This window comes from Solanum lycopersicum, chromosome 2, assembly GCF_036512215.1.
Source record: "Solanum lycopersicum chromosome 2, SLM_r2.1".
In the NCBI taxonomy this organism is placed as follows: domain Eukaryota; kingdom Viridiplantae; phylum Streptophyta; class Magnoliopsida; order Solanales; family Solanaceae; genus Solanum; species Solanum lycopersicum.
The window spans coordinates 15,794,382-15,866,470 of NC_090801.1; the positions used below are offsets into that span (position 1 = coordinate 15,794,382).

Genomic DNA, 72,089 nt, shown 5'->3' on the forward strand with positions numbered 1-72,089 from the left:
ATTTATGATGTTGATTGCATGAGTAGTTTGTTAACTCGTTAAGAAATCCGTATGACTTTATGAAATTGAATTTAGGTGAACAGAATTCCTATAATAGAACTTCATGTAAATGGTATATTCCGAGCGTCGTAGGTTAGAGGTATATTGTGAAATGGGGATTTCAGAATTCTTTAAATTACTCACTAGTTTGAAAACCCCGTCTTGGCGGAGGTTTTTACTGCTATGGCGTCGTCGTTGTGGAGGAATGATAGCTGCTATGGCAGGCATGACATAAATTAAATTCGTTAATAAACCCCTAAACGACCTCATAGTGTAATTAGTTTTACTTTTTGACCTAAGTAACGAACCCCTTACAACTCGTAGTCATGTTACAACATTCATAAGGTAAAGGTAATCTTACTCCTCGAACAATTATCGATCAGTTAATCGTAATATAATGGGTTAATTATGATGGAAAAGAGTTCTGATATAGATTCTATGGTGGAAACAACCCTAAATTGGATAATTGGATCATGAGTGTGATCTAGGGTTCATAGAACTTTTATAGTTTTGAATAATTAGTGAATGTTTGTTGATTTGCATGTTATTATGATATTTTGTAGACCAAGAACAAGTAGAATGAATCCAGAAAAGGAAGGGTAAAGTTTCCTAGGGGTTCAAGCTTGTTTCGAGGTAGGTGATGGTTGTGATTATGTGATTGTGTGATGTATGCATGTTCTTGCTCTATTATGATACTTTTATGTACATGAATGTTCCATTATTGATCAAACTTCGTGTAAATGAGATAGACGAATGATTATATGTCATGAATCACTAATGATTGTGTGACTAAATAGTATACTTTTGTTTGTAACTGTGGCGTATTTATGGATCATACTGCCTCGCTTCGGCATACTAACCGAGATTAGATTTCCTCGTATCAACATAACTAAGGGATTGGGTACAACATTTTAAGTGGTGCGACACTTGCTATTTAGGCCTAATATTTGAGTAGTACTTTCTTTTGAATGTTTGATTGATAGTTAAATTGCAAACTCTTTGACATCTAGTTAATATTTTGTAGTTTGTTATATCATGTCTCTCTAATAAGTAGAGTTGACCCATCTTGATTTATATTTGTGCAATGCGTGGTAAGATTTTTTTTTTTATATTTTGCATCTTAGTCTAAAACTTGCCCTACATGTTGTTGAAGTGAAATAAAGAGTGTTTCTTTGTTTAGGAGATGATGATAGGCTTTCTTGATTTATCTTGTAAAGTTTAGCCTTTTCAGATATTATCTCACTAGTTCACCCTTTTGAGCCTTTTAGCCTATACCATTTTATTGTAACCACATGATCTAACCGAATCCCTTTTTATTGATATTGTAATTCTATTTGACCCAAAAAAATAATCCTTAATGCACTATGTAAGAAGAAAAATGAGAACAATAGTAGAAGTAGAAAAGGGTGAAAATGCTTTGTTTGTAGCTAATGGACCAACACAAGGTAAGAGATAAGATTTTCCATGATTGATATCAACAAATATCATATTTCCCTAGAAAAGTTGTAAAACTCTTTGTTGGCCATGGTCCTTCCTTGGACATTGTGCACTTCAATTCGGGTTTAAAACCCTAAGATGCGGGTAGGTTCTTAAGAAGTTACCTTTATTATAGTCGTGGTCTTTCAAAGAACATCGTGCACCTTAACACGTGTAAAAAACATAAGTTGAGGGTGGATATTATGAGAGAAAACATAAAATAAAAGAAAAAAGAGAGATTGAAGCATCCTTGAGATGATGAGAATTACATGTGTAATAATTGTTGAAGAGAGTTGAAAATAGACAAGATAATAATGGGTGATGAAGTCTAAATTTCAAAGTGCTCAAGGAAGTGTAAGTCACTATTATATCGGTTTTATATCCGTCACCTCACCTACATTATATCCTGGAAAAGTCCTATTTGATTCTATTCAAGAATGCTTAATTAGTGGAGATGTACATAATGGGTAAGACTATGGTTTTTTGTGCATGAATGTGCACTATCTTTCTGAGTGTGAGGTTCTCTTTGATGCTATGTCCTTTATTTACATTCAATATTGTGAATTTAGCGTGTATACTATTTCTTTTTGCGAGGACATTCGTTTTATGAAAGGTAGGTTATTATTTTTTCTTTGGAGAGAGCAAACCAGGAAGCTTATATTTGATAAGTTCAAAGTCAAAGTTCTTCCTTGATGTTAGGATACTAGAGATTTGATTTTTATTTGGATGTCTTCCATAATGATTGCTAAGTCTACTTGATGTGTTGAAATTAGTATGAAGCCTAATTATTGGTCTTAAACAAAATGATGACATTCCTTTTTTTTTGAGATGATCTTTAACGTTTGCTTGAGAATTAACAAAATTTTAAGTGTCGGATGTTGATGTGAGACCAAAATAAGCATTTTAGTTATTATTGGCCTCACATTTATTTTTTTTGTCCCTTTTTAGCATGAATTTTATAGATTGTGCAAAATAGTATATTTTTTTGTAGGAATAAATTGGTGGAAAATGAATAAGTTTGGCATTGAAAACGAATTAAAGATGAAAGGTTGAATAAGAAAATCAAGTAGGCAGCTTAATGGGTTAATAAAATAATACATTTGTATTATTGTATATATGAGGAAAAATGACACAAACACTTTTGCAATTGCATTTGCTACTGCACCTGCCGCGTGTCAAAAGCGGAGGGTTATTATTATAATAAAAGTGGTCGACCAACAATAAATTCCAAAAACAACAAATAATTCACGGAAAAAAGGAATCCAATTCCTTTTGGTTTTGGATTTTTAATTTAATTTGGACTCACTTATTTTATTTAGGGTTTCTATATATATTATATAAAGAGTATGCAAAAATAATTATTTTAGGGAGAAGAGATCATTTACAAGAGATATTTCTTACCGTTTATTAGAGATTATTGTTTGATTTTAGTCCTTGATATTTTCTTGGGAATTAACTTTAAAGCTTTAGTAATTTGATTTACGGACTTTGGTTTCTAAAGATTTTGACTTTAATCTTCAAGTCTATATTCCGGGTTTTTATACTCTAAACGTAAGTTCATGAATCATTTTTATCAAAATATGAATTGTATTCTTTCAAGTATGAGTAACTAAATTCAGAATTAGGGTTGTGGGAACCACGAACAATGAACAACATATGAATAATAACTAAGTAATTTTTGAATAGTGTTGATGCATGCATTAGTAATTCGCTTACAAGTCTTTTGGACGAGTGCACACATTAGAATTTGCCTTGTTGCTACTTTCCGGACCAAGAAGGTAGTTAATGAGAAAAAAGTTATCAACAAAGTGTTAGTGTGATTCTACATAGTAGTCTAATGTCAATTGGTGCGAGGGGGAAAACGAAGCCATACATTGGCGTGATGTCTAATTTGAGGTAAAGGTAAGAGTTAGTACATTACACACACGTAACTGAACCACGGTGCGAGATTAAGTTCCTTATTTGGAGGACAAATCACGTAGGGATACATATCTTACCAACTTTTTATGTGATAGACTAGGAAATGATTACTATTATTAGGATTACCACGTTAAGAGCTTAAGTAAAACACATACAACCTACTTTCTATCTCTCATTGATAACAACAATCATTAAGTCCAACTCAGTAGTTACTTATAAACAATCGGTTATTTGCTTATGAAAATCCCACATATAATTACTTGTCTTAGGAATAGTTGACTAAATGATTATAATTGTATGTTAAGCTTAATTCTAAACCGTATTTGTCGTGGGATCGACCCCAACCTACAAGTTTGGTTCTTTATTTGAAAATGATCGCTTATAATTCTTTAGGGAGGTGTAATCTGAGCATATTAGGGTATCGTGGATGAAGGAATACATGAATGAATAGGCCATCATATATTGATTACAAATCCTACCAATCTTGAAACATTGGATACTTGGCTTGACTTAGCTTGATTCATCTTCTTCCTAGAGAGAATATTTGAGAGAGAATTGGGCTTCAGAAATAATGACATAGAATTACTGAATTTAGGCTGGTCTAGATTAGTCCAAAAAGACACCACATAATCTTAATTAAAATTAGAACGACCCAAAATACCCCCAAACTTAACCATTAAAACTGGTGGTCACCATCCATGATACCACACAGGCGGATTGTTGTTTGATCCACGTTCCGTGCTGGTCAACCATGGTATGATGACTGAAACTTTCGCTAAACCACAGACACTCAATCCACAGGGCATAGACCACCATGGGACTTGGGTCCAGTTTTTTGTCACTACCCATGTAGTTTTCTGTGGGTACTTTTCAAGGGCTTATGGTTGGTCCTTGAGGGGTGGTACCTTGATGTTCTAACATGGAATCCTCTCTTTTATTTACGAGGAGCTTCATTCATGGCTCTAACCCTCACCTTATGCTCTATTTTAGCTTGCTATTTTTGCAGAGTATTAAAATATATAACCCTTTGGAACATTCATCCTTGAATGACCATCTAGAAACGTTATGGAAGTGAAGGATCAAGATTACCAACCCATAATGCATGAAATATAAAATACTACACAATTCAAGGGAGGAAACATCAATTCTAGTTTAAACATAATCAACGCATAATAAGAAAGTACGAACTACATCTAACAACCTATTATGCATAAAAGTTAAACTTTTTTCATGTCCTTCGGAAAACTACTTTCTTTGAGAAAAAAATATGCTCAACACTATCTTATGGAACCATTATTCCATTTACTCAGGAAAAGCCTATACACATAAAGCATGTTAATCAATTAATCTCATACAACATATTAAAAATCTTTCCTCAATCCATAACATCATGAGAACATCAATTGAAGAAAATTCATTTTGCTACTAAACGTAAAATTCTCATGAACATGCATAACATAAGGAAATCATGGAAAAACACATATAAGTGATGACCTAGGAGTACCTCCTAGGTGTAACATGGCATACTTCACTACGAAGGGGTTTTATACAAGCCCTTAACATATCATAATATAAAGAATTAGAGCAATAGGAGAAAAATCACATTTATGTCCAAAAATCATAATATAGGAAAGTGGAACTCTAGAGTTGCATCAATAAGAAAACTATTACAATAGTTCAAATGAGTCTTCAATCTTCTCTTTGACTTGCACCTATAAAATATTAGATTGTATAGGGTTAGTACACCACTTGTACTATGTATGGGTGTATGTGCACATACACATGTGGCTATGCATGATGAAGGAAAGTTCTTCCTAAACAACATGCCAATTCTGGAAAGTGCAGTCACTAGACTTTCTTAAATCGTTAGTTGTTAATTGTGGTATAAATATCTTCGTGAATGTCTAATTCAAGACTTACTCTGAATAATGCACCTACTCTAAGCTTATCTTAAGCTTCTCATTGAAAATCGAGGAACTTACTTCTGAATTCTACTTTAACTTATTGCACATCACACTCATGAAACACACAATCACGTAATAATCTATACAATAAAAGCAACAGGAATTCATTTAACTCACATAGTGCAATTATTACACATACGATTATGGACTTACAACACCAAGTCGACTATTGCACTAAAACTTAGAGTTTCCTAAACAAAACAATAGTTAGGAGGAGTATATCAAACCTCAAGAACTGAACAATAGGGTAACAGGATCTCATATCGTCCTTGGCCTCCCATGTTTCTCCCTCAACAAGGTAGTTACCCTATAATAATCTTACGGAGGCAACCTCTTTGTTCCTCAACTATTTTACTTGGCAATATAAATTTTAACGGGAACCTCTTCGTAAGATTGGTTCTCATATACTCCTAACCCCTTAGATAACATCTTGTTGTCCTTAAGTTTGAAACTATTTGTCTTGTTGGATTTGAAGCACACCCTTTCCATCTCAACTCTAACACATTTGGAAACTGAAACCTTAATACCTTGTTTCTATAGTCAATTGTAGCATAACACTTATGAAGCACATTCGTACCTTAGACATATCCTTGAGTTGGTATGCAGCCATATCCTTGCTTAGCCTTCTCCTCTTCATTAGTATTCATAATAGGCTTTTAGAACTTACCATGCATTCACCTCCATGCCAACAGCCACACTCACCACACGTCTTTGTTTATGCTGGGCATTTTCATTATGTCCCCTTCATAAGAAGACAAGATTTTGAGTCTAGTGCCTTAGATCATTCGACCATACTAATTCTTATGTGTATTCTTCTACGTGTTCACACAACAAGGAAGTTATATACTTAGAATGACACAAAGTTTCAAAGCTCTAGATAGAACGATAAAGAGTAGAAGAAGGGAAATTTCCTAACATTATATAGTCTCTAAGTCATGATTGTGGCACACTTTCCGACCATAAGTTAGAAACTACATAACGTGGTTCTTTTAAGTTTTAGATCCTAGGTAATTTAACCTCATACTCTGATACCAAGTTTGTCACGACCCATATTCTGGAATCCGAATCGCAACCAACATCGTTAACCTCTTAGAGGTCGCACACAAGAAACTATGTATACTACTAGGCTAGACTAAAACTATAGCATTCTCGAAATAAAGAGGACCTACCAAATGGTCTGGAGAACACTGATGTCCAAATCGCTGCAATGAGTCTTCAATCTGCTCTCTAACATGCACCTATAAAAATAATAAATTGTATATGGTTAGTACACCACTTGTAATAAGTATGGGTGTAAGAACACATACACTTAAGGCTATGCATGATGAATGAAAGCTCTTACTAAACAATATGCCATTTCAGGAAATGGCAGTCACTAGACTTTCTTAAATTGTTAGTTGTTAATTGTGGTATAAATATCATATATTTGAATGAATTCAAAACGCACAACTCATTTTCTATATGATTACAAGCCATTAGTGTCATCAACATAATTTTGAACCACTCGGGTGAGGATTTGAGATTTTGATCCTCTTAGGCCGAGAGCTACTCCTTGTACACTTAGATCATTTTAAGTCTTTTTCTTCTTCTTGTTGTGCATTTCAATAATCCTTTGATCCTCTGTTTTACTTACAAGTGCAATGTTTTTTGTAGTCCCACACCCACAATGAATCAAGTAAGTAGTTCAAGAGATAAAGGAAAAGAGTTAACTATAATTTGGGGCATGAATATATTTATAAGTCAATACTTATTAACTATACTCATTCTTTAGTTGATTGCAAAATGTGCATAGTTATTTAGTGAATATCATTTGAACTTATGATCTTTCTTACTTTAGGCATGAAGTCTTTATAAGCCAATCTTTATTGGCTAAATATGTACGTTGATCATTTTGGATTTCTTGGGCTTATCATTAAAACTTTTGATCTTGCTTACTTTGGGCATGAAGTCTTTATAATTCAATCATTATTGGCTAAATATATTAGTTGATCATTTTGGATAAGCATATTTTAATTCATTATTGGCTATGATCATTTTCATGATAAAAGAAGTCATTATTAGCCAATTTTATTTGGCTTTGATCATTTTAATGACATGAAGATTCATTATTAGCTTTGCCCTTTACTTATTGTGAACTTCATTGGACAGGATTCGACTAGTCTTATAGCATGTCATTCATTACATTAAGTATTCCTTAATGCTTCATAAGCCAGTCTTTATTGGCTATACTATCTATTTTATCATTCTCATGTTACGGAAGTTATGAAGTTTGGAGTTACTATTATGTTTCTATTCCCCTTGATTGGGATCATAAAAGAAGTCATTACAAGCTAATCTTATTTGGCCTTGCCCTTTTTTTGCTGAAACTTCATGAGTGTTGTATTAGCAATTGACATTCTTATGTTCTTTTTCATAGCTCACTTTTAACATACGTTCCATCATCAACCTTTCTTACTTTCATAGAGACATCTTTAGGAATAAGATCATGCGAACTAAAATGACATCCAGTGTCTTCCCCACGCAGAAAATAGGTGATTCACCTTTTTAAATGAATCTAGATCATGTGAGCTGCTCATGAAATACAGTGTCTGCCCCACATTGAAAAGGGGTGATTCAAGGCTAAGGAGAATCCATCTCAAGTGTTCACTCCACAGCGAAAGGAGCCGCTCACGACTATAGAGAACCAAGATCATGTTTTGAGAATTAAACCACATAGATCATGTAAGCTAGACATGAAATCCAGTGTCTACCCCACACCAAAAAGAGGTGATGCCACTTGTACTATGTATGGGTGTATGCACACATACACATATGGCTATGCATGATGAAGGAAAGTTCTTCCTAAACAACATGCCAATTCTTGAAAGTCCAGTCACTAGACTTTATTAAATCGTTAGTTGTTAATTGTTGTATAAATATCATATATTTGAATGAATTCAAAACACTCAACTCATTTTCTATATGATTACAAGCCATTTGTGTCATCAACATAATTTTAGAACCACTCGGGCAAGGATTCGAGATTTTGATCCTCTTAGGCCGAGAGCTCCTCTTTGTACACTTAGATCATTTTAAAGTCTTTTTCTTCTTATTCTTGTGTAGTTCAATAATTCCTTTGATCCTATGTTTTACTTACAAGTGCAATGATTATTGTATTCCCACACCCACAATGAATCAAGTAAGTAGTTCAAGAGATAAAGGAAATGAGTTAACTATAATTTGGGGCATGAATATATTTATAAGTCAATACTTATTTACTATACTCATTCTTTAGTTGATTGCAAAATGTGCATAGTTATCTGGTGCATTTCATCAGAACTTATGATGTTGCTTACTTTGGGCATGAAGTCTTTATAAGCCAATCTTTATTGGCTAAATAAATATGTTGATCATTTTGGATTTCTTGGGCTTATCATTAAAACTTATGATCTTGCTTACTTTGGGCATGAAGTCCTTATAGGCCAATATTTATTAGCTAAATTTATTAGTTGATCATTTTGGATAAACATATTTTAAGTCATTATTGGCTACGATCATTTTCATGATAAAAGAAGTCATTATAAGACAATTTTATTTGGCTTTGATCATTTTAATGACATGCAGATTCATTATTTGCTTTGCCCTTTACTTATTGTGAACTTCATTGGACAAGATTTGACTATTCTTATAGCATGTCATTAATTACATCAAGTATTCTTTAATGCTTCATAATCCAGTCTTTATTGGCTATGCCACCTATTTCATCATTCTCATGTTACGGAAGTTATGAAGTTTGGAGTTACTATTATGTTTCTACTCCCCTTTATTGGCATCATAAAAGAAGTTATTTTAAGACAATCTTATTTGGCCTTGCCCATTATTTGCTGAAACTTCATGAGTGTTGTATTAGCAATTGACATTCTTACGTTCTTTTTCATAGCTCACTTTGAACATATGTTCCATCATCATCCTTTCATAATTTCATGGAGACATCTTTAGGAATAAGATCATGCGAGCTAACATGTAATTCAGTGTCTTCCCCTACCCGAAAAGAGGTGATTTATGATCAAAATGAATCTAGATCATGTGAGTTACTCATGATATCCAGTGTCTTCCCCACACCAAAAAGGGGTGATTCGCGGCAAAGGCGAATCCATCTCAAGTGTTCACTTCACACCAAAAGGATAGGCTTACGGCTATAGTGAACCAAGATCGTGCTTTGAAAATTAAACCACATAGATCATGTAAGCTAGACATGAAATTTAGTGTCTACCCCACACCAAAAAGAGGTGATGCCACTCGCCAAGGTGAAATCGAAACATACCTAGCTCGCTTAGGTTGAAACCACTCGGTAGTTCGTATGTTGGATAGAAATATTTCAAATATTACAGAATTAATGAGAATACTTATCCACCTTGGTTGTAGACTCGTCTCATGAGACTTACACGTGCAAGCACATGCTCATAACTAGTCTTATGGTTCTGTGCTCACTTTTATTATCTTCTTTATCTTTAAGAGTTGACTCAAGCATTATGGAAGCTTGATTCTAGATTGAGATTTACATACTCTATTGATGACTGGTCATCCTTAGTTTACATTGAGGGGTGGTACCTTGATGTTCTAACACGGAATCCTCTCTTTTATGTATGAGGAGCTGCATTCATGGAACTAACCCTCACCTTATGCTCTATTTTACCTTGCTAATTTTGCAGAGTATTAAAATATATAACCCTTTGGAACATTAATCCTTGAATGACCATCTAGAAACCTTACGGAAGTGAAGGATAGAGATTACCAACCCATAATGCATGAAATATAAGAATACTACACAATTCAAGTGAGGAAACATCAATTCTAGGTTAAACATAATCAACGAATAATAAGAAAGTACGAACTACATCTAACAACCTATAATGCATAAAAGTTAAACTTTTTTCATGTTCTTCGGAGGAACTACATTCTTTGAGAAAAAAATATGCTCAACACTATCTTATGGAACCATTATTCCATTTACTCAAGAAAAGACTATACACATAAAGCATGTTAATGAATTAATCTCAAACAGTATATTAAAAACCTTTCCTCAATCCATAACATCATGAGAACATCAATTGCAGAAAATTCATTTTGTTACTAAACGTAAACTTCTCATGAACTTGCATAACATAAGGAAATCATGGAAAAATACATATAAGTGATGACCTAGGAGTACCTCCTAGGTGTAACATGGCATACTTCACTACGAAGGGGTCTTATACAAGCCCTTGACATATAATAATATAAAGAATTAGAGCAATAGGAGAAAAAACAAATTTATGTCAAAAAATCATAATATAGGAAAGTGGAACTCTAGAGTTGCATCAATAAGAAAACTATTACAATAGTTCAAATGAGTCTTCAATCTGCTCTCTGACTTGCACCTATAAAAAATATTAGATTTTATAGGGTTAGTGCACCCCTTGTACTATGTATGGGTGTATGCACACATACAGATATGGCTATGCATGATGAAGGAAAGTTCTTCCTAAACAACATGCCAATTCTGGAAAGTCCATTCACTAGACTTTCTTAAATCGTTAGTTGTTAATTGTTGTATAAATATCATATATTTGAATGAATTCAAAACACACAACTCTTCTTCATGATTACAAGCCATTAGTTTCATCAACATAATTTTAGAACCACTCGGGTGAGGATTTGAGATTTTGATCCTCTTAGGCCGAGAGCTCCTCTTTGTGTAATTAGATCATTTTAAAGTCTTTTCCTTCTTATTATTGTGTAGTTCAATAATTCCTTTGATCCTATGTTTTACTTACAAGTGCAATGATTATTGTAGTCCCACACCCACAATGAATCAAGTAAGTAGTTTAAGAGATTAAGGAAATGAGTTAACTATAATTTGGGGCATGAATATATTTATAAGTCAATACTTATTTACTATACTCATTCTTTAGCTGATTGCAAAATGTGAATAGTTAGCTGGTGCATTTCATCAGAACTTATGATCTTGCTTACTTTGGGCATGAAGTCTTTATAAGCCAATCTTTATTGGCTAAATACATACGTTGATTATTTTGGATTTCTTGGGCTTATCATTAAAATTTATGATCTTGCTTACTTTGGGCATGAAGTCTTTATAGGCCAATATTTATTGGCTAAATATATTAGTTGATCATTTTTGATAAGCATATTTTAATTCATTATTGGCTGCGATCATTTTCATGATAAAAGAAGTATTTATAAGACAATTTAATTTGGCTTTGATATTTTTAATGACTTGAAGATTCATCATTAGCTTTGCCTTTACTTATTGTGAACTTTATTGGACAGGATTTGAACCTTATTGGACAGGATTTGACTATTCTTATAGCATGTCATTCTTTACATCAAGTATTCCTCAATGCTTCATAAGCCAGTCTTTATTGGCCATGCCACTTATTTCATCATTCTCATGTTACGGAAGTTATGAAGTTTGGAGTTACTATTATGTTTCGATTCCCCTTTATTGGCATTATAAAAGAAGTCATTTTAAGCCAATCTTATTTGGCCTTGCCCGTTATTTGCTGAAACTTCATGAGTTTTGTATTAGCAATTGACATTCTTAAGTTCTTTTTCATAGCTCACTTTGAACATATGTTCGATCATCATCCTTTCTTACTTTCAAGGAGACATCTTTAGGAATAAGATAATGCGAGCCAACATGAAATTTAGTGTCTTCCCCTACCCGAAAAGAGGTGATTTACGATCAAAATGAATCTAGATCATGTGAGTTACTCATGATATCGAGTGTCTTCCCCACACCAAAAAAGGGTGATTCGCGGCAAAGGCGAATCCATCTCAAGTGTTCACTTCACACCGAAAGGATAGGCTTACAGCTATAGTGAACTAAGATGATGTTTTGAGAATTAAACCACATAGATCATGTAAGCTAGACATGAAGTCCAATGTCTACCCCACACCAAAAAGAGGTGATGCCACTCGCCAAGGTTAAATCGAAACATACCGAGCTCGCTTAGATGGAAACCACTTGGTAGTTCGTATGTTGGATAGAAATATTTCAAATATTAGGGAATTAATGAGGATACTTATCCACCTTGGTTGTAGACTCGTCTCATGAGACTTACACGTACAAGCACATGCTCATAACTAGTCTAACGGTTCTGTGCTCACTTTTGTTATCTTCTTTATCTTTTAGTGTTGACTCAAGCATTATGGAAGCTTGCTTCTAGATTGAGATTTACATACTCTATTGATGACTGGTCATCCTTAGTTTAGATTGATGAAATGTGAATCATCCTTACATATAATCCTTTGGTGCTAATGAGACTAGTCTCACACATTCTATCACCTTCATACGTGAGTATTCTTTTAACATAGTAGCTTACGGGTATGTGATACTTGTCTCACTTCCGTTAATACCCCATTCTGGTCACTTAATTAATTTAGACCCCTTTAATTATGATATAACTCACGTTACTTACTTACTTTAGTTTAGTAGATTCATATCATCGTTCATGGATGATAAGCACTTCATTAAATGAGTTTCATGAGTTCATAAGTCATTCTTTTAGAGCATGTTGGGAGTTGTCCAAATGAGTTGCATGCCCTTGGTTATGGGTTCATTTAATTATTTTAAAAGTGCTTATATTATCATTTGATACTCTAACTACACAAGATTAGCATATGATTTGTATTGGCCTATACGCTTTTGGAAAGGATTGCATAATCATATTTATTGTCATATGCCAATTTTACGTGTGTTGATACTTTAACTTTATATTTATGAACCATTAGCCAATATTTTACTCATTTAATCCTAAATTTATAGCCATTTGCATGCATCCCTTTTGACAAAGTACTTTTAGCCGTTTCATTGACATAAGTTAGGTATTTCATTCAAGATGTGATTACACTACACCATTTTAGGTCTACGGCAACACTAAATCTTGACAACGCTTATAAAGTGTTGCCTAAAATACTTTTGGGAATGCTTTTAGAGTGTAGCCAATGATTTTGACTTTTAGCTACATTAATTTTAGCAACACTTCTAAAATGTACTCTTTAATGGGATAAACTACACTTTATAAGTGTTGTTAAAATATGATATAATTGGTAACACCTATTTACATATATGACCACACTTCTAAAATGTCCTATTTTTATAATTGAAAAAACAACACTTTATAAGTGTTGCCTTAAAATTTTTTGCTAAAACATTTAATTGCTTCACTCTCTATCCAATTATTTTCAACTCTCCCTCCAATTTTTATTGGCCAAAAAAACATTAATAAATCATAAAACATTTAACTTTTGACTCTTTACTCTTTACTCCCTCCTTCAGCTTTCCTCTTCCTCTTTCACTTTTCTGATTTTGTGAAGGAACTGAAGAACCAACTAAAGGAGCTGAAGAACCAACGTGAAGAAATCTAAAGAACAACGTGAAGAGTAGAAGAGCTGAAGAGCTAAAGAGCTGAAACAGAGATGAAGAGGTGAAGAGCTGAAACAGAGATGAGAGATGAAGAGCTGAAGAGGTGAAAAAGAGATGAAGAGGTGAAGAGCTGAAACAGATATGAAGAGGTGACGAGCTGACGAGCTCAAGTCGTTTTCTCCAATGACAATTTCTTCAATAGTAAGTACGATTCTCTTTTTCAATACGTTAGCTGAAGTGTTTGATTTATTGTTTTGTGTTTAGAAAGAATGAATGCTTTTGGGTTGTTGGAAAGATGATGAATTGAAGCTACACTTTTCTCTCAAGTTTCTCACTTCAAAACACGATTTCAAACTCATTTCGCAGATTAGTTTTCCCAAGCTTTGTTCGAGTCCGAGATTCTGCCCGAAATTCTCATCCGTTGTTAGTGTTCAAGTTTCATGGAGAAGATCAATTTCCTTCTCGTCCCCTTCCAGTTCACTGCCTGAAGAAAGGTAATGTTGTTTTCCTCATAGTTTCTGGTGCATATTAACTCTACCCTCCACTTACTCCACTTGTTTAATTATGTTGTGTATGTTGTTGTATTCCCTGACCCACTCGTGGGGCTACACTTTTTTGTTGTTGTTGTAATAAATAGTAGTGCACATAGTTGAATATCACAATCTGCACATTGAAGAGAACCATCAGGTTTTGATTGTTGTGCTACGCCATGAGAAATATATCACAATCTGCACATTGAGATGATCTCTTTTCTTGTGTCAGATATCAAATATCGGTCTATCTTCAGGTGGGGGTTGTTGGTTTGTAAACAAATACTTTTCCCCTGCTTGGCCACAAATGATTTTTTAAATAGGTGACTCTGTGGTTCTTCCTTTGCTTTTCATGTTAATTTCTGCAGATGCTTAAGATTTTCTTTGTTCTTATTCTTATTGTTGGTACTGTTGCTTGTCCATGTTTAAGATCTTTCTTGCACTACTAGGTAGATCTTGAAATCTATGATATTGCTGCCTGTTTTCTTGGTTAACAGATATGTTTGTGATGCAATTAGCTAATTGATTAACTTCTCTAAATATATGTACTATCTGGATTTGAATTGTTCCCATAATCATATGCATCTCCTCTATCTTATCAATTAAACTTCAAGTTAACCTCCACTCTCATTTAATCATGTTCTTAAGACTTAGCGAGTCAGTCTCTAAAATGGCATTTGTGATCCCACACCTCTTGCAATAACCTAGTGCTTTCCAAATTGCTGTGATTTCAGCTTCGATATTTGTCGTGTTGCCTATGCTTTGTGTTTCTGCATATACTAGATTTCCTTGTATTCCTATTATACAAAATCCGTAAGAGTTCTCTCCTGGGTTGACTTTGCTAGAGCCATTCGTTCTCTCTTAGGTTGCCTTGGGGTGGTAACAGGGGATCTATGAACTTGATTCACTTTTCAACAATTCCAATTGATTGCACTCACAAAAAGGGTGGCTACTGGGATTAATTCTCTGAACTTCATGACGAACCACCAAGACGGACCGTCATAGAATCGACGCACCATCGTGAACTCCGTAACCCCGCTCTTAGACTTACCCATCTTCCTTCCGCAGCTGCACTACGCTGCCACCTACGGACCGTCACAGACACGACGGTCCGTCGAGGGTATTTGTTCCAAAACACTTAAACTCTTGGAATGTGGGTACTGGGATTACTTCTCTGTACTTCATGACGAACCTACAGGACGGACCGTCACACACACGACGGACTGTCATGGTCTCTGTAACCCCGCACTTAGTTTAACTCTTGGAATATGGGTACTGGGATTACTTCTCTGAACTTCATGACGAACCTGCAGGACGGACAGTCACAGTGACGACGGACCGTCGTGGTCTCTGTAACCCCACACTTAGTCAGACTTCTCCATCCTCCTTTAGCAGCTGCACTATGCTGCAGCTCTTTGAAAATATCATGTCATGTTGTTATGTATTGATTTTTGTGGACACTTCTAAACTATGTTATGAACCTTGTTTCCAGTGGTCATCACTGGTTTGTTTGAACTACTTGTGTGTAATTTTTATATTGAAGTTTACAACAGAAGACTGCACAAATTAAACTTTTGAAGTTTAATTTTTGAGAGGCAACAACAGAAGACTGCACAAATGTTGTAGTCATTATAATGTGTAATTTTTACATTGAAATTGTATTTAGATTTGGATTGGTTGTCTTACAGTGAATTCTCTCTGATTATGCACTTCCACAATTAATTCACAAACGTATAATTTTATTTTAAATGTGCAGGAAAATACAGGTAATTGAATTTGAATTTGGCCAGAAGTAAACTCGATCCATTGTGGCAAAAGATGAAGAAATTTTTTAATGTTGTCATATACGTTTGAATGTCACTTTTGGGTTTTTGGAACTTGTTGATATTAGAGATCTTTAATCAATCACTTTCTATGTTTTGGTTGTACATGAAATATTTCTCGAAGTTTATTTGAAATATTTAGCTTCAATTTAATGATTAATTAGTTCATTTTGTGTTTTAGGTCACTTGTATGTATGTAAATATATTATATATATTTGTGCTTCATGTAGGCTTATAAATGTTGAAGTTACACTTTGTAAGTGTTGCTTTAGGTACATATAAAGTTACACTTCGTAAGTGTTGCTGTAGATGAGATATAAAATCAACACTTTATAAGTGTTGCTATAGATGAGATATAAAGTAACAATTTATAAGTGTTGCTATAGCTGACATATAAAGTAACACCTTAAAGGTGTTGCAATAGATGAGATATAAAGTTACACTTTATAAATGTTGCAATAGATGAACCAATCAAAGGCAACACTTTTTAAGTGTGACCAATAAATCTGAAAAGGCAACGCTTTTAAGTGTAGTCTAACAAAAAATAGGTGTTGCTAATGCACGTCTTTAAAGCGTGCCCTTATACCTATTTGTCTACGCTCTATAAGTGTTGCCAAAGATGGCAATATTTAAAAAGTGTTGCCTAATGTCAAAGGTTACGCTTCTTTTGGGTAGCCCCTAAAATGTATTGCTGAATGTCCAAAACTGTAGCCTTTTATCAAAGGCCACACTTTTTGCTAGTTTAGGCTACACTTACGTGGTGTTGCTGTCGGTCGAAAATGGTGTAGTGTTGCATGGAGATCTTTTAATCCAACCTTATAACATAACGTTAGGCATAGAATTTTTAAGCATCTTTGACAGGATAATATGATCATTTAACAAACACAACATCATCAACAAGTCACATTAACAGTAAGTATGCACAACAATCCGTAATCATCTTCATACATAATTTTTTCGGACACATATTAACATAATATCATTCTTTAACCAATCTTAGTTCATGAATTTAAGTTAACCTTTTTAATACATATTGGACAGAATCACATTACCATTTGATGAATTTAGCATGTTCATAATGTTACAAAACAACAATTAAACATTCGGACACACACACATCAACACTTGACATTTATGGATGAAACTAACATATCATCGGTTTTTAATTCACGTTGGAAACATTAGCTTCATACGATTATAAGTTGATAGGTTCATTCGACATTCATCATTCAAGGACAATACACGTTAAGATAAGCTATCACCATATACCAACAACATGATCAGTAACCTATTAAACATTAAATCGTAAAAGGATACTAGGGAAGGGAAGTCCGACGAGAACGACGGGAACAACCCTGGTTTTGAAGACCTTATGAATCGTTCAAAAGAAAATTCTAGTGGAGGAATAACTCCAGGATATAAACCCATACCTTGAGTAGAACTTAATCTACGAAGACCACCTTGAACGAAAACTTGGAGAAACATTGAAATCGCCTACGAGAATCAATGAAATTTTCTGTTTTTCTTTCGATCGCTTGCTTACTGTTTAGCGTCATCTATTTGTTTGAGTTTGAATGTGAGTTTAAGTATTAACTGATATTTTCTCATTCTACTTAGGGGTTAATAAGTTAATTATATAAATATATTAATTAATTACTAAAAAGCCCCTCCTAGATTTACTATTACAAGGAAAACACTATACTTAGGCAAATCTAAAATTTTTCCTAATTATTTCGTTTTCACCCTTTTAAGTTAATTAATTAAATGGATAATATAATTAATTAATGGACCTAGGGTAATTAATAAAGTACCCCTAAGTCATTGGAACGATAATTAACCCTTTTGGACCATCCTAGGTTAAGTACTAGGATGTTTCTTGAGTTGTACTAGGTTAGTGTAAGATTTTTTGTTTGACACCTTTAATTTAATTAATTAAATTTCTAATTTAATAAATTAAGTGTCCTAGGGTAATTACTAAAGTACCCTTAAGTCGTTATAATAATAACTATTCCTTTGGACCATCCTAGGTTAGGTACTAGGATGTTTCTTTAACTAGTTACTAGGTTAGTGTCACCCTATTAAGTCTTAGGTGTCGGGTGTACTAATTAGTTTATTTCCTTTGGTCCGAGGTTAGTTATCTAGTTAGGGTAGTAGGTTAGAGTCTAAAATTAGCTAGAAAGTTAGGCCACACATGGAGTTTTCCCTTGTGCACGTTTTCCCCCTAACTACCCTAACCAAATTCGGTTAGGGTGGTCCCCTCATTTGGAAGCTTCTTCACATGTCTTGCACATGTGATTCCACATGGGTTGGTTTTACTTTCCTAACTAACTATTATTTATGGTTAATTTGGGAATGTTTACTTATTGTCCCAAGGATCCTCGTTATGTCCTTAGGCACTGCTTAATCTACATGATCATTTTAAATAGTTATGTGCTATGGTGCTAGGCTTGACACTTGGATGCCTAGTACCTAATGATTTGGTTTGTGAATCAAAATAATTTATAATTTTAGCCTAGGGTCTTCATTGCAGGTACAATTCTAAATAAGCTTGGATCATGTTATGCGTACTTGAGTAAATATTGAAATTGACTAACACCCCTTAGCCAATTATATATACAATGCCCAATATTTTTCAATATTGGGCATTGGGCCGCCTATGTACCCCAATACCCATTCTTAAAGACCTATTGGTTGTTCACGGGGCATGTAACTTTATAAAATATTACACAAACACTGATCCCTACACTTGTGGAAGACATATAAAAATATGTGTTAGTACAAGTATACACTAAGTATGCCGATACCTATGCATAAAAACCCTGAAAACATGAAAGGGACATTTCAGTTGAAAGTATGAAATTTTTGTAAGTGAAAGAATCATTTTTAACATAATTGCAAAATATAATTCATCATTATAATCATCAAATGAATCATCATATCATAATAGGAACGTATATTAAATACCCTAAAAACATACTTGTGCAATGCATGAGTAAGATCCCATAATTCCACCCATACTGAAGTAAGGCTTCTTGATTGACATAAAAGGACATTAGACTTAATCATCATAGACGATGTGAGATAAACATGAAATCCGGTGGCTACCCCACAATGAAAATGGTTGTTCTACTTGCCTAAGGTATAACCATACTCTTATCATAGGTGGATCTAATAGCTAAAGGCCTATGTGGAAAACATAAAGTGATTACTTCTAGAATCTCGAACTGATCTAAGGTATTTGGTTTCAATATCATGAGATACATTCTTTTGGAACCCGAACTCAACTATGTTAGAAGTAACCCATTTTGGGAAGCCGAACTCTACAGTACATCTAAGGACCCTAAAAATGAAGTAGGATGAACTAGAGATTCACATTTGTTATATGAATTGGTAAACTTGTTAAAATTATAAGAAATATCTTTAATATTTTGATGGCTCGTCACTCCACCTAAGGTTTATAGGTGGAGGCTTTGTATGTCTTTCCCTGTTTACTGATGGAATTCAACCAAGCCAAATGTGGTTTTGTAAATTCTATCTTTTCATAATTAAATATTGGGGCAAATTATTTACGTATTTTAGGTTATTTTAAGTATTTTAAAACAATTAAGCCTCTATTTATAATTTATTCTTCATAATTCAAAACCCGGCTGTCAAATTTTTCTCTCTAGAACACTTGTGAAGGACTAGGTCAAGTTAAGGCTAGAAGGGGAGATTTCAAGTGCTTTCTTGTTCAATTTTCATGGATTTCTAATAATGAGGTATTGTACGGTGATGTTTCATTCTTGAATAACATTTCATTCAAGGAATTTAATAAAAAAAGTTTTCAAAAGTGTTTATATGATCAAAACACCCAATTTATATTCTAACCACGAGTTCATTGATTAAGTGTTTTCAATGTCATTATATTGATGAATTAATTTTTTAGGATGATTTTACATGAAATTATCTAAGGAACCCATGATTTTCCTTAACTCGTAAATTGGCCTATGAAGTGGGATTTGTGATCATGATGATATAATGATGGAATTATGTTTACATTGAATTGTATTATTGGTTATATTGTAATCTTTACCTATTGATTGTGAATTGTTTGAAGAAGTGAGTAATGGTGATCATGGAATTGGAAAGGGGTAACTTGACCTAGCTTCTTGACTATAGTACGATTGTTCTTGGATTGGTTTGATCCACTTATGGTGGATGTGCTTACTCCTTGAATGTGTTGGGACCATTGTCTTCAAGGCATTATAAAATTAAGTGAAGTATTGTTATTATGTACATTAATGGAGGTTTGTTATGATGTTATGAATGTAGTTCTTAAATATAAAATTATTACTAGTGTATAATGTTAATTTTAAGCATATTTGGTGTAGATTATGATGAAGGTAGTATTGTTATCTTTAGAAGATAATTTTATGAATGAATGTCGTTATGTGAAAAGCTTTTATCACATATGCGTACGCACACATTAATGAATTAATTGATGAAACTAGAGAAGTAATTAATGTGAGTTTATTGAATGGTTTGCTCAATTGTCCTCTAATGAATTAATGGAGGATTTAATATGGATAATCTCTTGTGATTAGACGCGGAGTGTCTAGTAACAATCTCAATATTCTTGAGAGCTTTCCAAAGAAAGAATGATCGGTTGGTATGGATACCCTCCGGTTAGTTGATCCGGGGTATTTTGTAGCAATCCCTTAACTTATAATGAATTAATGTAAGTAAAGTCTAATACTCCTTGGAGATTAATGCTAAGCACCAAACATATATGATACAAATAAGTACTCTCTCGTGAGTTGAGGCGAGGTACTTAGTAACAATCTTCTGAGATGGGTACCCTTACATGAGTTGAGGCTAGGTACCTATTAACAATCTCCCCATCCCTTAACTATGTGCCAAGATAGGACTTCCTAGTGGTTTTCAACGTAAAAGCTAAATGAATGGCCCTAACTTAGGAATGTGGGGATCCCTCCTCCAGTAAGGTTTAATACCGATTTTTCATGTTAAGATCTCATGGTCTATGTTGGTTAACTATTACCCCCACAAACTAATAAAGTGAATTATTTCTTTCTAAGGGTGTAATATTTTGTGTAGGTGGTGGAATGGAACGTCATCCATGCATTTCACAAGTAGAAATTTGAATGGGGTCGGTGCATGTCCTTATGATAATTATGAATTAATGAGTTCTTATATGATGTTAATGAAGCATGTTGATGTTATGTATATTGTTAATGAAAGTGTCATAACTTATTGAATGTGATGTGCCTAGTTGAAGGTGATTCTGAAAGAGCACTTGGTGTGGGTAGTAACATGGAATGCTACTTGCACATTACACTGGTGCGACTTGGGTTATCTTGGATGATGGTTCTTATATGAGTATTATTACTTTTAATGTGTTGTATCTTTATGAATTAATATGGTTGAGTTGGAAAGAGATACTACAAGGGTCCACCTTGGGCAACCTTAAAGTGTTACTTAGGTGTGGATTGTGGCACGGGACACTATCAACACATTGCACAATGTGATTCTTGAAGGTTACTTGAGGTAAAGTTGAAAGGTAAAGACAATGGTCTATATGTGATTAATATGTCACTAATGTGATAAAGTACTTATATGTTGGTAATGATTCAATACCATGTCTCTTATACTGTATTTCATAATGTTTACAAAAAATGACATAATTGCATGACTTTCAACTAAATATCCTTTTTAGAATGTTTTTTCATGGTGATCATACTTAGTGCATATTTCTACTTACACCATCTTCATCATATTTTTATACCAAGTGTAGGATGTGTTGACTAAAGGATTCTTCCTATATTTAAGTGATTGAATTTTCTATACTCAAGCTTTGGTATGTGCTGAAGGATTCGAGGACACTTGTAGTAGAAGTTTTATTATGTTTCATCTAATATACCTCTAATAGTTATCTTTTGATTGTAAAGGGTCATGTCCTCATGATATTGAGACTTCTTTAAATTGGCTCTGTTGAGACTTAGTGTTCCACCATTCGATAAATAAGCTTTGATTGTTGATTGTATTGAGAAAAGTTTAGTTCTGCACTATTTTTATACCCATGTGATTAATGAATGCTAAGGGTTTGTATAAGACCTCTTCGAGGGCAAGTACGCTATGTTATGACTTTGGGGTGCTCTTAGTTCGTGACAAACTTGGTATCAAAGCATAAGATTTTGGAAATAGTCTTTACGTTCCATGTCTTTCTTGACACCCACTTTTGACCGAACTTTAACCATTTTATAGGAATAATATTCAATTAAATACGTATTTAAAGTTTAAAGTTTTAGTCGATTTTTCTCAAAAATTATATATTTTATTATCTTTTACTTTATAAAATAATCATAAATATTATTATAATATTTTAAAATTATTAAGGAATTTCAAATGTTTTAAAATTTAAATGATTTTCGATTATACAAAAATAATTTAATATATGTAGTATTTTAATTAAATATTAATTCCTACACTTTGTTTAAAATTATTTAAATTCTAGCCTATTCTATTCTAATTTCTTTCAATTCTAACCACTCCACTTCAAATTTTATTCCAATCATAGCCCCCATTTCATTTCAATTCTAGCCAATTTCAATTGCAATTGTAGCCATTCCATATTCAATCCTATCAGATTTCAATACATCTCATCTTTTAATCTCATCCATCTATTTTATTAATTGAATCTTAACCATTCTTCTCTTATTCAATCAACGGTTGAGATTAAATCCTTCTTTTTGTCTATCTTAAACTATCAAAGATTTAAACCTTAGAAGATTTTCAATTTTTCACTCTCTTCTCCCTCGCTCTCCTTGGCAGCATCAGCCGCCAGCCTCTCTCTCTCCCCATTCTTTTCCAAAGTCCGCCTCCCCTCTCCCTCTCTCTCCCCGACGACCCCTATTCTTTTTTCCCCGACCAGCAAGCAGCTGTTGGATGCCTCTTTCTCTCCCCCTTCTTCCCTTCTCTCCAATCGTCTCCCTCTTCCCCTCTCCCTCTCCATCATTCCTCTTTCTCCCCCCGTTTCCCCCCTCTGTTTTCCCTCCCTTTTTCTTCTCTTGCAGGGACAGCACGACGGGAAACCACTGGTAGCTGCAACAAACAATGACAAGCAACAGCTCCGACAACACCAGCAGCAGCAGACAACCGCTCCCCTCCCCCTTTCCTCTCTCCAGGCCAGCGCTCCTCTCTTAGTTTTCATCGCTCTCTTTTCCCTATTTATTTCTTCCCTTCTCCTTCCCTTCCCCTTCTTTCTCTCCAATTCTTTTTGCAGGCGAGCAATGGATGACGACCGGCAGAAAACAACATCTCTAGAAGTGAGGAAGCAGCAGCCGCCAGCAAGAAGCTAGAGCCAGTAGCGCCTCGCCTCCTCGCATCTCTATTTTTTCCGAGCAGCAGCTTGTCGAGGAGCCAACAACATTAGCATCCAGGCGAGGATCTCCGGTGGACAACATCTCCAACAGTGACAATGTTGGCCATAAATTCCGCAAGGAAAAAAGTGAAATCTGACAAGTCTTCCGATGAGCTTATGATGGATCCTTATGGATCCGTCCAGGTATGGTTTTTCTAATGTTCATTTATTCCTAATGTGCATTTCATGTTTGTTATTCATGCGTAAGATAAATCTTGGTGATTTTAACTACTTGTTCATATTTTTGTTGTCAATTGTTAATGATTTTTTGCTATTAGTATGTTGACTGATCATTGCTCTTAGTAATCCGTTATATATCCCTTCTTGTTAATTAGTATTGCTTCTTGTTTGAATCATGATATATTAATTGATAGTTTGTTTATGTTAGATGCAAACATGATTATTTGTTTGTCACTCTTAACTTAAAGTTGGACGAATTTTTTTTTATTTGTCATATTGTTTTGGTATGAAATAAATAAATAAATCATTTGGTTGATTTGTTCACTTTGACTGTGAGAATTGTAATGCTGTAAATTGTTATAAGTATTTTATTCCCTAGTGTCTAATAGTGTTCAATTATAGCATGTTAACTATTACCTGCTCCTATTTTGGTAAAAATACCTTCTATTTGGTAAAACGAATGTAAATAATATATATTTTTTTCACACTTCTTTATTTATGGAAAATATATTTCTTACCTGTTCATATTTGGAATTGATTTTTTTAATTTTTTTTTTCTGATTTTGGCCCCTCTTTATTTAAGGAAAACTATATTACTCTTCCTAATCTGATTTCTTACTTCTTTATATATGTTAAAAAGATTTTGTTTGGATCTTCATTATTTAAGGTAAAAGAATATTGTCTTCCTAACTTTATTATTACTTATTTATTTTTGGTAAGAGCATTTTAAATATTTTCCTGATTTTGGTTCCTATTCATTTAAAGAAATATATTACTTTTCTTATTTTGTTACTTTCGTATAGTTGGTAAAAGATATTTAAATAATTTGTCTGATTTGAATCTTCTTTTGAATAAGGATAAAATGATAATTAATTGACTTTTTAAAAATATTTCTTTTCCTTACTTGTTCCTGCCTCTTCTACTATATAAGAGACCCTTTTTATTCTTTTATAACATACATTGACATCTTTGAGAAGAACACATTCTCTCAACTAACACTAAACTCATTTATTCTCTCTCAACATAAGCGATAGACTTCTTAACTCTCTCATTTCTCTCTTGCTACTCTTGAACAAAATAAGTTTCTGATAACTTTCAAGTGGTACTTTGCTTTTGTTCGAGTAAAGGTTAGATCAACTTGTTTCATTGCTAATATTTGTTTTCTGCTTAACCGATTAGTATTCTTAAATAACATTATACTATTACTCAGCCCTCTATTATTTTTAATTTTTTTATTTTGCATTTATTATTGTTTTTGTGAGGAAGCACTCCTTATCTTTTCCCCTATGTTTGTTAATATGTTTATGACTATGTTGTCTTTTTTATTTCTACGTGTGTTGTTTATATATGTATGTATGAGAGTAATTGGTTACTATGATTATTTTACATTACAATCATTCTTCCATAGTATACTGTCACCTTACTTATTCTAGCAGGTTTTGAACTTAAAGTTCAAGATGAGGAAGAGTGGCCTAGAAGAAATTTCAAACAAATCTTTGTTTATTTTAATATTGTGTATATTTTCACTTGTTATTACAATATGTGTATAACTCTAAAAGAACTCTTATATATGAAGCAATTCGGGGGATCACCTAGGGAGGGGGAATTATGTGTTAATCATTTTTATTGCAAACTTGTTTGTGTTTAAAAGCATGCCTATACGTTTATCACACAAACAAGTTTGCAATAAAAAATGATTAACACATAATTCCCACTTCCTAGGTGATCCCCCGAATTCCTTCATATATAAGAATTATTTTAGAGCTATACACATATTGTAATAACAAATGAAAATATACACAATATTAAAATAAACAAAGATTTATCCGAAATTTCTTCTAGGCCACTCTTCCTCATCTTGAACTTTAAGTCCAAAACCTGCTAGAATAAGTAAGGTGACACGTATACAATGGAAGAATGATTGTAATGTAAAATAATCTTAGTAACCAATTACTCTCATATATACATATATAAACAACACACGTAAGAAATAAAAAATACAAAACATAGGCATAGACATATTAACACACATTGGGGAAAAGATAAGGAGTGCTTCCTCACAAAAATTATAATAAATGCAAAATAAGAAAATTAAAAATAATAGAGGGATGACTAATAGTATAATGTTATTAAAGAATACTAATCGGTTAAGCAGAAAAGAAATAGTAGCAATGAAACAAGTTGATCCAACCTTTACTCGAAAAAACCAAAGTAGCAAGGTAGCACTTGAAAGTATCAAGAGAGCAATGAGAGAGTTAAGAAGTCTAGCTCTTGTTTTGAGAGAGAATAAGTGAGTTTAGTGTTAGTTGGGAGAATGTGTTCCTCTCAAAGATGTCAATGAATGTTATAAAAGAAGGAAAATTGTCTCTTATATAGTAGAAGAGGCAGGAACAAATAAGGAAATAAAATATTTAAAGAAAATCAATTAATTATCATTTTTTCCTTATTCAAAAAAAGATTCAAATCAGCCAAATTATTTAAATATTTTTTACCAACTATAAGCAAGTAATAAAATAAGAAAAGTAATATATTTCTGTAAATAAAAGAGGAGCAAAAATCAGGAAAATATTTAAAATACTCTTACCAAAAATAAATAAGTAATAATAAAGTTAGGAAGACAATATTTGTTTTACCTTAAATAATGAAGATCCAAACAAAATCTTTTTAACATATATAAAGTAGTAAGAAATCAAATTGGGAAAGTAATATAGTTTTCCGTAAATAAAGAGGGGCCAAAATAAGAATTTTTATTTAAAAAAATCATTACCAAATATGAACAGGTAAGAAATATATTTTCCATAAATAAAAAAGTGTGAAAAAAATGGATTTTATTTAAATTCGTTTTGCCAAATATAAGGTATTTTTACAAAAATAGGAGCAAGTAATAGTTAGCATGCTATAATTAAACAGTATTAGACACAAGGGAATAAAATACTTATATCAATTTACAACATTACAATTCTTACAGTCAAAGTGAATAAATCAACCAAATTATTTATATATTTATTTCATACCAAAACAATAAGACATATAAAAAAAATTGCGTCCATCTCTAAGTTAAGAGTGACAAACAAATAATCATGTTTGCATCTACCATAAGGAAACTATCAATTAATTTATCATGGTTCAAAGAAGAAGCAAGACTAATTAACAAGAAGGGATATATAACGGATTACTAAGAGCAATGATCAGTCAACATACCAATAGCCAAAAATCATTAACAATTGACAACAAAAATATGAACAAGTAATTAAAATCACCAAGATTTATCTTACTCATGAACAACAAACATTAAATGCACATCAGGAAGAAATGAACATTAGAAAAACCATACCTGGACGGATCCATCATAAGCTCTTCGAAAGACTTGTCAGATTTTACTACTTTCCTTGCAAAATTTATGGCCAACATTGTCACAGTTGGAGATGTTGTCCGCCGGATATCCTCGCCTGGATGCTAATGTTGTTTGTTCCTCGACAAGCTGCTGCTTGGAAAAAATTGAAATGAGAGGAGGCGAGGCGGCACTGGCTTTAGCTTCTCGTTGGCGGCGGCTGCTTCCTCACTGCTAGAGATGTTGTTTTCTGCCGATCGTTGTTCGTTGCTCGCTTGCAAAAAAAATGGAGAGAAAGAAGGGGAAGGGAAGGAGAAGGAAAGAAAGAAATGGGCAAAAGAGAGCGATAAGAACTAAGAGAGGAGGGCTGGCCTGGAGAGAGGAGGGCTGGCCTGGAGACAGGAAAGGGGGAGGGGAGCGGCTGTCCGCTGCTTCTGGGGTTGTCGGAGCTGCTGCCTATCGCTGTCTGTTGCAGCTGCCGGTGGTTTCCCTTCGTGTTGTCCCTGCAGGAGAAGAAAAAGGGAGGGAAAATAGATAGGGGAAACGGGGGGAGGAAGAGGAACGATGGAGAGGAAGACGATTGGAGAGAAGGGAAGAAGGGGGAGAGAAAGAGGCGGCCGACAGCTGCCGGCTGGCCGGGGAAAAAGAAAAGGGGTCACCGAGGAGATAGAGGGAGAGGGGATGCGGCTGCCGAAAAAGAATGGGGAGAGAGGGGCTGGCGGCTGATGCTGCAAAGAAGAGGAAGGGAGAAGAGAGTGAAAAATTGAAAATCTTCTTAGGTTTAGATCTTTGATAGTTCAAAATAGAGAAAAAGAAGGATTTGATCTCAACCGTTGATTTAATAAGATATGAATGGTTAAGATTCGATTAATAAAATAGATGGATGAGATTAAAAGATGAGATGTATTGAAATCAGATTGGATTGAATATGGAATGGCTACAATAGCAATTAAAATTGGCTAGAATTGAAATGAAATGGTGGCTATGATTGGTATAAAATTTGAAATGGAGTGGCTAGAATGGAAAGAAATTAGAATTGAATAGGCTAAAATTTAAATAATTTTAGGAAAGTGTAGGAATTGCTATCTAATTAAAATACTAAATATATTAAATTATTTTTATATAATTTAAAATCATTTAAATTTTAAAACATTTGAAAATCATTATTAATTTTAAAATATTATAATAATATTTACGATAATTTTATAAAGTAAACGATACTAAAATATATAATTTTTGAGAAAACTTGACGAAAACCTTTACCTTTAAATACTTATTTAATCGAATAGTATTCGTAAAAAATGGTTAAAGGTAGGTTAAAATTGGGTGTCAACAGCTGCCCCTTTGTTTATTGATAATGAAGAATGAATTGGAAGGAAACCAACGTTGACTTAGTATCCGATATTGTCCGATCGACAAGAGATATCATTTGGATCAATTGAAATGATGTAGAGTTGAAAAAGGGTACGACTGAGACTTTGATATTAAGCCGCCTACATATCTCTGGTTATACGAGATTTAGTTTATTATCCTTTGAGCAATCGATCATATCTTCAAATTCTAAATAAAATGTTTTCTTATAAATATATAAAATATTACCAACAATGATAAAATATGAGTTCTAAAAACAATGACAAGAGGTGATAAGAAGCACATCTGTTTTGAGACGTCCTCATAAACTTTGGCTTAACTTGTAGGAGAATTGCAACCCATCTCCGATGGTTAAAGTCAACCTCCAATAGATATCATAGTATAGCGAAATAATAATATAAGGAAATGTCTGGTTGTAAGGAGAGTCTAAACGTAATTTTAAGGCGGACGAGCCTAAGTGTCATTTTAAGGCGGGCGACCTAAATATCTTATAAAGCGGACGAACATAAATGTCCTATGAGGCGGACGAGCCTAAAAGTACTTTTGAGGTGGACGGCCTAAATGTTCTTTTAAGCAGGACGAGCCTAGAAGTCCTATAAGGAGGACCAGCTTAAACGTCGCATTGTAATGTGGATGAGCATAGATGTCGCATTATAAGGCGGACAAGCCTAGAAGTCCCATTGTAAGGTGGACGATCCTAAATGTCGCATTATAAGGTGGGCGAGCCTAGAAGTCCTATTGTAAGGCGGACGAGCCTAAATGAAGAGACAGTAGGTCACAATGGCGATTTGAATCCGAAGATATCTTGATGGTAGTCTCAATGGTAGTTGAGTAGCCGAATGATAATGTGAGTATCCATGAATCTGATGTAATATCGAGCACTTGCAATGATTCATTTCTTCAGGCACATGCAATATCGAGCACATGCGATGCATTTCTCTGGGCACATGCAATATGATGCAAATCTCCGATCAAAAGTAAATCTAGGGTACATGTGATGATGCGATTCTTCGAGACAAAATGCGATCTCGGGCATAATGTAGTCATTCAAGCCTAGATCTTATACATAGTGCAATTTCATAGTTTAATGAGGACGGTATGTAGTAGCTTGGACATTCGCCTTGTTGAAAGGGTCTAGTGTCATTTGTCGGGCTCAAAAGTGGTATGTTGATTGTTGAAATTACCTTTGTATATGTACCTGTATTTTCTACATTCAAAGAAAAATGGTTAGTTTTAAAAAGGGGAGGTTGATTTGTATCCATGATTTAGCGCATCGTGCTCTTTTGGCTCACCATCCACACCTTTTCGAGCGTCTGTTTTTTCATAAAAAGGGAGAGGAAACTTTGACAGATTTTGAAATTATCATTTAGTAAAAGCTGATGTTGAATCTTTGACCATGACATAGGTTGAGACTTTACAACGTCTGACTTAAAAGTAGATCTATTATTTGATCTTCGTTGTAAGCTGACTGCTTGTTGAGAAGAAACTTTTGGCGAAATGTTTGAGTTTACTAAAAAATTCTTCCCCGGTATGAAGATGTGCAAGGAGAAATCTTGATGGAATTTTTGAGATCCTCTCTAAAATTCTTCCCCAGTTATCAATAGAAGGGGAAATGAAAGTTTTATTTATAATAAGACCGAACCCCCATAGGAGCGCCTACGTATCCCCTCTTAAACGGGAATCAGGTCTAACGTAGTTCCAAATTACAAAAGAGCATGACTCAATCTCTAGATGTAATATTTCTTCACAGAATCTGAATTGATAGGTTTTGGACAAACTTCTCCATCCATTTATGTAAGTATGACGGCCCCGCCTGTCAGTACTCGAGAGACTATGTACACACCTTGCCAGTTTGGTGAAAATTTACCCTTTGCTTTGTCTTGATTTGGGAAAATCCGATTCAAAACTAGTTGCCCAGGTGAGAAATGTCTTGGTTTAACCTTCTTGTTGAAAGGTCTGGCCATTCTATTCTGATAGAGATGACCATGACAAATGGCGTTAATTCGTCTTCCATCTATTAATGCCAAATTCTCTGCCCGACCTCGTATCCAGTCAGCATCAGTCAACTTTGCTTCTTGGATGATCCTTAGGGAAGGTATCTCTAGTTCGACAGGTATCATAGCTTCAGTGCCGTATACTAAGAAGTAAGGTGTGGCCCCTGTGGATGTTCTTATTGTTGTACGATACCCCATCAATGCGAAAGGTAGCTTTTCTTGCCAGTGTTAGTGGTTATCGATCATCTTGCGCAATATCCTTTTGTAGTTTTTGTTTGCTTCCTCAACAACCCCGTTCATTTGTGGCCTATATGTTGTAGAGTTTTGATGACTGATCTTGAACTTCTCACACATTGATCTTATTAGGTCACTGTTTAGGTTGGTGCCGTTGTGAATGATAATTGACTCAGGAATTCCGAACCTACAAATAATGTTATTTTTGACAAAGTCATCCACAACTTTCTTTTTCACTGAATTATGGGAGTTGTCCTCAACCCACTTGGTGAAATAGTCAATTGCGACAATATTTAATCTGCGCTTGTTGAATGCTGTTGGCTCGATTGGACCAATGACGTCCATGCCCCATGCTGCGAACCGCAAAGGTGAACTAGTTACATGGAGTTTGCTGGGGGGTACTCGATCATATCTACGTGAGTCTGACATTGATGACATTTCTGGACGTAGCGAATGCAGTCTGTCTCCATAGTTAGCCAATAATATCCTGATCTCAGAATCTTCTTTGCTAATGTAAAACCGTTCATGTGAGGGCCACAGGTGCCAGCATGTATCTCTTCGACCAGCCTGCGAGCCTTTTCTGCTTCGACGCATCTTAGCAGCTCCAAATCGGGAGTTCTTCTATAGAAGATTTCTCCACTTAAAAAGATTCGTGTTGCTAACCTTCGAATTGTACGCTTTTGTACATTTGTTGCATCTTCTATGTATTCACCACTCTTCAAATATCCTCTAATGTCATCGTACCAGGGCTTTCCATCAGTCTCTTCCTCAACATGGAAACAATAAGCTGGTTGTTCATGTATGTAAATGTGAATAGGATCAATGAAATTGTGATCGGGGTGTCGAATCATGGAATACAGAGTGGCTAAGGCGTCTGCAAATTCATTTTGGACCCTTGGTACATGTCTGAAATCTGTTTTGACAAACTTTTTACGTAACCTATGCACACACTCTAAATATGGTAACACCTTTTGAGTTTTTGTTGCCCAATCACCTCGAACCTGATGGATCAATCGGTCTGCATCCCCTATTATTAGTATTTCCTGGACATCCAAGTCAATCGCCCATCAGAGACCTAGTATGAAAGCTTTGTATTCGACCATATTATTTAAGCAAAGGAATCTCAGTTTTGCTAATACCGGATAATGTTGCCCGATGGGTGAGATCAAAACAGCCCGATGTCGGATCTGTTAAGATTAATAACTCCATCAAAAAACATTCTCTATCAATCATACTCTTCAGAAATGTCCTCTCCCACAAAGTCCACCTCTTCATTTGGGAAGTAGGTCTTCAACAACCTCTAATCATCGTCCACGGGATTCTCTGCCATGTGGTCTGCTAAAGCTTGTGCTTTCACTGCTATTTGCGTGATATACACTATGTCGAACTCGCTCAATAGTATATGCCATTTTTCCAGTTTACCTATGAGCATGAGCTTTTTAAAGATATACTTCAAACGATCCATCCTTGAAATCAGATATGTAGTATGCGATGAGAGGTAATGTCATAACTTTTGGGCAACACATGTTAGAGCACAACAGGTGCGCTCTAATAGAGAGAATCGGGTTCTCATGATGTAAACTTCTTCCTCATGTAATATATTGCTTGTTCCTTCCTCCCTGTTTCATCGTGTTGTCCAAAGATACAACTGAAAGCATTATCCAATACTGAAATATACAATAGTAATGGTCTACCCGACTCTAATGGAACCAAAACAAGAGGATTGGATAGGTAGTCTTTGATCTTGTCAAATTCTTGTTGAAATTTGCTTGTCCATTTCACCGCAGCATCTTTTTTTAACAGCTTGAAGATAGGCTCACAGATGATAGTAGACTGAGCTATGAAACGACTATGTAGTTAAGTCGCCCTAAAAACTCATTACCTCCTTCTGGTTCTTTGGCGGGGGAAGCTCATGAATGATTTTGATCTTTGATGGGTCCAATTCTATACCTCGACTGACAATGAAACCTAAAAGCTTTCCTGTAGGCACGCGAAACACACATTTCACCGGATTCAGTTTCAGATTGTACTTGCGTAGCCTGGCAAATAATTTCCTTAAGTCCTCAAGATGATTTGAAGTTTCCTTTGATTTGATGATGACGTCATCCACATAAACTTCAATTTCCTTGTGGATCATTTCATGAAACAGAGTAGTCATCGCCCTCATGTACGTAGCCCCAACGTTCTTTAATCCAAAAGGCATTACCTTGAAGTTATAGACGCCCCACGGCGTGATGAAGGCAGTTTTCTCAGCGTCGTCTTTGTGCATCTCAATTTGATGATAGCCGGCAAAGTAATCCACAAATGATTAAGTTTCATTCCTAGCACAATTATCAATCATTATGTGTGTGTTTGGTAATGGAAAGTTATCTTTAGGGCTACCTTTATAAAAATACCAGTAATCCATGCAAACACTGACCTTGCCGTCTTTCTTGGGCACTGCAACGACATTTGCAGGCCAAGTTGGGTATTCTATCACTAGGAGGATCCCAACATCTAATTGCTTTGGTACTTCTTCTTTGATTTTCAGACTCAACTTGGGCTTGTATTTTCTCAGCTTCTTTTTACCGGAGGACATGCTGGATCACTGGGCAGTCGATGGGCTACGATTGAAGTACTTAGCCCTGTCATTTCTTCAAAGGACCATTCAAAAATATCCTTATTCTCTATTAGAAAATCGATATACTCTTTCTTTTCTTCTTTTGTCATATGGATGCTTACTCGGGTTTCTTGTATCACCTCTGCATTTCCCAAATTCACCACTTCTGTCTCTACCAAGTTTGGATTAGGTTTTTCCTCAAATTCCTCTACCCTTTTTATTAACTCCTCGGGAACCTCATTGTATTCGACTTCTTCTAAGTCATTAATGTTAATTTGAGCAGTCTCATTGTATGCCATAGTCTCAGATTCAACTATCTTATAGTGGATTTTGCAAGATACTCGATGAGGTCTGGATGGAATCGAGGTCCAGTTGCTGACGCTGAACTTTGCTTCCTTTCTTCCACTAGGGTCCCCTTTCTCCTCCTTGTTGGTAACGACGTTGCAAACTTTCCCCTATTCTTTGGTTAGTGAAAATCCCAGTGAAAATCCCTTCAAGTCGTGTGAGATCTTATCAATAATGCCTCCCATGAAACCTGCTGATCGAAATGATTGATGCAATAGCGGTATGGTTTTCGTCAATGGATAGTAGTACCCATCTCTAGGTGGTTGCCAATCGAGCCATTCTTTAGTAGTGTACTTATATCCCAAGTCAAAAGTTGTGGAGTGTCGAACAGGTTGTATAGGTTCGACTATCCCTTGCAATTCAACCCCCAAACCTTTCCCAAGCTCAAAACCGAACCAGGCCATCATATCTATGTTTTTTTGGCTGAACCAAGGTTGCAACTCAATATTAAAAACAAGCTCCACTGAATGGTACATTTCACCATCCATATGCCTTCTTCCTTCAATCGTGTATACATGATGCTTTTTTTCTCCATGGACTACAACCTCTTCGTAATCCCATTCAAACTTCAAGCATTAGTGAACAGTATATGGGACTGCTCCAACCATATGAATCCATGGAGGACCTAACAATAAGTTATATGACGAAGGGATATCCAAGATTTGAAAAGCTATTGGGAAAGTGATAGGACCAATGAGCATATCCAAGGTTATCTCCCCAATAGTGCCTCTCTGACAACCGTCAAATGCCCTCACATTCATCTTCCATGTCTGAATTTTTGCACTATCCACGCCCAGTCTCGTCAGTTTGCTCAGAGGGCAAATGTTAAAGCCTGAACCTACATCAACTAATGCTTTGTTTATCACCTTATCCTGATACTGAACCGAAATGTACATAGCTTTATTGTGGGTTGTTCCTTCGAGTGGCAGTTCATCTTTGTGAAAAGATATTTTGTAAGCCTAAAAAAACTTTCCCACCATTTGGGATACCTCTCCATGAGTGATGTTAGATGGGACATAAGCTTCACCAAGGGTCTTTAGAAGGGCATTCCTATGAGTTTCGGAGGATTGTAGTAATGCCATAATTTATATTAGAGATGGGGTTTTATTCATCTGCTCAATGACAGAGCATTCTTTAGCTTTATTCTTTTTCCAAATACCCTGATCTTCAAGCTATACGACTAGTGCTTTGGATTTGCTAGAGCTTCCCTTAACCAAATTTCAGAAGCGTAAATTCTTCCAGATCTGATGACCATTATTGCAACATCTGTCTCTTCCACTTTCGTTTCTATTTTGTTGTAATCCCAAGGTACAACATGTGCATCAAATTGTATTGGGGACGATACCCTATAGACAGTGAACAATGGTCTGGGTGCGGAAAATTCTACTTCAAATGGCGCGAGTCCTTGCACTATTATCGGTTCTTGGGAGGTGATAGACATGTCTTCTTCTGTTTTGAGGGCCTAGATGGATTCTTCCTGATCCGTGACATCACCAACTTCCACCATGTTGACCTGATAATTAGGGAGAGGATTATTTGTAACATTCAGTGTAGGATCCTTGAGTTGGATGGTTTTTTTATCAATCAACATTTGAACCTTATCCTTGAGGGATCTGCAAAATTTGTTGGTGTGACCCTTCATCCAAGAATGGTAGGCGCAGACCTTGTTAGGTTCATAAAATTTTGCGCGTACATCCACAGGTAATGCAGGAATTAGGGAGACGTACCTAGCCTGTTTCAGTCTTTCATTAAGTTGTGTTATGGGTTCAGCCAAAGGGGTATAATCTTTTGTAGGTCTTCTTTCATAGGGAGGTTTGTTTGGGTAATTTGGTGTATGAGTGGGTGGTGGAGTTTGGAAGTGTGTTGGTTGAACATTATAGACAGGTTGTGAGGCATGGAGATGTTGAGGGGGAGTGTTTTGGTAATAAATTGGCATGGGTTGGGGAGATATACGGGGTGGAGCTGAGGGATGTTGAGGTATGGGGATGGTGGTGGGTTTGTTGTCTTATGCCTCAAAGGGGTCTTGGTTCCATGAAACATCATTACAGAACCTGTTTTCTTTTGATTTTTTTTTCATTCCACCAGATTGCATAGCCTTGTTGGTTGCTTGTAAAACCTCCAAGCTGATGATAGTCCTATTTTTTATGCCTTCTTCAATTCTTTCGCCTAGTTTGATGATTTCAGCGAAACTCTTTTCAGCCACCAACATCATTCGGTCATAGTATTTTGGTTCGTGGGCACGAATGAAGTAGTCTTTCTTATGAGATTCCTCCATAGGGGGTCTGTCCCTAGCCGCTTCTGACCTCTATCTTATGGAATATTCTCTGAAGGATTTACTCGGTTTCTTCTTCAAAATTTTGAATTTAAAACCATTCAGGTGAATTTTCTATATTAAAACCAAACCTATTCATCAAATAAGTTGCCAAGTCAACCTACTCTACCCATTTCCGTGAGTCTTGCTCAATATACCATGCTAGGGCCTCCCCAGTAAGACTCCTCATAAACAATTTCATGAGTATCCTCTCGTATCTTCCCACCCCTACAATTTTGTCACAGTACATTCGTAGGTGGGCTTTGGGATCCCAATGCCATTGAACATCTCAAATTTTGGAAGCTTGTATCCTTCACGCAGTTCTACGTCAGGGCTCATGCATAAATCCTCATAGCTCAATCCTGCTAACCTCTTGTTTCCTTCAACATGTTGTACCCTGTTGGTAAAGCTGTCTAATCTCTCAGTCAAGTTTTTAATTAAAACGTCCTTATGGTGGGACTTTGGTTCATTGAAGTCATGGGTAAGAGGGGCAATTTACACTTATATTAGATTGAGGTTGTTATTTCCAAGAGTATATGGGAGATTTGCATTTGGGGTTGTTTCTGGGAAGGTTGGTATGGTTTGGTAGTAATAGTGGTGGAATGGAACTTGGTTATTTTGGGCGTGGGGTGGTGGAAAGGTATTTGGACGAGTGGATTTAGGACGGGATATATTGATTGGAGGATTGATTGGCATGGTTGTTTGGTTAGTGTGATGAAGATTGTCTATGTTTTTAAAACAGCTTTGCCAAATCGCGCATGTGGGCTACCTCTTCTTCCAATTGTAGAATCTTGCGCTCAAGTCTTAGGACAAGATCATTTTGAAGTTGTCCTCCCTCAGAAGCTTCTACCTTTTCATTAGTGTCTTTGTCGTCAACCATTTTACCTTTATCTTTGGAGCTTTATCTTTGAGAAGAAGGAGAGGGGGGTCCCTCTTGATCGTGTATGTGCAGGATGAAGGATAGATCAACCTTGGGAAATGGTAAAACAATAGAATCAACAGAAGAGAGTTAGAGGAGTTAGGATAATATCATAATAGCAATATGTTGTTTTGAGATAAACGCCCTAAATGCACGGGATCTCGTTGAGCCAGAGGTAGGCCTAAGCGACACATAAGTGATGCATAATAATTAATTCAAGCCTTATTTGAAAATTTGGAGTTTAAAGTTAGACAATAAAACGACTTTTCATTATTGTATTGAAATAAATTCTATTTATTACATCAATCTAGAGATAACTAACAAATCCTTCCTTTTCTCTATTTTTAACTATCAAAGATCTAAACCTAAGAAGATTTTCAATTTTTCACTCTCTTCTCCCTTCCTCTCCTTGGCAGCATCAGCTGCCAGCCCCTCTCTGTCCCCATTCTTTTCCGGCAGCTACCTCCCCTCTCCTTCTCTCCCTGGGGACCCGTCTTCTTTTTCCCCCGGCCAGCCAGCAGCTGCTGCTCGCCTCTTTCTCCCTCTTTCTCTCCTCCTTCTTCCCTTCTCTCCATTCGTCTCCCTTTTACCATCTCCCTCCCCCCGTCTCCCCTCTCTATTTTCCCTCCCTTTTTCTTTTCCTGCAGGAATAGCACGATGGGAAACCACTGGCAGCTGTAACAAACAGCGACATGAAGCAGCTCTGACAACACCAGCAGCAGCGGACAGACGCTCCCCTCCCCCATTCCTCTCTCCACGCCAGCCCTCCTCTCTTAGTTCTCATCGCTCTCTTTTCGCCATTTCTTTCTTCCCTTCTCCTTCCCTTCCCCTTCTTTCTCTCCTTTTTTTTTGCAGGCGAGCAACGGACGACGACCGGTAGAAAACAACATCTCTAGAAGCGAGGAAGCAACAGCCGCTAGTGAAAAGCTAGAGCCAGTGCTGCCTCGCCTCCTCTTATCTCCATTTTTTCTGAGCAGCAGCTTGTCGAGGAACTAACAACATTAGCATCCAAGCGAGGATCTCATGTGGAAAACATCTCTAACAGTGACAATGTTGGCCATAAATTCCACAAGGAAAATAGTGAAGTCTTACAAGTCTTCAGAAGAGCTTATGACGGATCCTTATGGATCCGTCCAGGTATGGTTTTTGTAATGTTTATTTTTTCCTAATATGCATTTCATGTATGTTATTCATGCATAAGATAAATCTTGGTAATTTTAATTACTTGTTCATATTTTTGTTGTCAATTGTTAATGATTTTTGGCTATTGGTATGTTGACTGATCATTGCTCTCTGTAATCCGTTATATATCCCTTCTTGTTAATTAGGCTTGCTTCTTGTTTGAACCATGATAAATTAATTGATAGTTTTCTTATGGTAGACGCAAATATGATTATTTGTTTTTCATTGTTAACTTAAAGTTGGACGATTTTTTTTATTTGTCATATTGTTTGGTATGAAATAAATAAATAAATAATTTGTTTGATTTATTCACTTTGACTGTGAGAATTGTAATACTCTAAATTGATATAAATATTTTATTCTCTTGTGTCTAATAGTGTTTAATTATTGAATGCTAACTATTACTTACTCCTATATTTGTAAAATAACTTATATTTGGTAAACGAATGTAAATAAAATCTTTTTTTTCACACTTCTTTATTTATGGAAAATATATTTCTTACCTGTTCATATTTGGTAATGGTTTTTAAAAAAATCTTTTTTATGATTTTGGCCCCTCTTTATTTAAGGAAAACTATATTACTCTTCCTAATTTTATTTCTTACTTCTTCATATATGTTAAAAAGATTTTGTTTGGATCTTCATTATTTAAGGTAAAAGAATATTTTGTTCCTAACATTATTATTACTTATTTATTTTTGGTAAGAGCATTTTAAATATTTTCTTTATTTTGACTCCTCTTTATATAAAGAAATGTATTACTTTTCTTATTTTATTACTTGCTTATAGTTGGTAAAAAAATATTTAAATAATTTGATTGATTTGAATAATATACGTGTCACCTTACTTATTCTAGCGGGTTTTTGACTTAAAGTTCAAGATGAGGAAGAGTGACCTAGAAGAAATTTTGGACAAAGCTTTGTTTATTTTAATATTGTGTATATTTTCATTTGTTATTACAATATGTGTATAACTCTAAAACAACTCTTATATATGACGTATTTCGGGGGATCACCTAGGGAGGGGGAATTATGTGTTGATCATTTTTTATTGCAAACTTGTTTGTGTTTAAAAGCATGCCTATACGTTCATAATTCGTGTGATAAATGTTTATGTAATAAAATAAATTTTTAGATGTAACCAAAAAATAAAATAAAAATAAATAAATAAATAAAGAAAATCATAGTCGCTCAATCATTAAGTTAATTTTCCCAATTATTGTTTGAAGTTAATTTTATCCAATTTGGCATGATATTCATTCATATGTCATTTGGACTTAGAAATCAGGCCAATAGATTTTATTTAAAGTGTTAATTATTAAAACACTTAAAAATAATGTTTAACTAATTTTAGCAGGGTCATAATTGATTTGTTTCTTTACTTTGTCATTTTATTATGTTAAACCCCTAGAGATCATGTTAATAGGCTTGTAAATTTTTTAGCATATCAATAACTAAAATGAAATTCGTTGTGCATATTTTTGCCTTTTTTTTAAAAAAAGAAGGATAATAATTCCTATTGATTTATTGTATCTTATATATTTACTATCTCTTAAACATAATTTTTGCATTAATAAATAAATTTTCTAATATGAAATGCTCCCAATTAACTAATTATTGTGTGTTAAACATTGTTTAAAATAATTTCCCTTACTCATAATATTTTGCTACTTCTTCTTTTCTAAAAAACAATTTTCCGCATTAAATCTATTGTTGTTCTCAAAAACAAATTTTTAGCCTAAATAAATAAAATTTGTTGTCCTAAGTTATATTTTGCATTAATAATTAAATTAACTATTGTTTTAAATATATGTGTATGTAGACCATACTCTTTGCTACTTGAAAATAAAATAAAATAAATCTTTTATCTCACTAATAATCGATCACTCAAATTTTAGTTCAACACTAAAATGTACTTAATGTCATATTTTTCACTTCATAATTAATCTTTGCTTTGTTATTATCACTTTGTATGCTCACAATCTTAGCATGAAAACCTTCACCATTATGTGTTGTTTACAAGCATGTCCAATTGATATTTAGAGGCCAAATTGAGACTGGTATTGCTAAAATGACCGTCTTGTTTGCCTTTTTTGTTTGAATTGGTGTCTAGGAGGGCCGTATATTCTATTTTTGTCTAAATCCACCCTTTAAGAGTCCAATTACTCTTGGACATTAAGTTGGGACGATTAAGCACCTTTAGGTACGTTATGCATGCGGTGGTTGGGTAGGGGTAGTTGTCCCTACGGAGATGATGACATCGACTTAAGCTTGAAAGACAAACTTTGGTTTTGTCTTTCCCTATACGGCAGCCTATGGGAAAACAAAAGAAAAGTCGAGTCCTGATCGAAAGGTCTCTTTTGAGTCTCCCTTCCCATTTTACCCCTTTACTTATTTAATAATTATGTTTGTTTGGGGTAGTTTTAAGAAAAATAAAATTGTTTGCTTAATTATTTGTCTCTTTTCTATCCTCTCGCTTATCTCTTTATTTATTGTTTAGTATATCTATTTTATTGTTATCACTTGGACTCTCATATTTAAATTAATAAAAATAATAGAATAGTCTTAAGTGCTTTATATTTGTTATTACTTAGCAAGCTTAAATAAACTAATAAATGAAGTGACCTTATTTGCTACTTGTAACCCCCACATAGATTGCATGAGATACTGTCGAGATCGACATTTGTGGACCTCGGGGGATGCCTAACACCTTGCCCTCGAGGTAATTTGAACCCTTACACTGATCTCTGACTCTTTTACCTTAGCTAGACTTAGTTAGGTTAGATAGGTTCCCTAACGCGCCTTAATTCGTTAGGTGGCAACTCCTTAAAACTCAAAATCCCAAAAGATTTGTTAGGTCGTGCACAAAACCCGTTTTTGCAAAAAATGGGGCGCGACACAATGGTTTCTCCGCTGGGGATATTAGGTTCTTACCATTACGTGTTTCATGCTTATTTATGTGGGGTTTACTTTATATTGGTTATTTCACTATTTGTTAGGTTCTTGGGATCTTTAGTTATCGTTTTGTTGCCTTATTTACTATCTTCTTTCCATGTCACACCCCTTCCCTCTTCCTTAATGATTTATTATTATGTTTCACCTTTTCCCTTATTTGTTACTTGCATGTTTAATCCCATACCTTTTTTTTGTAATTTGCATGATATTTTATTATATTTATATGTTTACTTTCCTTTATTTATTTATGCTTATTTATTTACTTATTATTTTATAAACTGCCTATATGTTATCTCTTTCCAATTTAAATGCTAAGTGTTTACTGTTTTGATAACTGACATTCCGCTCATACTTCCCCCTATTGGAACCCTCTTCTTTTTATTTTGTTGTCGTGATATTGTGCCTTTGCATCTCTCATAACTACTCCAATTCTATTCAAATACACATTATAAAGAGTCGGAATAAGCATGAACGTAACTGATAGTTTTACTATCGCAAAACCACGAGCCTCTCGCATAGAATCCCTTTCAAGTCCGTGTCAAGCAAACTCTTAGAAGTCGTGGTTAGATCATACATGCTGCTTAAGCCCTAGGTGGTTTGAACCTTGGTGTCAATCCACATAATTAGTAGCCAGCCTCTCGTCTTAATTGCCCCAACACCCTTTAGACAAATTTTATACTTTTGTGTCAATCTGATCATAATGATTAAATAAAAGCAATTTTGCCAAAATGGAGTTTAGAAGTTATTTATTATTTTATTTGCAGAGTCATGGATGAGTATGAACCCCTAAACCCCCAAATGGTGACAAAGGAGAGTCAGAGACTTAAGACTTGGTGGATGGATATAATGAGAGATAGGAAAAATGAGATTCATCAATTGTTGGGTGGCCACACATTTCTTAATTTTGTCACAGCTAACCCTCACCTGACTAGGGCTCTACTAGAGTTTTGGGACCCTGTGAGGATGGTTTTCATGTTTACAGATTGCAACTTGACACCAACAATTAAAGAAATTAGCGGTTTCATCGACCTTCCAAACATGGTAGTATGAAATGATGGTACTTTATAAGCCATCATCAAGGGAGTTTTTTAAAAGTATGGTGATGAAGTCTAATCAAACCTTGACTTCTTTAGACCGTGGGTGGACTAATTTAGACTTTTTATTCTCACGATTCAGCCGAGATGATGGCTACTACATTTATGACCATGAATTTGAGTGCTCCGTTGAAGAATGGGAAAATTATCCTTTGGATGCCTTTGCCATCGCCATATTGGGATCTTTGGTTTTTTCTAAATCAAGGGGAAGAATTGATACATGTATATGGTACGTGGTTCGAGACCTAGCTCAAAGAGAGGGAGAGCCTAGGAAAACCATAGTGCCCATGATCCTAGGGGGAGACAATGAGAAGCCTGTCAACAGGTGCTGATGGTAGATTGTTGTTCGAAGGATGCAACCTTCTATTTCAACTATGGGCTATCGATCACTTCTACAAGTGATCTAACGTGGTAGATACCTATCTTTTTCAAGGAAACAAGATTGATAACCATCAAAGAAGGTTTGTCCGTTTCGCCGCTCCTGTAGGATTTGTGGACTGGCAGATATTTCTGACTGATCTTGAGAGCCACCGAATTCAACGGAAGCTTCATTGGTAGTCCACACCTAATTTCATTGTAAGAGGGAATTACCGATACTTCATCGAGCTTATTGGTTTAAAGGGTGTCCAACCGTATGCGCCTCTTTGATTACTTCGCCAATTTGGGCAAACTCAAATCATACCACTCTGATCTTACATGGAGCCATTTAAGTATAAGTTTGGACTAGATAAACCACAAGACCACAACATACTTCAACGATGGGAGTGTGTGTTGACCATTCCTATTAGCGCACTAAAGGCTTTATGCACGCATGAGTATCGTATATGTATCTTGATAGAATTTGAAGTCCCAATATCAAGTGGAGAAGGATACCATGGGCTTGCTGATGAAAGAGAAAACATATGGGCACGGAGTGTGTTGAACATGAGACAAGAAGTCCCTCCCATCACAAGAGGTCAATTGGGGCCAAGTCTTGGAGTCGATACCTCCAAGATTTCAGAATTTAGGATGATTTCTCCCATGTTATCCCTTTTCCCTTTAGTTTATTTTAGTATTTTATGATGTATTGTTTGAATTTTGTAATAAATGAGAGTTTTTATTTCGTCTAATCTAAACTCCAAATTGGCAAATAATGCTTGAATTAATTATTGTATATCACTTATGATTCACTTAGGCCTACCTCTGTCTCAATGAGGCTCCTTTGCATTTAGGGCGTTTATATTAAAATAACGTGTTTGATATCCCAATTTATGCAATTTTCTAACTTGGGATTTGTTTTGCTTTTATTTTTTTCTTTACCCATTCTAATTGGTTGATCTGTAGACCATGGTTTACCACACGCGATCAAAGGGTTCATTTCCTCCTCTTCTGACTGAGAATTTCAAACAAAAAGTGAAAGTGACTAATGCTAAGGTTATCTGCAAAACTATTGAAAATAAGTGCCTTTTAGACAAGTTAGTATCAAACCTTGAGTAGAAAATAAAGAAGTTAGAAGAAGAGTTGTTGGACATGCGCGAGTGGGCAAAGTTTTTACTCTCCGCCAATTTAAATTTGGAGACAAAAATGGACATGTCATCTTTCGCAAGTCAAGTCACTCTCCAAAATTATCCTCCTCCAGGTTACTTTACCTCTCAAAGTCAACCGAGCTCCATTCCAATTCCTCCAAAAAACATATTCTTTCCAAATCACCCATATCCTCCGCAACATCATGCATATGCTCCTTAGCCTCTCGCATAGAATCCATTTCAAGTCCGTGTCAAGCCAACTCTTAGAAGTCCTAGTTAGGTCATACATGTTGCATAAGCCCTAGGTGGTTTGACCCTTGGTGTCAATCTACATAATTAGTAGCCACCCTCTCTTCTTAATGGATACAACACCCTTTAGACAAATTGCATAGTTATGTGTCAATGTGAACATAATGATTAAATCAAACCAATGTTGCCAAAATGGAGTTAAGAAGTTCTTTATTGTTTTATTTGCAGAGTCATTGGTGAGTATGAACCCCCAAACCCTCAAATGGTGACAAAGGTGAGTCAGAGACTTAAATAATGGTGGATGGATATAATGAGAGATAGGGAATATGAGATTCATCAATTGTTGGGTGGCCATACATTTCTTATTTTTGTCACACCTAACCCCTACCTGACTATGTCTCTACTAGAGTCTTGGGACCCTGTGAGGATGGTGTTCATGTTTACAGATTGCAAATTGACACCAACAATTAAAGAAAATAGCGATTTCATCGACCTTCCGTACCATGAGTGTCAAATGATGGTACCTTATAAGCCATTATCAAGGGAATTTATAAAAGGTATAGGGATGCAGTAAAACAAACCTGGACTTCTATAGACCATGGGTGGACTCATTTAGATTTCTTATACTCACGATTCGGCCGAGATAATGGCTACTACATTTATGACCATAAATTTGTGTGCTCCGTTGAAGAATGGGAAAGGTATCGTCTGGATGCCTTTGCCATCGCCTTATTGGGATCTTTTGTTTTTTCCTAAATCAAGGGGAAGAATCGATACATGTCTAAGGTACGTGGTTTGAGACCTAGCTCAAAGAGGGGGCGATCCTAGGAAAACCATAGTACCCATGATCCTGGCGGAGATAATGAGAAGCCTGTCAGCATGTGTTGATGGTAGAATGTCTTCGAAGGATGCAACTTTCTACATCAACTATGGGCTATCAATCACTTCAACAAGCGATCTGACGTGGTAGATACCTATCTTTTTCAAGGAAACAAAACTGCTAACCATCCAAGAAGGTTGGCTCGTTTTGCCGCACATGTAGGATTTATGGACTAGAAGATATTTCTGACTGAGCTTGAGAGCCACCGAGTTCAATGGAAGCTTCATTGGTTGTCCACGCCTAATTTCATAGTAAGAGGGGACGACCGATACTTCATCGAGCTTATTGGCTTAAAGGGTGTCCAACTGTATGCGCCTCTTTTATTACTTCGCCAATTTGGGCAAACTCAAATCATACCACTCCGATCTGACATGGAGCTATTTAAGTATGAGTTTGGACTAGATAAACCACAAGTACGCAACATACTTCGATGATGGGAGCGTGTGTTGACCATTCCTATTGGTGCACGACAGGCTTTATGTACTCATGAGTATCACATGTGGATCTTGATAGAATATGAAGTCCCAATATCAAGTGGAGAAGCATACCATGGGCTTGCCGATGAAAGAGAAAACATATTGGCACAGAGTGTGTTGAACATGAGACAAGATGTCCCTCCAATAACAAGATGTCAACTGGCGCCAAGCTCTTGGCGTCGATACCTCCAAGATTTCAGAATTTAGGATGATTTCTCCCGTGTTATCCCTTTTCCCTAAGTTTATTTCAGTTATTTTATGATGTGTTGTTTGAATTTTATAATAAATGAAACTTTTTGTTTCTTCTAATCTAAACTCCAAATTGGCAAATAAGGCTTGAATTAATTATTGTGCATCACTTATGAGTCGCTTAGGCCTACCTCTAGCTCAACGAGGCTCCTTTGCATTTAGTGCGTTTATCTTAAAATAATGTGTTTGATATCCCAATTTATGCAATTTTCTAACTTGGGCTTTGTTTTGCTTTTATTTTTTTCTTAACCCTTTTTCAATGGTTCATCTGTAGACAATGTATTACCACATGCGATCAAAGGGTTCATTTCCTCCTATTCTTACTGAGAATTGCAAAGAAAATATGAAAGTGACTAATGCTAAGGTTATAAGAAAAACTATTGAAAAGAAGTGCCTTTCAGACAAGTTGGTATTAAACCTTGCGCAAAAAATAAAGAAGTTAGAAGAAGAGTTGTTGGACATGTGCGAGTAGGCAAAGCTGTTACTCTCCGCCAATCCAACTATGGAGACAAACATGGACATGTCACCTTTCACAAGTCAAGTCACTCTTTAAAATAATCCTCCTCCATATTACTCTACCTCTCAAAGTCAACCGATCTCCATTAAAATACCTCAAAAAACATATACTTTCCAAATCACCCATATCCTCCGCAACATCATGCATATGCTACTTAACCTCAACACCTTACTTCACACCCGTATCATCCCACTATGCAAGCTCCTCAATACGAAACACCTCTGCACCAAGTTCCTTGGCATCATGCGCCTCTCATACCATTCCCAATCCTTCCATATCTAATATCTCCGTACAAAATACCTCCTCCGCCAAATAAACAACCAACATATCTTCTCCACAATGGCAAAGTCATCACTCGACCGCATATCGGCAAAATCCTCTTAAAGGTAGAGGAGAGACTTGACAAAACATATACTCCTCCGACTGAGCCTATAGGCCAACTTTATGAAAAGTTGTGGATTGCTGGTCACATAGCTCCTGTGAACAAAATAAAGATGACTACGCGTGGATCGTGGATTGAACCCTCCAAGATTTTAGCTTATCATGCAAGAATGGAAGGACATACAATATAAGAATGTCGTGATCTGAAAGATAAAATTCAACAACTGATTGATACTAATTCCATACGCTTGGAGGACTTTGAAACAAAGGAAGTTCAAATGTGAACGGACGAAAGTCTACCTTATCCAGTCTCCTGAATAAGGCTTGAGCCATTTATGTTCATGTTTTCCACATTTAGACACCCATGATAACATATGGGCAAATAAAGTTGGTCAAAATCTACCATTCAATTGCAGCTCAAGAATGTTCTCAATATCTCGCTTATGTAATTTGGAACTACGTCAGACCTGATTCCCATTTAATAGGGGATACGTAGGCGCTCGTATGGGGGTTCGGTCTTACCATATTAAAAAAACATTCATTTTCCTTTTATATTGATAACAAGGGCAGTATTTTTGAGACGATCTCAAAAATTCCATCAATATTTCTCCTTGCACATCTCCATATTGGTGAAGAAATTTTGAGTTAACTCAAAAATTCTATCAAAAGTATTTCTTCTCAACAACTAAGGCAGAAATTTGAGAGGATCTCAAAATTGCTGAAAATCAAGACTGGGTAGAAATTTTTGGAGAATCTATAAAAAATAATAAAATAAAATAAAATAAAAGCAAGTTCAAGAGTCAAGCTACAGAAGTTCAACACTGGGGAAGAAATTTTGAGCGGATCTCAAAATTTTTGACAACACTCCGAAGAACATCCTATCAGACACCAAATCATGGATACAGATCAACCTCCCACTTTGAACTAACTATTTTTCTTTGAATGTAGAATCAGTTACATATAAAAAGTCAACTTCAATAATCAACATACCACTTCTAAGCCTAACAAATGACACTCTACCCTTTAAATAAGGCGGACGCCCAAGCTACTGTACGCCCTCAAGCAATTGCTAAGCTGGCGAATTACATTCTTCCCAATATTGCATCATTTGCACCTATGATCGATATTCCATGTGCCCGAAGAAATGCATCATTGCATGTGCTCGAAGAAATGCATCATTTCATATTCTCGATATTGCATGTGCCCGATGAAATGCATCATTGCATGTGCCCGATAATGCATGTGCCCAAAGAAATGCATCATTGCATTGTGCCCAAGACTGCATTGTGCCCGAGTTTGCATCAGCCCAAGATTGCGTGATACAGAAGATACACACTTTTTACTCATTACTTATATTCCAAAGGCGTCATCCTCCAAAGGCATCATCTTTCATGGCCTGCGGGCTTCGTGTCATGGCCTGAGGACTTATTTTATGCTTATCATGTTCATAAGTCATCATAGTCTACAAGTATCATCTTTCATGGTTTGCGGACATCATATCATGGCCTTAAGGGTTTAATTTTTTTCAATCATGATCCGAAGGTGTCTTTGTCTAAAGGCGTTATTTCATAGCCTGTAGACAACATTTTCATGACCTGAGGATACATTTTGCGTATCATGACCCTATACATCATAGCCTAACACATCATTTTGCATGGTCTTACGGCAAACATTCATGGTCAATATGGGAAATTGCATCATGTTTACATTTACCACTTATTTTGCTCTAATTATTCTATTACAAGTTACAGTTGTGCAGATAACATAAAATGTCGCCTTCTGAACGTTTGTTACCTTACTTACAAACAAAAGTTCCGTCAAATTCATGGCTACTCACATTATCATTCGGCTACTCAACTACCATTAAGTCTACCATGAAGATATATTCGGATTGAACTCGCCACTGTGACCTACTGTCTCTTTATTTAGGCTTGTCCGCCTTACAATAGGACTTCTAGGCTCGTCCGCCTTATAATGCGACATTTAGGATCGTCATCCTTACAATGCGACTTCTAGGCTCGTCCCTCTTACAATGCGACATCTAGGCTAGTCCGCCTTACAATGCGACGCTTAAGCTCATCCTCCTTATAGGATTTCTAGGCTCGTCCGCCTTAAAAGAACATTTAGGTCGTCCGCCTCAAAACTACTTTTAGGCTCGTCCGCCTCAGAGGACATTTATGTTCGTCCACTTTATAAGATATTTAGGTTGTCCGCCTTAAAATGACACTTAGGCTCGTCCCCCTTAAAATTAGACTCTCCTTACAACCAGACATTTTCCTTATATTATTATATCGCTATACTATGATATCTATTGGAGGGTGACTTTAAACTTCGGAGATGGGTTGCAATTCTCCTACAAGTTAAGCCAAAGTCTATGAGGACGTCTCAAAACAGATACGCTTCTTATCACCTCTTGTCATTTTATTTAGAACTCATATTTTATGATTGTTGGTCATACTTTATCTATTTATAAAAAAACATTTTATTTAGAATTTGAAGATATGATCGATTGGCCCTTGATTACAATTATCATGTTATCATCTATCATAACAAAGACCGTATCAATTCTTTGCTACTCATACTCCGAATCTTTTGTACTTTAGTCTGTTTTTTTTAAAATTATATATTTTAGTATCGTTTACTTTATAAAATTATCGTATATATTATTATAATATTTTAAAATTATTAATGAATTTCAAATGTTTTTAAATTTAAATGATTTTCAATTATATAAAAATAGTTTATATATGTAGTATTTTAATTAAATAGTAATTCCTACACTTTGCTTAAAATTATATTAATTCTAGCCTATTCTATTCTAATTTATTTAAATTCTAGCCACTCCACTTCAAATTTTATTCCAATCATAACCACAATTTTATTTCAATTCTAGCCATTTTTTAATTGCAATTGTAGCCATTCCATATTCAATATAATATGATTTCAATACATCTCATCTTTTAATCTCATCCATCTATTTTATTAATATAATCTTAACCATTTATCTTTTATTAAATCAACGGTTGAGATAAAAATCCTTCTTTTTCTCTATTTTTAACTATCAAACATCTAAACCTAAGCAGATTTTCAATTTTTCACGCTCTTATCCCTCCCACTCCTTGGCAGCATCAGCCGCCAGCCCCTCTCTATCCCCATTCTTTTCCGGCAGCCGTCTCCCCTCACCCTCTCTCTCCCCAGCGACCCCTCTTCTTTTTTCCACAGCCAATCAACAACTGCTGGCCGCCTCTTTCTATCTCTTTCTCTCCCCCTTCTTCCGTTTTCTACAATCGTCTCCCCCTTCCCCTCTCCCTCTCCATTGTTCCTCTTCCTCCCCCCGTTTCCCCTCTCTGTTTTCTCTCCCTTTTCATTCTCCTGTAAGAACAGCACGATGGGAAACCACCGGCAGCTGCAACAAACAACGACATGCAGCAGCTCCGACAACACCAGCAGCAACGGACAGCCGCTCCCCTCCCCGTTTCCTCTCTCCAGGCAAGCCCTCCTCTCTTAGTTCTCATCGCTCTCTTTTCCCCATTTCTTTCTTCCCTTCTCCTTCTTTCTCTCAATTTTTTTGGCAGGCGAGCAACGGACGACAACAGACATAAAACATCATCTCTAGCAGTGAGGAAGCAGCAGCCGCCAGCAAAAAGCTAGAGCCAGTGCCGCCTCGCCTCCTCTCATCTCCATTTTTTCCAAGTAGCAGCTTGTCGAGGAACTAACAACATTAGCATCCAGGCGAGGATCTCCGGTTGACAGACAATGTTGGCCATAAATTCCGCAAAGAAAATAGTGAAATCTGACAAGTCTTCAAAAGAGGTTATGACGGATCCTTATGGATCCGTCCAGGTATGGTTTTTCTAATGTTCATTTTTTCCTAATGTGCATTTCCTGTTTGTTATTCATGCGTAAGATAAATCTTGGTGATTTTAATTACTTTATCATATTTTTGTTGTCAATTGTTAATGATTTTTGGCTATTGGTATGTTGACTGATCATTGGTCTTAGTAATCCGTTATATATTCATCCTTGTTAATTAGTCCTACTTCTTGTTTGAATCATGATAAATTAGTTGATAGTTTTCTTATGTTAGATGCAAACATGATTTTTTTTGTCACTCATAACTTAAAGTTGGATGAATATTTTTTATTTGTCATATTGTTTTGGTATGAAATAAATAAATAAATAATTTGGTTGATTTATTCACTTTAACTGTGAGGATTGTAATGCTGTAAATTGATATAAGTATTTTATTCCCTTGTGTCTAATAGTGTTTAATTATAGCATGCTAACAATTACTTGCTCCTATTTTGGTAAAAATACCTTATATTTTGTAAAATGAATGTAAAATAAATATATTTTTTTCATACATCTTTATTTATGGAAACTATATTTCTTACCATTTCATATTTGGTAATGATCTTTTTTATTTTTTTTCTTATTTTGGCCCCTCTTTATTTAAGGAAAATTATATTTGTCTTCCTAATCTGATTTCTTACTTCTTTATATATGTTAAAAGAGTTTGTTTGGATCTTTATTATTTAAGGTAAAAGAATATTGTCTTCCTAACTTTATTATTACTAATTTATTTTTTGTAAGAGCATTTTAATTATTTTCCTTATTTTTGCTCCTCTTTATTTTAAGAAATATATTACGTTTCTTATTTTATTACTTGCTTATAGTTGGTAAAAAATATTTAAATAATTTTGATGATTTGAACCTTCTTTTGAATAAGGAAAAACTGATAATTAATTGATTTTCTTTAAATATTTCTTTTCCTAATATATTCCTCCCTCTTCTACTATAAAAGTGACCCTTTTAGTTCTTTTATAACATACATTCGCATCTTTGAGAAGAAGACATTCTCCCAACCAACACTAAACTCATTTATTCTCTCTCAACACAAGATCTAGACTTCTTAACTCTTCTTATTGCTCTGTTGCTACTCTTGAAAAAAAATAAGTTTCTGATAACTTTCAAGTGCTACTTTGCTTTTGTTCAAGTAAAGATTAGATCAACTCGTTTCATTGCTACTATTTTATTTTCTGCTTAACTGATTAGTATTCTTAAATAACATTATAGTATTAGTGAGCCCTCTATTATTTTTAATTTTTTTTATTTTGCATTTATTATTATTTTGTGAGGAAGAACTCCTTATCCTTTCCCCTATGTGTGTTAATATGTTTATGGCTATATTTTGTCCTTTTTATGTCTTACGTGTGTTGTTTATATATGTATATATGAGAGTAATTGGTTACTATGATTATTTTACATTACAATCATTCTTCCATTGTATACGTGTCACCTTATTTATTCTAGCAGGTTTTTGACTTAAAGTTCAAGATGTGGAAGAGAGGCCTAGAAGAAATTTCGGACAATGTTTTTTTTTATATTAATATTGTGTATGTTTTCATTTGTTATTACAATATGAGTATAACTCTAAAACAACTCTTATATATGAAGCCTTTCGGGGGATCACCTAGGGAGGGGGAACTATGTGTTAATAAGTTTTTATTGTAAACTTGTTTGTGTTTAAAAGCATGCCTATACGTTCTTAATTTGTGTGATAAATGATTATGTAATAAAATAAATTTTTAGATCTAACCAAAAAATAAAATAAAAATAAATAAATAATTGAAGCATATCATATGTCATTTGGAGTTAGAAATCAGGCCTATAGATTTTTTGAGTTTTAAATCACTTAGAAATCATGTTTAACTAATTTTAGTAGGGTCATAATTGATTTGTTTCATTACTTTGTCATTTTAGTGTGTTAAACCTCTAGAGATCATGTCCATAGGCTTGTAAATTTTCAGCATATCAATAACTAAAATAAAATTCGCTGTGCATATTTTTGTCTTTTTTTTAAAGGATAAATAATTCATATTGATTTATTGCACTGATAAATTTACTATCTCTTAAACATAATTTCTGCATAAATAAATAAATTTTCTATTATGAAATGCTCTCAATTAACCAATTATTGCATGTTAAACATTATTTAAAATAATTTCCCGTACTCATAATATTTTTCTACTGCTTCTTTTCTAAAAAAATAATTTTTTGCATTAAATCTATTGTTGTTCTCAAAAATAATTTTTTTCCCTGAATAAATAAAATTTGTTGTCCTAAGTTATATTTTGCATTAATAATTAAATTCTCTGTTGTTTTAAATATGTGTGTATGTAGATCATACTCTTTTCTACTTGAAAATAAAATAAAATAAAATCTTTTATGTCACTAATAATCGATCACTGTAATTTTAGTTCAATACTAAAATGTACTTCATGTCATATTTTTTGCCTTCAAAATTAATATTTTCTTCGTTATTATCATTATATATGCTCACAATCTTAGCATCAGAACCTTCACCATTATGTGTTGTTTACAAGCATGCCTAAATGATTTTTAGAGGCCAAATTGAGACTGTACTGCTAAAATGTCTGTCTTGTTTGCCTTGTTTGTTTGACTTGGTGTCTAGGAGGGCCTTATATTCTATTTTTGTCTAAACCCACTCTTTAAGAGTCCAATGCCTCTTGGACATTAAGTTGGGACAATTAAGCACCTTTAGGTATCTTATGCATGCGGTGGTTGAGTAGGGGTAGTTGTCCCTACGGAGATGATGACATCGACTGAAGCTTGCAAGACAAACTTTAGTTTTTTTCTGTCCTTATACGGCAGTCTATCGGAAAACGAAAAAAAAAGTCGAGTCCTGATCCAAAAGTCTTTTTTGAGTCTCCCTTCCCCATTTACCCTTTTACTTATTTAATAATTATGTTTGTTTGGGTTAGTTTTAAGAAAAATAAAATTGTTTGCTTAATTATTTGTCTCTTTTCTATCCTCTCGCTTATCTCTTTATTTATTGTTTAGTATATCTATTTTATTGTTATCGCTTGGACTCTCATATTTAAATTAATAAAAATAATAGAATAGTCTTAATTGTTTTATATTTGTTATTACTTAGCAAGCTTAAATAAAGTAATAAATGAAGTGACCCTATTTGCTACTTGTAACGCCCACATAGATTGCATGAGATACGGACGGGATCCACATTTGTGGAACTCGGGGGATGCCTAACACCTTGCCCTCGAGATAATTTGAACCCTTACCCTGATCTCTGGCTCTTTTACCTTAGCTAGACTTAGTTAGCTTAGATAGGTTCCCTAACTCGCCTTAATTCGTTAGGTGACGACTCTTAAAACTCGAAATCCTAAAAGAGTTGTTAGGTCGTGCACAAAACCTATTTTTGCAAAAAATGGGGCTCGACCGAATGACGACCCTGCTAGGGATATTAGGTTCTTACCATTACGTGTTTCATGCTTATTTATGTGGGGTTTACTTTTTTTGGTTATTTCACTATTTGTTAGGTGCTTTCCGTGTTTAGTTATCGTTTTGTTTCCTTATTTACTGTCTTCTTTCCATGTCTCACCCCTTCCCTCTTCCTTAATTATTTATTACCATGTTTCAACTTTTCCCTTTTCCCTTATTTGTTACTTACATGTTTAAAATCCCATACCTCTTTTTATTTGCGTGATTTTTTTAGTATATTTATATGTTTACTTTCTTTTATTGATTTATACTTATTTATTTACTTATTGTTTTATAAACTGCCTACATGTTATCACTTTCCAATTTAAATGTTAAGTGTTTATTGTTTTGAAAACTGACATTCTGCTCATACATCCCCCAATTGAAACCCTCTTCTTTTATATTTTGTTCTCGTGATGTTATGCTTTTGAACCTCTCATAACTACTCCAATTCTATTCAAATACTCATTATAGACAGTCGGCATATGCGTAGAAGTAACTAATAGTTTTACTATCGCGAAACCACGAGCCTCTCGCATAGAATCCATTTCAAGTCCGTGTCAAGCCAACTCTTAGAAGTCCTAGTTAGGTCATACATGTTGCATAAGCCCTAGGTGGTTTGACCCTTGGTGTCAATCTACATAATTAGTAGAAACCCTCTCGTCTTAATGGCTACAACACCCTTTAGACAAATTGCATAGTTATGTGTCAATGTGAGTATAATGATTAAATCAAACCAATGTTGCCAAAATGGAGTTTAGAAGTTCTTTATTGTTTTATTTGCAGAGTCATTGATGAGTATGAACCCCCAAACCCTCAAATGGTGACAGAGGTGAGTCAGAGACTTAAATAATGGTGGATGGATATAATGAGAGATAGGGAATATGAGATTCATCAATTGTTGGGTGGCCACACATTTCTTATTTTTGTCACACCTAACCCTTACCTTACTAGGTCTCTACTAGTGTTTTGGGACCCTGTGAGGATGGTGTTCAAGTTTAAAGATTGCAAATTGACACCAACAATTAAAGAAATTAGCGGTTTCATCGACCTTCCATCCATGAGTGTCAAATGATGGTACCTTATAAGCCATTATCAAGGGAATTTATAAAAGGTATAGGGATGCAGTAAAACAAACCTGGACTTCTTTAGACCTTGGGTGGACTCATTTAGACTTCTTATACTCACGATTCGGCCGAGATGATGGCTACTACATTTATGACCATATATTTGTGTGCTCCGTCGAAGAATGAGAAAGGTATCGTCTGGATGCCTTTGCCATCGCCTTATTGGGATCTTTTGTTTTTTCCTAAATCAAGGGGAAGAATCGATACATGTCTAAGGTACGTGGTTCGAGACCTAGCTCAAAGAGGGGGAGAGCCTAGGAAAACCATAGTGCCCATGATCCTGGCAGAGATAATGAGAAGCCTGTCAGCATGTGTTGATGGTAGAATGTCTTCGAATGATGCAACTTTCTACATCAACTATAGGCTATCAATCACTTCCACAAGCGATCTAACGTGGTAGATACCTATCTTTGTCAAGGAAACAAAACTGCTAACCATCCAAGAAGGTTGGCCCGTTTTGCCGCACATGTAGGATTTATGGACTAGCAGATATTTCTGACTGAGCTTGAGAGCCACCGAGTTCAATGGAAGCTTCATTGGTTGTCCACGCCTAATTTCATAGTAAGAGGGGACGACCGATACTTCATCGAGCTTATTGTCTTTAAGAGTGTCCAACTGTATGCGCCTCTTTTATTACTTCACCAATTTGGGAAAACTCAAATCATACCACTCCGATCTGACTTGGAGCTATTTAAGTATGAGTTTGGACTAGATAAACCACAAGTCCGCAACATACTTCGACGATGGGAGCGTGTGTTGACCAGTCCAATTGGTGCACGACAAGCTTTATGTACTCATGAGTATCACATGTGGATCTTGATAGAATATGAAGTCCCAATATCAAGTGGAGAAGAATACCATGGGCTTGCCGATGAAAGAGAAAACATATTGGCACAGAGTGTGTTGAACATGAGACAAGATGTCCCTCCAATCACAAGATGTCAACTGGCGCCAAGCTCTTGGAGTCGATACCTCCAAGATTTCAGAATTTAGGATGATTTCTCCCATGTTATCCCTTTTCCCTAAGTTTATTTCAGTTATTTTATGGTGTGTTGTTTGAATTTTATAATAAATGAAACTTTTTGTTTCTTCTAATCTAAACGTCAAATTGGCAAATAAGGCTTGAAGTAATTATTGTGCATCACTTATGAGTCGCTTAGGCCTACCTCTAGCTCAACGAGGCTCCTTTTCATTTAGTGAGTTTATCTTAAAATAACGTGTTTGATATCCCAATTTATGCAATTTTCTAACTTGGGCTTTGTTTTGCTTTTATTTTTTTTCTTAACCCTTTCTCAATGGTTCATCTGTAGACAATGGTTTACCACATGCGATCAAAGGGTTCATTTCCTCCTATTCTGACTGAGAATTGCAAAGAAAATATGAAAGTGACTAATGCTAAGGTTATGTGAAAAACTATTGAAAAGAAGTGCCTTTCAGACAAGTTGGTATCAAACCTTGCGCAAAAAATAAAGAAGTTAGAAGAAGAGTTGTTGGACATGTGCGAATAGGCAAAGCTGTTACTGTCCGCCAATCCAACTATGGAGACAAACATGGACATGTCACCTTTCACAAGTCAAGTCACTCTTTAAAATAATCCTCCTCCATATTACTCTACCTCTCAAAGTCAACCGAGCTCCATTCAAATACCTCAAAAATTATATACTTTCAAAATTACCCATATCCTCCGCAGCATCATGCATATGCTACTTAACCTCCATACCTTACTTCACTCCCACATCATCCCACTATGCAAGCTCCTGAATACGAAACACCTCTGCACCAAGTTCCCTGGCATCATGCGCCGCTCATACCATTCCCAATCCTTCCATATCTAATATCTCTGTACCAAATACCTCCTCCGCCATATCAACAACACACATATCCTGGCCACAATGCCAAAGTCATCACTCGACTGCAAATCCGCAAAAACCTCTTCAAGGTTGAGGAGGGACTTGACAAGACTTATAGTACTCTGACTGAGCCTATAGGCCAACTTTTATGAAAAGTGGAGTATAGATGGTGACATAGCTCCTATGAACGAAATAAATATGACTACGCGTGTATCGTGGATATAACCCTCCGAGATTTCTGCTTATCATTCAGGAATGGAAGGACGTACAATAGAACAATGTCGTGATCTGAAAGATAAAATTCAATAGCTAATTGATACTAAGGCCATACGCTTGGAGGACTTTGAAATAGACGAAGTTCAAATGTGAACGCACCAAAGTCTACTTGATCCAGTCTCCTGAATAAGGCTTGAGCCATTTAAGTTCATGTTTTCCACATTTAGACACCTATGATAACATATGGGCAAATAAAGTTGGTCAAAATCTACCATTCAGTTGCTGCTCAAGAATGTTCTCAATATCTCGCTTATGTAATTTGGAACTACGTCAGACCTAATTTCCATTTAAGAAGGGATACGTAGGCGCTCGTATGGGGGTTCGGTCTTACCATAATAAAAAACATTGATTTTCCCTTTCTATTGATAACTGCGGCAGAATATTTGAGAGGATCTAAAAAATTCCATCAATATTTCTACTTGCACATCTCCATACTGGGGCAATTTTTTAAACTCATAAATTCTATCGAAAACATTACTTCTCAAAAACTAAGGAAGAACTTTGAGAGGATCTCAAAATTGTTGAAAATCAAGACTGGGTAGAAATTTTTGGAGAGTTTATAATAAAATAATAAAATAAAATAAAATAAAAACAAATTCAAGAGTCAAGCTACAAAAGTTCAACACTGGGGCAGAAATTTTGAGGGGATCTCAAAATTTTTGACAACACTCCAAAGAACATCCTATCAGACACCAATGGAGCACGCAATGCCAAATCATGGATACAGATCAACCTCCCCCTTTAAACTAACTATTTTTCATTGAAAGTAGAAAATACAGTTACATATAGAAAGGCAACATCAAAAATCATCATACCACTTTTGAGCCCGACAAATGACACTCGAACCTTCATATAAGGCGGACGCCAATGCTATTGTACGCCTTCTAGAACCTGCTATGCTGGTGAATTACGTTCTGCCCAATATTGCATCATTTGCACCCACACTCAATTTGCATGTGCCCAAAGAAATGCATCATTGCATGTGCCCGATATTGCATGTGCCCACAAAAATGCATCATCGCATGTGCTCGATATTGCATGTGCCCGAAGTAATGCATTATTGCATGTGCCCGATAATTCATGTGCCGGAAGAAATGCATAATTGCATTGTACCCGATAATGCATGTGCTCGAAGAAATTCATCATTGCATTGTGCAAGAGACTGCATCGTGCCCGAGTTTGCATAAGCCCAAGATTGCGTCGTGCTCGAAGTTTGCATGTTCGTGAAACAAATCAAGTAACAAGTATCAATAGAAAATGCACCTCTTTACACATTACTTATATTCCAAAGGCTTCATCCTCCAAAGGCATCATCTTTCATGGCTTGCGGACTTCATGTAATGGCCTGAGGACTTATTTTATGCTTGTCATGTTCCTAAGGCATCATCTTTCACGATCTCCGGACATCATATCATGGCCTAAGGGTTTAATTTCTGTCAATCATGATTCGAAGGTTTCATAGTCTAAAGACGTCATTTTCATGGCCTTCAGACAACATTTTCATGACCAGAGGATCTATTTTGCGTATCATTGCCCTATACATCATAGCCTAACACATCATTTTGCATGGTCTTAAGGCAAACATTCATGTTCAATATGGGAAGTTGCATCATGTTTACATTTACCGCTTATTTTGCTCTAACCATTCTATTACAAGTTACAGTTGTGGAGATTACAGACAAAGTCGCCTTCTGAACAGTTGTTACCTTGCTTACAAACAAAAGTTCTGTCAGATTCATGGCTACTCACATTATCATTCGGCTACTCAGGTACCATTAAGACTACCATGAAGATATCTTCGGATTCAACTTGCCACTGTGACCTACTGTCTCTGCATTTAGGGTCATCCTCCTAAGAATAGGAATTCTAGGATCCTCTGCCTTACAATGCGACATTTAGGATCGTCAGCCTTGAAATGAGACTTATAGGCTCGTCCCCCTTACAATGCGACATCTAGGCTCGTTCGCCTTAAAATACGAAGTTTAAGCTCGTCCTCCTTATAGGACTTCTAGGCTCGTCTGCCTTATAAGAACATTTAGGCCATCCGCCTGAAAACTACTTTTAGGCTCGTCCGCTTTATAAGATATTTAGGCCGTCCGCCTTAAAATGACACTTAGGCTCGTCCACCTTAAAATGACGTTTAGACTCTCCTTACAACCAAACATTTTCCTTATATTATTATATCACTATACTATGATATCTATTTGAGGTTGACTTTAACCTTCGGAGATGGGTTGCAATTCTCCAACAAGTTAAGCCAAAGTCTATGAGGACGTCTCAAAGCAGATACGCTTCTTATTACCTCTTGTCATTTTATTTAGAACTCATATTTTATCATTGTTGGTAATACTATATCTATTTATAATATAACATTTTATTTAGAATTTGTAGATATGATTGATTTCCCATTGATTACAATTATCATGCTATCATCTATCTCAACAAAGAACCTATCAATCCTTTGCTACTCATACTCCGAATCTTTTCTACTTTAGTCAATTTTTCAAAAAATTATATATTTTAGTATCGTTTACTTTATAAAATTATCGTAAATATCATTATAATATTTTAAAATTATTAATGAATTTCACATGTTTTAAAATTTAAATGATTTTCAATTATATAAAAAAAATTAATATATGTAGTATTTTAATTAAATAGTAATTCCTATACTTTGCTTAAAATTATTTAAATTCTAGCCTATTCTATTCTAATTTCTTTCAATTCTAGCCAATCCACTAAAAAAAATTTATTCCGATCATACCCACCATTTCATTTGAATTCTAGTATTATTTGCAATTGTAGCCATTCCATATTCAATCCAATCTGATTTCAATATGTCACATCTTTTAATTTAATCCATCTATTTTATTAATCGAATCTTAACCATTCATCCCTTATTAAGTCAACGGTTAAGATAAAATCCTTCTTTTTCTCAATTTTGAACTATCAAAGATCTAAACCTAAGAAGATTTTCAATTTTTCACTCTCTTCTCCCTCCCTCTCCTTGGCAGCATCCGCCGCCAGCCCCTCTCTCTCCCCATTCTTTTCCGGCAGCCGCCTCCCCCCTCCCTCTCCCTCCCAGGCGACCCCTCTTCTTTTTTCCCCGGCTAGCCAGCAGCCGCCTCTTTATCCCTCTTCCTCTCCCCTTCTTCCCTTCTCTCCAATCGTCTCCCTCTTCCCCTTTCCCTCTCCATCGTTCCTCTTCCTCCCCCCGTTTCGCTTCTCTATTATCCCTCCCTTTTTCTTCTCCTGCAGGTACAACATGACTGGAAACCACCGGCAGCTGCAAAAAACAGCGACTGGCAGCAGCTCCAACAACACGTGCAGCAGCGGACAACCGGTCCCCTCCCCATTTCCTCTCTCAAGGTCAGCCCTCCTCTCTTAGTTCTCATCGCTCTCTTTTCCCCATTTCTTTCTTCCCTTCTCCTTCTCTTCCCCTTCTTTCTCTCCATTTTTTTTGCAGGCGAGCAACGGACGACGACCGACAGAAAACAACATCTATAGCAGCGAGGAAGCAGCAGCCGCCAGCGAAAAGTTAGAGCCAGTGCCGTCTCGCCTCCTCTCATCTCCATTTTTTCCGAGCAGCAAGGAAAATATTGACGGAAAAAATTGAAATCTGACATGTCTTCCGAAGAGCTTATGACGGATCCTTATGGATCCGTCCAGGTTTGGTTTTTATAATGTTCATTTCTTCCTAATGTGCATTTCATGTTTGTTATTTATGCGTAAGATAAATCTTTGTGATTTTAATTACTTTATTATATTTTTGTTGTCAATTGTTAATGATTTTTGGCTATTGGTATGTTGACTGATCATTGCTCTTAGAAATTCGTTATATATCCCTTCTTGTTAATTAGTCTTGCTTCTTGTTTGAATCATAATAAATTAATTGATAGTTTTCTTATGGTAGATGCAAACATGATTATTTGTTTGTCACTCTTAGCTTAAAGTTGGACAATTTTTTTTTTATTTTTCATATTGTTTTGGTATGAAATAAATAAATAAATAATTTGATTGATTTATTCACTTTGACTGTGAGGATTGTAATGCTGTAAATTGATATATGTATTTTATTTCCTTGTGTCTAATAGTGTTTAATTATAACATGCTAACTATTACTTGCTCCTATTTTGGTAAAAATACCTTATATTTTGTAAAACGAATGCAAATAAAATTTTTTTTTTCACTTCTTTATTTATGGAAAATATAATTCTTACCTGTTCATATTTGGTAATAATTTTTTATAATTTTTTTTTCTGATTTTGGCCCCTCTTTATTTTAGGAAAACTATATTACTCTTCCTAATCTGATTTTTTACTTCTTTATATATGTTAAAAAGAGTTTGTTTGGATCTTCATTATTTAAGGTAAAAGAATATTTTCTTCCTAACTTTATTATTACTTATTTATTTTTGGTAAGAGCATTTTAAAAATTTTCCGGATTTTGGCTCCTCTTTATTTAAAGAAATATATTACTTTTCTTATTTTATTACTTGCTTATAGTTGGTAAAAAATATTTAAATAATTTGGCTGATTTGAACCTTCTTTTGAATAAGGAAAAAAATGATAATTAATTGATTTTATTTAAATATTTGTTATCCTTATTTTTTTCTCCCTCTTCTACTATATAAGAGACACTTTTCATTCTTTTATAACTTACATTCACATCTTTGAGAAGAAGACATTCTCCCAATTAACACTAAACTAATTTATTTTCTCTCAAACACAATAGCTAGACTTCATAACTCTCTCATTGCTCTGTTGCTACTCTTGAAAAAAATAAGTTTCTGATAACCTTCAAGTGCTACTTTGCTACTTTGTTTTTGTTCGAGTAAAGGTCGTGTCAACTTTTTTCATTGATACTGTTTCTTTTCTGCTTAACCGATTAGTATTCTTAAATAACATTATACTATTAGTCAGCCCTCTATTATTTTTAATATTTTGATTTTGCAGTTATTATTATTGTTGTGAGGAAGCACTCCTTATATTTTCCCCGATGTTTGTTAATATGTCTATGCCTATGTTTTGTCCTTTTTATTTCTTACGTGTGCGGTTTATATATGTATATATGAGAGTAATTGGTTACTATGATTATTTTACATTACAATCATTCTTCCATTGTATACGTGTCACCTTGTTTATTCTAGAAGGTTTTGGACTTAAAGTTCAAGATGAGAAAGAGTGGCCTAGAAGAAATTTCGGACAAAGCTTTGTTTATTTTAATTTTGTGTATATTTTCATTTGTTATTAAATATGTGTATAACTCTAAAACAACTCTTATATATAAAGCAATTCGGGGGATCACCTAGGGTGGGGGAATTATGTGTTAATCATTTTTTATTGCAAACTTGATTGTTTTTAAAAGCACGTCTATACGTTCATAATATGTGTGATAAATGTTTATGTAATAAAATAATTTTTTAGATCTAACCAAAAAAAAATAAAAATAAAGCAAATCATATTCGCTCAATCATTTAGTTAATTTTCTTAATTATTGTTTGAAGTTAATTTTATAATATTTTGCGTGTTATGCATTCATATGTCATTTGGAGTTAGAAATCAGGCCTATAGGTTTTATTTAAATGTTTTTATTATTAAATCATTTCGAAAACATGTTTAACTAATTTTAGCAGGGTCATAATTGATTTGTTTCTTTACTTTGTCATTTTAGTATGTTAAACCCCTAGAGATCATGTCAATAGGCTTTTAAATTTTTCAGCATATCAATAACTAAAATAAAATTAGTTGTGCATATCTTTGATTATTTTTTTTAAAAAAAGGATAAATAATTCCTATTGATTTACTGAATCTAATAAATTTACTATCTCTTAAACACAATTTCAGCATTAATAAATAAATTTTCTATTATGAAATGCTCCCAATTAACTATTTATTGCATGTTAAACATTGTTTAAAATAATTTCCCGTACTCATAATATTCTTCTAATGCTTCACATTAAATCTATTGTTGTCCTCAAAATTAAATTTTTTTCCTAAATAAATAAAATTTGTTGTCCTAAGTTATATTTTGCATTAATAATTAAATTCTCTATTGTTTGAAATATATGTGTATGTAGATAATACTCTTTGCTACTTGAAAATAAAATTTAAAAAAAATCCTTTTATGTCACTAATAATCGATCACTCTAATTTTAGTTCAACACTAAAATTTACTTCATATCATATTTTTGCCTTCATAATTAATCTTTGTTTTGTTATTATCACTTTGTATGCTCACAATCTTACCCCGATCTATGGCTCGTTCTATCATTTTATATGCTCACAATCTTGCCCTAATATGCCTTAATTCTTTAGGTGGTGACTCCTTAAAACTCAAAATACCAAAAGATTTTTTAGGTCGTGCAGAAAACCCGCGACAGTCTTATTGCCCACGTCTAGTAAAATCCTGTTCATTGGTGTGAGTCGCGATATATCTATGAGTGAGAGACTATAAGATGTTAGAAGTTACACTTCTTTTAAATTCTAAAAGTCGTGCCTTAGAGTTAAGTTCTACAAGTGTCTCTTCCTAATCCTACCCTTATCTTAATAGGATATGAGTATGAGAGAAAGACCCGCTCGGAGAGTGGACGGGAGATTGTGAATGAGAGGTTCCTCCCCAAGGTCCTTGAGATGGACAAACTCTTCCAGGTGAGCAAGTTCTAATAGCCCAAACATATGTAACTCAAGAGGAATTTAAAGCTACTATGGTATTGATAAGTCAAGCCATGATGACTCAAGATCAATCCATCATAACTCATATTTAGGCTATGACTGCCTAAGCTAATAGGGATGATGGGAACAAGGTGAATGCCAATGAGGGAAGTACAACATCTAGGTAAAGATACTTTATAAGGATGAATCCTCCGATTATCCTAGGTACTAAGGTTTGAAAGGATCCCCAAGAGTTCTTGGATGAAGTGTATAAGGCAATGAGTGTTATAGAAACAAGTGATCAAAATGAAAAGATTTTAAGAAAGCATTCCTTTGTATATAGTTTCTCTGAGAGAAGAGTGCGGTGAAAGATTAGGAGTTTATAAACCTTAGGCAAGGTAGCATGAGTGTGCAAGAGTACTCATTTAAATTCACTCAATTATCTGAGTATGCCCCTTCTTTAGTGTCAAACTCAAGAGATGAGATGAGTAGGTTGTGACAGGGATATCTGACTTGGTTAAACAAGATGTCATCCGACAATGCTTTATGATGACATGAATATGTCTAGACTCACGGTGCATGCTCAATCCATGGAAGAGGCTAAGATTGAGGAAAATAACAAGGAATGGAAGAGTTCTAGATCCGATGAACCAAGTCAACCTATGATTAAGAAGAGGTTTTATTACCAAGAATCCCCTATGTTTAAGAAATATGAGGTGTCTAACTCTAATGATCAAGGAAAGGAAGGTGGTTTTTCATTTGAAAATCTAGATGTGCCAAGTGTTTAAGGCAACATTTGGGTAAGTTACTTTCCTGTGCACATGGGTTCTTAAGGTGTGGGGATAAGGGTCATAGGATGAGAGATTGTCTAGCACAGATGATAAAAGGAAGAGAGGTCAAACAATCTTCTCATGATGGACAAAATCTTGGTATTAAAAAAGAGACTTCTTTCTATGCTTTACAAGAAAAAAAAGGAATGGGACTGGTTCCGAATGAAGGTTCTGGTAAGTGATAATTCCTCTGTGTGTTAATGTGTATGGAGATTTCCATGATGTGTTCCTTTAGGTGAGGTTTTTTTAAGTTGGAGAAAGTATGTTGAAGAATACGATCATGAGAGTATCCTTGTCTTTTCATAATATTGCTATTCAATGTTGAAAACAATAGTTCCTGGTAGACTATTCATGTTTAAGAGTCACGAGCATGATTATGAGTTGCATGTTCTCCATATGTTATCCATGTTCTTGATGATATGAATTTTAAATCATAAAATTAGTAGATTATCTTTATTTTCTCATGTCAAGTGTGCACATAGTATGATTTTCTCATTTGCCTAATGGGTTGAAATGTTTGTCATGCGAATTTGTGTTTTTGAAGGTAATTGCATATTTTGCTTTACGATTATTCGATGAGAATGTTTAAGGTTATAATTAGAAGTTTCTCCAATGAATAAAAGACTTTGAAATTTTTATGCATAGTAAGTTTGTAGATATATCTCCTACTTGCTTGTTGTGTTAAACGGTATTTTTTTGTGGAGTTAGTATTTTCTATGAACTATATACCCTTAATTTGATGATTTCCTTTTTTGTGGTGGGATCTTTGTATTGTGTCACTAACCTCGGTATGCTTAAAGTGTCATTCAAAGACGAAAGTTCCCAAGTGGGGGATACCATAAGGACCCTAATAACAACGTAGGATTAACTAGATCTTCACTAGAGTTTCACGTGTGTTTATGAGCTGATAAACCTGATTAAAAGATTAGAAATATCTTATAAATTTTTGTCTAAGGAGTTTTAAGGTCAAACGTCAAGAGATTACCAAAACTTTCGGAAACTAGTCGTTTTAGTGGTAGTGTTTTCTAGTGCGTTTTTATTGGATTGGTGTTTAGTATGAAGTCTAAAGATTTTATAGGGGACCATAGTACATAGATAAGGGAGTTAAACAATTTGGGTGTGACTTCCAAGGACCACCCTAAGGGTACTTGAGGAGAACCCATGGCTTAAACCCCAAGCTTCCAAGAAGTGTGACTTACGAAGGATCCACTTATGGAAGTTAGTCCACTTACAGCCCTAACAATGCTTTGTAGGTCGGCACTTATTCCTTGGGGATTGGCCTCCATTGGAAGAGTCTTTAACAAGACCTATGAAGGTTCAGCACGGCCCGTCACTCCACCTACGATCAGTATATGGAGGCTTCGTAAGTCACTAACTTTTTACTGGTGTCATACACTGAAAAACACCTCCGTAAAGAAGCATAAATGATTGTTATCAACTAAAAATCCCAATAAATAGGTTAGAATTGAACCCACAAGTAATAGGGTTTAGACTTTACTTTAACCTATGATTATATCTTTTTAGTCAAAGTATTTCCGAAATGATTAAGTAAATGGGGGGGGGGGGGGGTGTTGGGGAAACAGATTCTTTCAATTATGTGAGTAACAAGCGCACAATAGTTGACTTTGGTTGTTATCAGGATGAGAAAATAACTAGGACGTGACTATTTCCCAAGAGTTCACAAGTAATATCAATCCTTTCCTAGTGTATTACATGCAAAGTAATAAGTTATGTATCTCTAAACCCGTGGTCCTACAATTATATATTTTCACCGTTCATATTGGTTTGACTACGTGTTTATTATTTACTATCACTAGCGCTTAACTCATATTATACATCACATCGATGGATGACTTAGTTCCAACCCTCTCACCAATCGACATTATCCTTTTAGATAGTATCACTCTTAATGTATATTGATAATTATTTTCTTACTAACTACCTCCTTGGTCTGGAAAGTAGAACAAGGAAAGTTCTAAAGCGTGCACTTGTTAAAACGACTTTTAAATTGAAGAATCATCAAATGCATGCAAAAACTCTATTCAAGAATCGGTTAATTACAATTCATACATTGTTAATCTTCCATGGTTCCCACAATCCTAGTTGTAGATTTAGTTCCCCATATAAGGAAGAACCTAATTCATCTTAATTGATGATGAAATCTTGAACTTACGTAATAAAAATAGTAAACCCCGAAATTGAACATGAATAGAAAACCAAAAGCTTCAAAACTATATCTGGAAATCAATTATTTTTCAAAGATACAAAACTAATCTAAAAAACAAAAACTAGAACAATATTAGTCGTAGCTAACCCTAAAATCGAAGATTTATGCCCTTTATATGTAAGACAAAATGCTAATTAAAAAGAGTGAAAATAAGTAAAGTTTATTCAAGAACACGTCTTCAATCTACGAGACCAACTAAAAGAAAATCGAGCAATCAATGGCCCATATTTCTGTTCAGTCAGCCAAGACTAAGAAAAATATTTCAGCCTTCTAATTGCATCTTCTGTGAATCAAACGACGTACAAATATAATGGTCCATCAACCAATCAACACTTCGTCGATTCTCATTCGTGACTCCATACTTAGACTCTTAAATTATCATGTACTCGAATCATCGCAGTATCAATCTACGGTTTACCAGTACAGTCCATCAATCAATTGACAGGTAAATGCCTGTCGTGGTTCAACACTTAGTCAGAATTCCACGATTTATTCCAATGGCTAGGCTCCTCATCTACGATCATCATCTACTGGATTTCAATGGATTGATAATTGGTCGATTGCCTCCGTAGGTACCTTATTCTGCACTTTTTCAGTTGTCTCCTTCGTTTACGCCTGAACATCTTTCCGGCAAAACATGATATTAAACTTATTAAAGCCAATACAAAAAGGTTGTAGACACACACAATTCTTAAGTGAAATGAAATAGAAATATCATGAACTCACGGTACATCAACAACCTCAACAAAAAATTGTTGTTTGTTTTGAAGCGACGCACTACGACCCTAAAGGAAACTTGCCTAGAAGTAGGAAATTTCTGTTCGAGCAATCATATGGAAATCTATCCCGACCCTTACTTGTTTGGGTTAAGGACTATGTATCAGTCTCGGCAAGTTAACTCATGCGGATCACATCATGACACAAATTTACCAATAAACAAACACCTCCATGACTTTTCCTATAAACAAGGTACTATTTCTCTCGTAATGTAACTAGTGCCCTCACTTCAAATGAAATCCTCTATTTTCACGCAATGATTTTGAAATGTGTATACAAGTATATATTTCAATAATCACGCTCACAAATAATATTAAATACAATTAGTTCTCGATGCCATATGCTTGCCCTTATCTTCGCTGCTTAGGTTCTTCAAACTAGACTCTATGATCATAGTAGGACTTTCTTGGTTTGTAACGAAGGCTCAGGGTTAGTTGTGGTACATTTGGGTACATTTATTAATTATCTACCTTTATTCATAATATATCTATCTCTTCCACCTCTTTTTGGTCTATTTTTGATGCCCTATTTATTTTTGTCTTGTTTTCATTGATTCATTTAATCCTTAGATGCGACTTTCAGTTTTGTAGCTTTTCCTCATATTTTTCTTCTTTTTCATACCTTTCAATTTTTCATTCATTTTCACAAAGTGACATCCTCTTCTTTATTTATTCTTTTCTTTTTAACACCCAACTCTTTTCACACCCATTTTCTTTAGATTTTTTCTTTTAATAGCCACCTTAAACTCATGTCATTTCCAAGAGTCGAGGGGCACAATACCCGATGTTGGGTCATGGCCAAGACAAGACACTTATGCATAAACCACCCTCAACTTAGGATTTTTGACGATGTCAAGGTGCACATGTTCAAGGAGGGACTGGGGCCAAAATAATAGATACTAGGAAGGTGGGTTAGTCAATTAGAAAGAAATTGTTAATTAAAGGTTCTAAGTATTTGGATCGAGGTGAACATTAACTTCATTTGGTCAAACTCCTTTAGGCTAATAGTGGACTATTGTGAAAAAATGCGTATGATCACTTCCTAGCTTCTAGAGCAGGTTTCTTTAGTAGGACTAACCGGGCAAGCTATAGTAAGGAACCAACAGTTAAAAAAACAAATATTCTCACACTTACTTGGCAAATCATTTCTTTATCAGATTATCAGAATTCCTAGTTGAAATTTTAGTTACATGTCATGCAGTTGGTGCTATATCATATAATGTTTAGAGCCAACACATTCAAATTATCAGCTTATACATGAAAGCACTTTTATTTGGCCAGTCTTATTTTTGATTAGCCATCAGGATTAAATGATTAATGCTTCAACACATACACTTACTAATACATGCCGGTTCAACAAATAATTAAAGTGTCTCTTGGGGAAAAAGAACAAAGGCAAGAAAACCCTAAGAGAATATTGGGAATTAACTGTAAATTTACCCCACCACTAACAAAATAGTATGACATTGTCAAAGTCAGCAATTTGGTCACAATCAGAAGTGCTCACATTCTAAGGATGACACCATCGGTAGTACCATCAAAAACTCTATCTGCACCATCACTAGTGCTCACTACTCCACTCATGGGCCAAGAACTGGATGCCCCAACATCCAACTTTTGCACCCTTCTATGGCGCATATCTTCATTTACTATCGAGGCCCTCCTAGCCTGCTCCACCTACATACACTTCCTTTTGCCAGCACGATCCTCATTACCGGCCTCAACGTGGATGATAGAGTGGTTTCTCTTAACACAATCACCTATGGGCGCGGGCTGTGTCTCTGAATGTGCCTTAAAGAAGGTTTCAAGGATAGTATCTTTAGCCAACTTTGTTAGGGCCTGCTCCAACTCATTCTCCCGCATTCAAAAAGAACATCTACATCATCTTGTAGACTAGCGAACTCCGTCTGAATTGAAGTGAGATTTGTGGTTGTAACAACCCTAAAAATTGATATGCTAAGTAATGCTTAATGTGCCTAGAATGCCAATGATTAGACAAGGTTCACACAAATTGATGTGCATAAAACCGGACCTCGGAACCCTTGATACATGCAATCCAACTAACTAGGGGAGTTAGTTGATCTAGGAAAGGTTGTGTCCAACCATGTAGGGCTCTCGAATACGATGTTTTACTTGTAGGAGTCTTTACCGGACTAAAAAAGGGAAAATCTTAGGTTTGGAGGGTCTACGGGTAAAATGGTCCTTTTCCAGGCTAAGGGTAATATTGTAATTACCCTAAATATATAATAAATTATTTAATTAATAAGTTGAAGGGGACTTTTGGGGAGAGAGGGCCGAAATTTAGCTCTTGAAGTCAACTCTTGCTCCACCCGGGTTTGAACTTTGGTGGAAGCAATGAATTAAATTGTTTTTAATTTAAGTTGGTAAATTGAAGTTATTAATTTATATTAATTATTTATTAGATTATTTAAAAAAAATTAAATCGGATTTTTAATAATTAAGTAAAAACATTATTTGACTAAATCCTAAACTAGGCTCCTAATCCTAAGAAAACTCTTCTCTCCCACGCTCATCTCTCTCTCTCTCTCGCCTCTATAATTCTCACTCATGATTCACTCTCGCAAATAACTTCAAAAAACAGTAGGTAAACAAAAGTTCTTCACACTTGAAGAACTCAAAATGAAAATATAAGAGAACAAATGAAATCCATCACGTAGGCAAAAAGAAGTTTGTCCGTCGAGTTGGTGTAGACGTATAGGGGATTTGGACGTGATATTTGGAGTAGATTTTTGGCAGAACTTCGAGGTTACAGCATAAAAGGTATAGGTTTTCTTACTCTTGGTCCCTTTCTTGAGAGACCCTTAAGGCTCTGATGAATCTACTCGAAAACTAGGGTTGTTCCCATTCTTGTCGAACTCCTTGTCCCTAGTATCCTTTGATCTCATTTTGAAATAGGATAGAGATCATGTTTTTTGTATGTTTGCTTGTAGTTTAAGCATGAAGTTTGATTTTTCGTGATAATGTATTCTTGATTATGTTTTTGGAATTGTAAGCATGGTAAGTTATGTCAACCGAAAATATGTGAAAAATGATATGTTTTTATGATTGAATTTTATGCGCGTATGTTTGTGTTAATAATGAGTAGTAAAAGTAATGTAATGTTTTTGGATGAAATGGTAATTATTGGTTGAATATAATAATAAAAATATTACAATTAAAGATGCACTAAATGATCCACAAAATTCTTTAAGAATTAGCATATGAATGATGATAAAAAGAATCTAAAAATAGTGAACAAATTTCCAGCATCTGGTAGGTTAAGTTTTGCCAAACAAAATTGTACAAAATGCAATAAAAAATGAATGTAAAATAAGTTAGATCACCAAGGATTGAACCCAATACATCATTACATGAAAGCTACTAAAAAATCAACAAAAGATTAAGATAAAAATGGATTGGAGCCAACTTCTAAAATAATGAGCTTCTTTTATTTTTTTTAAATGTGAGGTCATTGGGGATTGAACACATGAAATAAATAAATTAAATTTTGATAGAAATTTCTTGAGAAAAATACAAGGAATAATAGATGTGGTGAGTGTGGATTGAACCCACAACCTCTTGAATGGATGAGAGAGTTTAAAGAAAAATAAAGGAGAAAATAAATGTGGAGAGTGTGGATTGAACCCACAACCTCTTGGATAGGTAAGCAATTTATGAGATAAATAAAAATAAAAATAATGAGGTTGTGGGTGATTTAACCCATAACCTCTTTGACTTAAACGAAAAAGGGAGGGAAAAAGAGAGAAAATATTATGGGGTTGATGGGGATCGCACTACGGTCCCCCAAATCTGAAAAAATGCGATTGTCGAGTTTAAAATAAGATTAAGTGTTGTCCAAGGGATTCTAAATTGGGTTCCCATGCCCAAATACATATTGACATATAACTCATACGTAAGTAAATATTTAATGAATGTTGCCTATAAAGATCGAAATCGATATCTGTGCATATATACAATAGGCATAAGTCTTGTACCACATATTCTTCGGCAAAATATGAAGCACAAAGACAAATTATGAATGAAGTCCTATGGTTTGTATGTATAGACTCATAAGTCTAGCATACATTTAAAACTAAGTGAACCTAAGATGTATGTAATAAAATAATGTAACCCTGAAAGGGTGAAGAAAGAGTGTGAAACACACTAAATGGCGAAGTGCATTGGTGTATGTGAAATGACCAATAAAATGATGAAATAAACAAAGAAATGATGAAATGATGAAACCGTAGAACGGTTAAGTAAGAGTGAGAAACACACTAAATGGCCAAGTGCATTGGCATATGATGAAATGAACATTCACGTAAAATTGTATGAGCAATTATGAAGAGCAAATGTGCTCATGTTAATCAATATGGTGGCAAAATGATATGAGGTTAATATAAAAGATGAGAGCAATCTCAAATGAGCCTAAGTAAATGTTACCAAAACGTACTCACCTATGAAAGTGTAAAGTTAATGAAGAGACCAGTCTCTATCAACACTCTAATGAAAGTATTGAGATTAACACACTTAATACTAATAATGAGATGAAAATCATCTATTTATCTATGATTTTCTCATACTAATAGCCAGCTTCCATGACGTATGAGTTGAATGTAATGGAACTTTATATTGAGCACCGATAGACTAGCTTTGAGTGGTGATGCCTTCTTTCAGGAAGGGCAGAGGTTCACGTAACTA

At 35.0% G+C, this 72,089-nt stretch overlaps 2 protein-coding genes across 2 annotated transcripts; one reads left to right on the forward strand and one right to left on the reverse strand.

Moving 5' to 3' along the window:
• Positions 1-27,373: 27,373 nt before the first annotated feature.
• On the forward strand, positions 27,374-27,854 carry LOC138342331 (uncharacterized). Its single transcript, XM_069294660.1, has 2 exons — positions 27,374-27,526; positions 27,597-27,854. Exons 1-2 carry the CDS (start codon positions 27,374-27,376, stop codon positions 27,852-27,854), a joined length of 411 nt encoding a protein of 136 aa, XP_069150761.1.
• A 2,394-nt stretch (positions 27,855-30,248) lies between these two features.
• Positions 30,249-30,650, reverse strand: LOC101266281 (uncharacterized). Its single transcript, XM_004231670.2, has one exon. The coding sequence runs from the start codon at positions 30,648-30,650 to the stop codon at positions 30,249-30,251; it is 402 nt and encodes a 133-aa protein (XP_004231718.1).
• Positions 30,651-72,089: the final 41,439 nt, after the last annotated feature.

Excerpts from the sequence above, each read along its gene's own strand:
- LOC138342331 (XM_069294660.1), top strand. The coding sequence starts at position 27,374 with ATGGAGAGAAAGAAGGGGAAGGGAAGGAGAAGGAAAGAAAGAAATGGG. Across the intron at positions 27,527-27,596 it reads GGCTGTCCGCTGCTTCTGGG|GAGAAGAAAAAGGGAGGGAA; the intron begins GTTGTCGGAGCT and ends TTGTCCCTGCAG.
- LOC101266281 (XM_004231670.2), bottom strand. The coding sequence starts at position 30,650 with ATGGGGTATCGTACAACAATAAGAACATCCACAGGGGCCACACCTTAC.